The sequence below is a fragment of the Trichosurus vulpecula genome, chromosome 3 (genome assembly GCF_011100635.1).
Source record: "Trichosurus vulpecula isolate mTriVul1 chromosome 3, mTriVul1.pri, whole genome shotgun sequence".
NCBI classification, from domain to species: domain Eukaryota; kingdom Metazoa; phylum Chordata; class Mammalia; order Diprotodontia; family Phalangeridae; genus Trichosurus; species Trichosurus vulpecula.
The window spans coordinates 188,799,704-188,871,208 of record NC_050575.1 but is presented as its reverse complement, the minus strand read 5'-3'; the positions used below and the strand labels follow the sequence as shown (position 1 = coordinate 188,871,208).

The following is a 71,505-nucleotide window of genomic DNA, read 5'->3' as shown; positions in this document are numbered from 1 at the left end:
TCAAGGACCATTTTGACTCCTATTTTTTTTTCACAGTTCACCACTGGGTATATGTTACAGCCTGTTTACATCCATCGTACAAGTCATCATTGCCCTCTGTGCTATACTCTCATTTTTCAGCAAAGACCATGGTGTTCCCATGTTTCTCTGCCACATGGCAACACTGGCAACATCTTGCAGCATGATAAAATCTCAGGGCAAAGTTAATCATTAACTATAGTTAATGTAAATCCATATTTTAAATTACTTGTTAATTTGATTTCTTTGGGCTAACTTCTCATCAGATCATAATGGTTTTTACACATGATATGGGTGACAAAGAACTCATAGTAGGATTAAGCACCAGTTCTGAATCTTCTTTTTGTCCTCTTTTATTTGGATTCTTAGCATTATTTTGTTTTAAAAGTAATTTCATTGCTATATTTTGTTTTTACATTTTCCACTCTATCCCCCTCTTCCCTCCCAGAGAGCAACTCCATATAACAAAGAATATTTTTAAATAAAAGAAAAAGTATTATTTCAAACCATGGTTTCTTTGCAGGAATGTTTTTAAGTCACAAGCCCATTTTGCAAGGATTAGTATAGTTAAAACTAGATAATATAATACATAAATCTACTTAATCAGAAACATGTAAACTGAAATATATTGCAACACGCTTTAAGCAAATAAATGAGGGCAATATGATCATCCTCTCCTCCCACCCTCTTAGTGGAGGACATCACCTCATATTTTTCTGAGAAAGTAAGTCTGTTCAATAAGGACTCCTTCTTCCCCCTTCCTCCTTAGATATCATCCTCCACTATTGACTCCTTTTTGCCAGACTGATAAAGAAATGGCCCTTCTCACAAAGGCCCTCCATGCACACCCCTGATCCCATTCCCTCCTGTCATCTTGTGTTGCTAAACAAAATGGGCTCTTAGCACTCAGTTCAACCAAGTGCCCTTGAAGAGTTTGGCCTTTGTTTCCTTGATTAGATTTGGGAGTCCTTGGTGACCTCCTTGCCTCAGGGGAGGGCCTAGTTTACACATGAGTTTGAGTGACATGTTCAGGACATCAGAGGCTTTTAGAACACGTGGGTTTAAGTCGCCTCTTTGTGACGATTCTAGGTCACGTGGGTGAGTCGCATGTGTGACTCACCCTTGACCCTGAAAAAGATATAAAACCAGGGGTTGGCTTTCTCTTTTTCCTGAGCTCTTGCCCACAGCTGTGGTGGCTCGTGTGACTCTGGGCCAGCCCTTGTTATGAGCTGCCAGGCTGAACCTAGATGTTGGTAACTATGAATTGTATTTGGTCTGTCTGTCGATATTTGTAATTTGTTTGTATTTGTTCTGAAGTTCAGGGTGCTGCTTTTTCCCCAGAACTAAGTGAATGGTATTTGTATGCTGAATTAAAGTAAGCTTGTCAACCCCTTAACATTGCTTTCCTTAGCAAAACAGATCAAAAGAACCTGGGCTTTGGCAGCATTCTTGCTGTTGGGCTTGTGTTGGTCTTTCACCCCCACAACAGCTGCTAGCCAGATTGTTGCAACACATCTCCAGCAAAGTGCCCCCATTATCATCCCCTCTCTCTCGCTATGAACTTCAATCCCAACCCCAATGTACTGGTTCCTTCCTTGCTGCCTACAAACACATCCAAGTCTCTTCCATCCTACAAGCCCTCACTCCTATTCCCCAAACTACTGCCCTTAACCCTCCTTTCTTTCTCATTCAAATTCTTTGAATAAGCTAGCTACATGAACATCTCACAGCATATACCACAATAAACTGCAAATATAAATATAAAAATATATCATAAAGAGGTCTGAGGAAAAGATAAAACAAATAGGAAGAAGAGGATTTATCAAACAAGGTATAAAGAGAAGAGATAAAATGGACAATATTGATTTATGAAATTGGAAAGGTTTTACATAAACAAAATCAATGCATTTAGAATTAGAAGGGAAACAGTTCATGTGCAAAAAAAAATGCAGCAAATTTCTTTCTTTTTTTTTTTTGGAGGGGGCAAGGCAGGGCAGTTGGGGTTAAGTGACTTGCCCAAGGTCACACAGCTAGAAAGTGTGTCAAGTGTCTGAGGTCGAATTTAAATTCATGTCCTCCTGAATCCAGGGCCAGTGTGCTACCCAATGAGCCACCTAGCTTTCCCCAGCAAATTTCTATAATAAAGGTCTGATTATCCAACATATGATATATATACATATATATATATATGTATATGTATATGTGTATATATATATGTATATATATATATATATATATAGAGAGAGAGAGAGAGAGAGAGAGAGAGAGAGAGAGAGAGACAGAAGAAACATTCCTTCCCAAATGGTCAAATATGAAAAGGCAGTTTTCAAAAGCAATTCAAGCTACGAACTATATAAAAACAATGCTTCAAATCACTAAATAGTAGAAATGCAAATAAAAACAACTCTTGAGCTATCATAGCCATCTGATTAGCCATAATCAACAGAGCATTAGTGTTACCAGGAATTGGGAAAAGCTTCCTGCAGAAGGGGACACTAGCTGAGATTCAAAGAAACCAGAGAAGCCTGGCAGAGGATGAGAGGTAAAGGCAGAGATGAGGCAGTAAGGAATTCCAGTTATGAGGTGGGGCAGTGAGTAGAGCACCAGCCCTGGAGTCAGGAGGACCTGAGTTCAAATCCAGCCTCAGATACTTGACACATGTACTAGCTATGTGACCTTAGGCAAGTCACTTAACCCCAATTGCCCTACCAAAAAAACAAAAACAAACAAACAAAAAAAGAATTCTAGTTATGGAAAAGCCAGTGAAAATAGAGTCAGAGGGTCTTTGGACAGAATCACCTCTGCGGACCCTGTGACCTCTAAGATTTTTTTTTTTGTAGGGTCGGGTTAGGAAAAGTTATATCCTTTCTGATTAGTACAAGAAAACATCATAGAGGAGCCAGAATTCCAAGAGCTACTTAAACAATAGTCTAGCTAGAAATAGCTTGTCAGGCTGGGCATGAAGCATTCAGCTATACAGTAGGGCTTATGGAAAAAAGTAGGGAAAGAAAAGGAAAGAGGGTGAAGGTGGTTTCAAATAAATAAATAAATACCTATTCTCTGTTGGTGTTGCCTGGGGGCACTCAGGCAAAAATCATTGATATGGTTTCAGAAACAAACATGTTAGCAGCTAATTTTTCCTTTTTTCTGCCTAGCTGCCTGCATTTGGACAGTTAATGATCTGAAATACTTTTGATGGATTCATCTATGGATTTATCTGTGTGGGTTTCATTTCCAAACTCATTCTATGGATTTGATTTCCAAATTCTGGTTTTCTCAGATAGCACTATCCTAACCTATTAGAAAGGGAGGGCTCTAGGAAGAACCCCCACAAACCAGTTCATCCATCCTCTACCTGCTCCCCCCAACCCCAAATTAAAAGAGTACACAGCCTATAGCTTGTCACTATTATATCCAGCTCCCTCAGGTGGAAGCTTTATTTGAGGTTAATAAAGACTAGAGCTGGTGGCAAGGAGTTTTATGCTTCTAGTTTGTGTGTGAAAACTGGAGTCCCTAAATTTGGGTGGAGACAAAAAGAGCTTCATACTAGATAAAAGAGGGAAAAAGTTTTAGTGAAGTCTCTCATTGCATAACCCTGCAGTGCCACCTACAGTTAGTGTGTGACACAGAGAGGTGGGACTAAGGAGAAGGAGGAGGAGGATTCCAATGTTGAGTCAGCACCTTAGGGGGTGGAAGGAAAAGTATGCTAGGGAGATAGAGTGGGAGGAAAGCAGAGGTGTGAAAACTTGGAGAATACTAATCTGCCAGTGCTTTACTGGGTTTGGGGCAGAGGAATTTCTATAAGTTGTTTAATCAAAACTAAGAGCAGGACTGGTTCACACTGCTCAACTGATATCAGTCCTTCCAAAGAACCATCTTTAAAGGGAAGGAGAAAGGACAAGAAGTAGAGAAAGAAGAAGAGGAGGAAGGAGGCGAGGAAGAAGAAGGGGGAGGGGAAGAGGAGGGCAGGGGAGGGAGAGGAGGAAAAAAAGAACATCATTATGTAACCACAAGAAATTGACATTCTCTCTGCTACCCCTTACTGCCCCCCTTTCCCTCCAACTACATGATACTTTAGGCTACTATGACTCTTGCTTCCACCCTTAAAGAAACTATTCTGAACCCAGTGCTAGTCTGGGCTAATACCACAGACATAATGCAGCTACATGTTATTTCTACACAAGGTAATGTGGTAGGCAAGTTATCTCACCTCTATGAAACTTAGATTCTTTATCTGTAAAATCAGGTAGTTAGAATAGGTGATCTCTAAGATTCCTGTCAGTTCTAAAAGTCCTTGAGGGCAGGGGCACTATCTCTTATTTGTTTCCCCTACAGTAGAGATCCTTAACTGGGAGTCCATTAATTTAAAAGATAGATAGATAGATAGATAGATAGATAGATAGATAGATAGATAGATGGATAGATAGATACCGTATTTCAATATAATTGGCTTCCTTTGTGATTCTACGTATTTTATTGATGTATTTAACAACATTATTTTGAGGAGTCCATAAGGTTCACCAGACTGCCAAATGGGTTCATGATACAGAAAGGCTAAGAACTATATTTATTGTCCTGGAAGATAGGGAAATGGCGGTGTGTGTGTCCCTGTCCACACCCAGAAGTGGCAAGTCTGGATTTGCAGGACTGGATGATATCTTGGACCCACCCAGGATTCCCATTTCTCATGGCTCCCTTAATGCTGCGTATGTTTGGACTGACACCAAAAACACAACCCAAGACAGCTCTCTAAATTATCACATATCAAATGTTTCACAGAATTTTAAAGCTGGAAGGAACCTTAGAAACCACCTAGTCCAATCCCGTGGAATAAAGACCCTCTTCATAATTCCTGACAAATGCTCATGCGACCATTGTTTGAACCCCTCTATTTAGTTCTGGGAAGGTTTATACTTTCAGAAGCAGCCAGTTTCACTGTCGGTTGGCTTTAGCAATAGAAAAGACCCGGTTTGGGTTCAGTTGGACTAGGTGACCTCTAAGGTACTTTCCAACTCTGGTATTTTGTGACTGGAAAATTCGACTATTCTGTGATCCAGTAAGCTTGCCAGGCAGTGGAAAAGGGAACTGCCCAGGAAGACCTAGGTTCAAATTCCACCTCCAAAATAGACTGTGTGACCCTGGGAAAGTCACTTAACCACTCAGTGATCAACTATAAGTCGTCAAGAAGGGACCAATTTGTATAGGTATAAGTTTTCTTAACCTGTGTATTTCCCATACCAATGAAATTACAGGTCCAGCATGTGTCCTTTAGGGCAAGGACTAGTGTTCGTTATTAGTTTTGCATCCCCAGTGCTTACAACAGTTTCTTACTTAGCAGGCTCTTAATACACGCTTGTAGTCAGTCAACTTAGTAAGTTGTCTTACGTTAAAGAGAAATCTGCCTACCTGATCTTTCCACTCATTGGTTGTCGATAACACCAAAATCTGAGGTTAATAAAGTGATGGAAAGGGCATTGGGCCGTGTGTGGTAGAAATAGTGCTGAATATGGAGTCACCAGTCTCTGCCATTTCGGAAACTTCTGAGATTTGGGAAATTTCTTAACCTGTACAGGTTTAATTTCCTCATTCATAAAATGTAGGGGCTGGTTTCTAAGGAAGAGTCCAGCTCTAAATCCTATTCTCCTTTCAAGAGGAGAAAGGTCCCCCGGAGGAGGACCGTGGGACAAAGCGGAATAAGAGCAGCATTGGACGGTACGACCTCAGCGAGTAAGCTCCGAGAAAGGGGGAGTGGGGGGAAGGGAGGAGAGAGGACAGGAGTGAAGAACGCCCGGAACGTTATGAGCCCGGGCCGCATCGGGGGAGGGGGCACTTAAGAAGGACGGACCGGAAGCGGGGAGGGGGAAGCTTGAGCTGATGGAACGCCAACGCGGAAGTGGCCGGGCTGCTGCAGTCAGATCCGGGGATGGATGGAGCTGGAGGCGGCGGCGGCAGCAGCAGCGGAGTAGAGGGATGATGAGGCTGAGGATTGCGCCGCTACCCCCCCGGGAAGCCCTGTAGCCTGAAAGCGGACGGGGCGCCGGGCGTGAGGCTCTCCTGCTTCGAACCCCTGGAGGGAGGAGGACGAAGACCCAGGACGTCGGGGCCGGGAGCCCGGCTGGGCTCTGACAGGCCCGTGCACGGGCTCCGAACGATCTGGAGGGGCCAGGCCCGGCCGGGGATCCCTGAGGGGGACCCGGGACAGCCCCGAGAGGGGTGGGGGCTCGGCCAGAGACCCAGGGTTGGGTGGCAATTAGACCGTTAGAATCCAAGCTAGGATTTGGGGAAGGAGGGGGCGGGGGACCTCCCCTACACCCCCCTGCCCACTCTGCCTCTGCCCCTTGAGAGGAAGGTGAGGAAGCTTGAGGGGAGGCGGCCTCCACAGGGTCCGAGGAGGCCCCAGTTCTGAGGTTCAGGCCGAGGCTCTGAGTGGGGGTCCCCGACAGGGAGGCGTGCAGGGTTAAGCATGGCCACCCGGCGTTTAACCGACGCTTTCTTGTTGTTGCGGAACAATTCCATCCAAAACCGGCAGCTGTTAGCCGAGCAAGTGAGTAGTTACACCTCCTCCACCTCCAGCCCTCTGCATTCACGTAGCGTTGCTGCGGTGAGTCTCCTGCCGGCCTCCTCCACCTGCTCTTCGCGGTGCCCCGTGCCCCGCGGCGTGCGCGCTCTGACACTCACTCTCTGTCTCTCTCTCTCTCTCTGTCTCTCTCTCTCTCTCTCTCTCTCTCTCTCTCTCTCTCTCTCTCTCTCTCTGAGTCTTTCTCAGTCTGTCCCTCTGTCTGTCTTTGTGTGTCTTTCTCTCTGTTTCTCTCTCGAAATGTTGTTGTCTTGTTGTTAGGAGGCATCAGACTGTAGTGCTGGGTTTTGTTTTGAAACCTCTCCCCTTGTCATCTGCACCCCCCCCCCCCCACTTTTCCTTCCAACTTTTCACAGGGCCACCCTCGCTCTGGTCTCGGACAACTTCCCCCTCCTGGGTCCTGTTCAGTTTTGAAGCACCGTGTTTGATGCTTCATGAAGCACTATGTTTAACGCTTTCGTTGCTTCATGTTTCTGCTTGTTATCTCCACCCTCACCCCCTCCTCCCCAGTTACCTGTCTTTTCATTCTGATGCCTCCCCATTTGTCCAACAAATTTTCTCTTTAAAATGACTCTGTGGAATGGAGTCGTTTTAGCCTCATTTTTTCCCATGTGGATTTTCCTTTCCTGTGTGGCAGTCGAGTCTCTTCTTGCTTTATGCTTTTAATAATTTGTTTCCCCGTTTCCTGAAGGAGACAGTTTTGTGAAACTTTGCGGTGGGGGGTGGACTTCCTTGTTTTCATTTTCCATTCAGGAAATGAGTCTTTCCTTTCATTATGACTGCCTTTCACATGGTGTCTATGTGGGAATTAATCTAATACTGGCACTTTTTTTTAGGCCTGGACTATTAGCCCAGCAGTCCAAAAAATTGCCATGGCTCCACAGTTTTCAAAAAAATGAATCCTAGCTTATGAGTTTAAATTTATCGGTAGAAACAGTGTTTAAATTAAAATCTAGTAGTAGTATTGGTGGTTATGTTATCAGAAGGCATGTCTCAACTCTTACAAAGATAAATACTTAGGAACTATAGTTTATATAACTTACAAGCTCGGAAATGCCACTTTAGAGACTATTACTGGAAACCTGTTCTCCTTCAGAAACCCCTTGAATTTTACTATGATTACTACCAGTTTCTTCTGAAAATTTATTTACTGTAGAGGTTATTTACAAAGTGACTCCCTAAGGATATGCCCAACCCCTTATTGATTCGTAGGCATAGAAAAAGAGACCTGTGTTTTTGAGCTGAAAAAGTATTGGTTTGTTTTATGAGGTGTTAGATTTGAGATGAAACAGGCCCAAGTACCAAAACATGCAAGACCTGTTGTATTTGCATATACACATTTTGTTAGGAATCTAAAAAGCTATGATCCTTAGAGGTGTTGTTTTTGAGTTGTTGGATCTGACTTGTAGTGACCCCATTTAGGGTTTTCTTGTCAAAATTACTGGAGTGGTTTGCCATTTCCTTCTCCAGTTCATTTTACAGACGAACAAACCAAGGCAAACAGGGTTAAGTGACTTGACCAGGTCACACAACTAGTGTCTGTGGCTGGATTTGAACTCCTGAGGATGAGACTTCCTGATTCCAAACCCAGATCTTAGAGGCATACTATGCTAAATATTGTATTACGCTTAGTCTTCCAGGGTCTGGCATTTATTAACTTTATGACCCTAGACAAGTTACTTAACTTAAGTCACTTCAGAATTAATAGATAAATCATAAATTTATTTGCAATCTTCATTGGTGGAGGGATCTTCCACATAATGGATTATGTATGTTGAAGAAATCACATATCCTTCACCTATAAACCATTGGAGGGTCTCAGAAAACAAATCTCATAAATTATTTTAAAAATACAATCTTGAAAAAGGCTAAAGATGTTTGATAGTAGAGACATGGAATTATTCAAGCCCTAAATAGAGAAAGTTAGACTGGAATAACTCAGGAAACTGAGAAACAATATATCAGTTACCAATTTCTGTTTATACCTTATTAACAGAACAAATTGTTTAAAAGTTATTGTGCCTTCATAATGGACTAGTAATAAAATAAGGCTGTTTATACTTTGCAAGTACAGCCATTTCCCATCAGGAAGCCAGACTTTTCAAAAAGTATGTGGTAGTAGTACTGCTGATCAAGGCATAAAGCCCTGATAGATAAAATAGCTTTGAGAATAGTAGTATATACAATATTCTCAATTTTATCTAAATTTTTTTCTAAAGTTGGAAGTCAAACTAGAGAGGAAGCATGGTAGGAGATATAAACACAATTGTTAAGGAGTCAGGAAGCCTAAGCCCTAGACTTTACTCTGCCACTAACTTAACAGTGTGATCTTGGGCAAGTCATCTCTGTGAGCTTCACTTTCCTTAGCTGTGAAGTAAGGGATTAGGTTAAATTATTTCTGAGGTCTTTAAAAGTCTAAAGTTCTTTAATACTAACACCTCTTCAACTCAGGATTTATGATAATCAAAAACATTACTGTCTGTTGGGTTTATAGTCCTACTCTGAAGTGCCACGTGTGATGTGCACCTTGGTTTGTTACATTCCTTGGTTTGAAAATCAAACACAGTAAGTGGCCACTCCAGAACAAAAAGATGTGTTGATTGAAATATGAAGTTTTGATTATTGGCTTGGTCATGTATAGAAAGGAGGCTTTTCTTGACCAGCAGAAAGTAATTTGATCTGATTATAGTGTGCTACTATATGCTCCAATATTGTAGAATTAATAATGTGGTTAGAATATATATTAACTCTTGTTGATAGTCCCTCCAGCAACACAGATACAAGTATCACCTTCCTTCTATCCTTCCTCTCCCCCTGCCATCCCCCCATCCCCAACCCCCATACACTTCCTGAGTTCCTTGGGTGAAAACTTTACATGAAAGCCACCATTTTAGTAGTGAGGCTCTCTAGCTAGGCTGGTCCTCAAAAGGAAAGCAGATACATAGTACATCACCAAACTTCTCGATTTTTTTTTCCAATTTGCTAAGAGTTTCCAGAGCTTGCCCTCCAAAATCTCGGATTAACCTTCTTACGGGAATGAAACATTGAAGTAGGACTTTAGGGGAGAAGAATGTACATTAAATTTTATCTTAATTGAATTTCTTTTGTTTCTTAGAGTTAAGTTGAAGATGAAAAGGAGAAGTTTAGTTTTCTATAATTTCATCATACTTAGTTTTTTTTTTTATAGAAATATTTAGCTTTCTTCAGAGTTCAATTGAAAGCCTTAATGATTTCTCCTGGCTGCTTCACTAATAGAATAGTTTCTGAAAAACAGTGAATTACAGAATGGTAAAGACTCCTTTCCCAAAAAGTTTCTGTGAACAGTACTGAAAAAGCTCTTCAAATTTGCTGAGATGCTTATCAGTGCAAGAGACAGCTCTCTATGGTCATCTTTAAAAAAGAGATGAGCAGTTCTAGATTAATATTCTATTAGGTTTGGGGTTTTTTTTCCCTTTGCTTCTAAATATGTGCTTAGTGGCCAAGGGCTCCCAGCCCTACTAGAATTGGTTTTCACTGTTTTTACCATCCTATTTATGTCTTGAGAAAGGGTTGAGTCTTAGTATCCTCATTCCATAGACTATATCATTTGATTTGTGTAGTGTCTTGCATATATAGACAATAAGTATTTGTTTTCTAGATTCTAGAACATTTTTATGAGCTCTTACCTTTAAAAAATAAATATTTACAGGGATTATTTCCATGTTAAAATGTTAAATTGTTCTATTTCTGATGGGATCACATTTTGTCATTACTTCATTATAGGGAATTTTACAATGTAACCTTATCTGATAGCTGATATTTGAATATCAGTATGACAAATAAATTTTTATAAAATAAGTTTGTGGGGTTTTTTTTGCCTTTTTTAAATATTTCATCTTTAGAACTGTTTGTTGCTGTTGCTATTTTTCCAATGACCAAAACAGCCACCATAATCTATGTAAATGAAAATGTAGTTGTATATAGCTTGACTGTAGGTCAGTAATGTAGGGTTTTTCTTTTTGCTTATTTTTTTTAAACAAAAATGCCTTAGTTTGTGGAACTCTGTTTTTGGTGAAATGAGTTACTTAAATCTAAAGAGTTTTTTTTTAAACTGACCATACTCTATCTGTCTGTCTCCATCCTTCTCTTTCTCCTGCTTTTTGCTTTCTCTAACTGGATGGAACTGATGGGAACAACAAATCACTTCAGGAGCTGGATGAGGTATTGTGTTTTGAATGTTTTTGAAAGGTGATTAATTTCAGTTTGTAAAAGATGTCCCTATTGCTCTATGTGCAGTGCCAGTAGAGCTGACATTTATCTTTAGTCATACTATCATTATTTTAAAAATATGCTGTCTTTTTGTTGTATTCCATACCATAGCACCCATGGTAGATTCCCCCTTAACAGTCAAAACAAATGGTATACTTGATTTCATTTGGGGAGCATTTCTTTGTTATAATCAAATTGTATTACTCAGTCAATCAACAAGCATTTATTAAGTGCCACAGGGCCAACGCTGGGGATATAAAGACAGACGTGAAATAGTTGTTGGCCCCAAGAAGCTTATGTTCTACTCTATTATAAATGGGGCTAATCATTGTACTTCAAATTTGATAATTTGGAAAGATCTACAAGTATACCTCAATTTAAGAAATCTTGATTCAGTAAGGTAGAAAATTTGGATTTTCAAGACATACATTAAGAAGTATTTATGAAGCTGATAGGATTTGCCATTAATTACTAAGTTTTCCCAATGGATTCAAAATAGACATTTTACACAGATCTGGTGTAAACAATTTTTCAGAGGTTACTATATAAATCAAGTTACATTTGTAGCTTTGGTAAACCAAATTTAAAGGCTTTTAAAAAAAAACAAGAACTATTCACCTCATTTGCTGTTTAATTGTTAGAGTAATAATAGCTTATATTTATATAACACATTTAAGATTTATACTTCTTCATGACAATACTATAAAGTAGTCGACATTATCTCTTTTTTCACAAGAGGAATCTAACGCTCAGAGAAGTAAGTAACCCGCTCATGGTTGCACAAGTAATTTTCACAGTAGAGACTTGAAATCACATCTGATGATTCTTAAATCAGAAATTCTTAATGCTTCACCATAAATAGAATCTATCCTGTTTGGCTTGACTACAGTCCAGTGGTTCTAGCCATTTTGCTTTTCCTCACATATAATACTCTATTTCTAGACTCCTTGCCTTTTCACTAGCTGTCCCTCCTTGCCTAGAATGCTCTCTCCCCTCACCTCTACTTCCTGGCTTCCCAGGCTTCTTTCAAGAATCACCTCAAATCTCCCCTTCTATTAAAGGTCTTTTCTGGCCCCCTCCCTATTGCTAGTATCTTCCGTCTGAGATTATTTCCCATGGACATTATCTTGTAGGTAAGTAGCTTTTTATATGCTATCTCCCCCATTAGAATGTGAGTTTATTGATGGTATGGGTTTTGCCCATTTTTTTGTATCCCTAACACAGCGCCTGGCACATAGTAAGCAATTCAATAAATACTTGTTGACTGAGACAATATGAAAACATGGATTGCCCAGAAAGACTTTTCAGTTCTCTCTCCTATGTATTTACTGTCAGTGTGACAATAAAATTTAATGGAAATTTTTAAATGAATACAATGGCAACTAAAAGATGCCAGAAGGCAAATATGTACAAAGGTATAAAGCTCTAGAAAATTTTTTAATAAAAAATTTTGTAAATTCTTTGAGACTTGGGAATTTTTATTAAAAGATTATTAATTATTATAGCACACATAAAGGGATTTTGTGTCATTTGTTTTCCTTTTACTCCTTTTCTTGATTGCCAGAAAAGCAGTCCACATGCATATTTGATCAGTTTTCCATTGTAACTTAAAAAATTTACAGACTGCTGTCTATAAGGGATATTGTTTTCCTCCTTTTGACTATCATTCAGGCTTTTAGAGTTTTACTTGTATGGTAGAATCATAGATCAACAAACATTCAATACAAGTCCTCATTTAAACAGAAGAGATGGTTGTCTGTGATTAAAGTTTTCTAACAAGCATCTTTTTTTGGTTAATGCCAATAAGAACTATTGATAGCATTTCTAAAGTACTTAAAAATCAAATCAAAGGTGAAAATATTACATCTGGACATAAGCTAGAGGGGGGAAATTACTTAAAATATAGCAAAGATAATACTTAAAATCTCTATAAAGGCCCACAGTGTCAAATGTTGATAAGCTATAACCATATGGTTTATGACTGAGATAATTAGCCCCATTTAAAAAAAATTCCCCCTTTTTTCTCTATCAAAGTCTTTTTTTTTAATTGGCTTTTGTACCTATCATATAAATTATTAGAACCCATGGCACAATGGAAAGACTTTCTGCTATGAAATAATTCTAGTAGCTTGTTCTTTTGAAAAACTCTTTATCAATTTTTTTGTCATGTTTCCATAAGGAAATTAGAGTCCTTTCTTTTTGTGTTTTTTTTTTTGAGGGGGGAAGGCAGGGCTATTGGGGTTAAGTGACTTGCCCAAGGTCACACAGCTAGTAAGTGTATCAAGTGTCTGAGGCTGTATTTGAACTCAGGTCCTCCTGACTCCAGGGCCGGTGCTTTATTCACTGCACCACCTAGCTCCCCCCAGAGTCCTTTCTTATCCAGATGAAGTAAAATTCACATTCACCCATGTGTCTAAGGAGACCTACAACATGTGTAACTGTAACAGAGGGAGAGAAATCATTCCAAATTGTAGCAATGTTCATTCAAGTACACATTTCTTTGAGTGGTATGTTCATTTTCTCCTAACCTCCTGTGACTTTTTAGGGGCAATATTTTAAAAAGAATAAGTGTGTACTTAGAGACATATTTTCATATGAGTTTTGTTTTAAAACATTCCTTTTCCCTCCTTAGCTTGCTGATGATCGTATGGCACTGGTGTCAGGCATCAGCCTAGATCCAGAAGCAGCAATTGGTGTAACAAAACGGTTGCCTCCCAAATGGGTTGATGGAGTAGATGAAGTAAGTTGAATTTTTTTAAGTATTTATTCAGCATATTTAAAACTAATGTCGAATTACATTTCTAGATTTCAGCTGCAAAAATATATTTGGATAAACTTGAATATGCTTCTTGTATAACAATGTTTAAAGCTGCTCCCAGGCTTCAAGAATAATATTTCTTTGGACTTTATTTGTAAAACTAATGGTAAATTCCTGAATCATGATGAAGAAAGCTTTGAATATAATGTGAAGAAAGTAGTATTCAGTGTAACTTATCCCTAGAAATTGTTAGTGTGACCTACAACTTCAGTTACCTAAGCTGACATTCCCTCCTTTTAGTGATGGTGTATAAAACCAGCCCACAGTCCATTCACAGTGTATTTACCATGGAAAGAAACATTGTTTTTCCAAAGAGTTACCTTTGGATTGTCCATTTACTTCCTAAAACATTGTTTTTTGTACCTGTTTATCAATCAATAAGCATTTATTAAGTCCCTTCTATAGTTCAGACACTGTGCTAGGTGCTATAGATACCAGGAATGAAGCAGTCTCTATAAGGATCCAATATTCTAACTGGGAAACAAGTAAATATGTATAAATATACACAGAATAAATACAGTTTGATTAGATACAAGGTTGTTAGGAAGGGCAGGCATTAGCAGTCGGAATCAGGGAAGGCTTCATGGAGAAGGTAATATGTTTAAGCCATGTCTTAAAGGATTTGAGGGAGGCTGTGAAGTAGATGTAAGGAGAGGATATATTCCAGGTACAAGGAACAGTCGGGACAAAGCCATGGAAAGGAGATGGAAGGTTGTCATATGTGAAGAGCAGAAAGGATTCTCTGAGTATAGGAGGGGGGTAATATACAATAAGATTGGAAAGCTAGGTTGGGGACAAGTTGAGAAGGACTTTGAAAGCTAAGCACAGCTGTTCACATTTGTTTCTAGAGACATTAGGGAGCCTCTGAAGTTGATTGACTAGGCCAAATCTACACTTAAGGAAAACCACTCTGGCATTGTATGGAGGATGGACTGAAATAGAAAAAAACTTGAAACAGGGAGACCAGTTAGGTCTAAATGAAATGTGATGAGGACCTGAACTAAGGTGTGTTTGTATGAGTGGAAACAAAAGGTCAGAATTCACAAGCATGGAGGTAAAAATGAAAAGCTGCAGCAACACATTGGATATGGGGGTCTGGGGAGAGTAAGGAGTACAGGATGAGGCCAAGATTACGAACCTTGAGAGACTGTAAAAATGTACCTTTTGAGAGAAGTAAGCTATTTTGGAAGAGTGATAGGTTTGGGGTGAACAACTGATTAGACATGTTGAGTTTAAGATAACTCTGAGATGTCCAGTTGGTCATGTCCAGCAGTTGCACTAGCGACCCTGAAAGCCTAGAGTGCATACACACCCTCCTTACCTCTGTATCAGAGAGTCCCTCTTGCCATATCATATCTTCTATATGAAGCCTTTCCTCACTTCCTCGACTACTAGTGCCTTCTCTCTCAAACCACCTTGTTTTTGATTTTTATATTTGTTGTCTCCTTCACTAGTATACAAGCTCCTTGTGAGAAAGGATCATCATTTTTTGTACTTGAATCTCCAGCACCTCTCTTGTAATTAGAAAAACTGGGATTGGATATATAAATCTGTGAGTTATCTGCATAGAGGTGATAATTAAGTCCATAGCAGTTGATGAGGTCACTGAGAGAGAAGGTATAGAGAAGATTAGACGAGGACCCAGGAGAGAGCCTAGGGAAATACCTAAGATTGGGAGGCTTGATATAGATGATCTTTCTATATCATGCATAGCCTCTGCTTCCAGGTGATTTAGGCAAGAATACCTGAACTTTTTTTTTTTTCATTTTTTATGTGATTAATATTCTAAAGATTGTTGTATATAGTTGTCTGAGGAACTTTCTAATTTGTTTCAATGGTGTTAATTGACTCATGTCATTTAGATACAATACGATGTTGGCAGAATTAAACAGAAGATGAAAGAATTAGCTAGTCTTCATGACAAGCATTTAAACAGACCTACATTGGATGATAGCAGTGAAGAAGAACATGCCATTGAAATAACCACACAAGAAATCACACAGGTGAGGGTTCAAAAGATTATAGAAGAAATGTTTGTTTTTTTAAAACTAAAGGTACACTTTGGAGTGACCTAGAGTTGGACATTCTTCCTAAGAATGAACCTCAAAATATCTCCTAGATTTGTCAAAAGGATGCTTTTAAATTTCATATGTAATGTACTAAGCAAAATTGACTTCAATTAACTTCCATTTTAAAAAATTACATATAGCACATGAAACATGTTTGGAAAATCACACTGTGACAGAGTATCACAGATCTAAAAGGATTGGGGCTCACTCTCCAGGAATCTCTAACGTCCTAGCATGATTTCTTAATGAAATTTCAGCTGGCTACCATTTGAACACTCAGTATTTGAGATGATTGTTTTTCATTTATTAAAGCAAACTTGATTCATTTCATTGGTAATTTAGTCTCTATATTAAAGCTTAGATTCTTTTTCTCGAATTCACTGTTTAATACCAAACAGTATAAATAAAACATAATTTTTCAAGTATGAAATTTCATATCATATCAGTATTTCCCACTAGTAATTGCCATTTGGAATTGTGAGTTTTTGAACACCCTATTTAAATTGTCCCACTTGATCAATGAAGATTCTGCTTCCCAGCTCTTTCATAGATGTCAGAGAGCAGTGCAGGCCTTGCAAAGCAGAGCACGAAACTGTACTGAACAGGAAGAACGGGTCCTCCGAAATGTAGTATCCTCTTTAGCTCAGTCTCTTCAGGAATTATCCACTAATTTTAGACATGCACAGTCTGGCTATCTCAAACGTAAGTATCATTTCAGATACAAAGACTTGATCTCTGCATGTTTTTCAGCAGTAAAGTAATCTTGAATAAAAAACTACAAGAAGATGTGTTTATTGGTTTTGTGGTTGTTATTTCTCTGTTTTCCCCTGTTTATATTTATTGGTTTTGAGCACATATGAAAGCTATATCAAAGAAGTGTTGACCATTCTTTACCTGGAAGGAATTAAACAAAATGGCATTACTTATGACAGCAAGAAAGATTACATAGCTATATTGGCATTGTGATGGTAAAATCTCATTAATGTAATTTAAGTTAAATAAAAAATGGAGTTGAGGAAAGGGCTGGAAATAGAGTGGAGAAAAGCTAGGAAGAATTATCTGAGGTTGTTAGCCCATTTCTCAGTTGCTGTACTGAAAAGTAATGATGTATTTCTTTTTAAAATCCAAGTTTTACATAACAATTCAGTAACAGACGTTTATTGAGCACTTACCTCATTCGTACACAGATTCTAAAAGACATTAGGACCTTGCTTTCATGCAGCTTATAATCAAGAATGGATAAATAAAACATAATGAATAAATTATAATAAAAAATAATAATTGAATAAAATATAATAAATCATAAAGAAAGCTAGAATGCAATAACTGCAAAGTTAAATGAGCATGAGAGTCATAGCGAAGGAGCACTTTTAGTTAAAGGAGATGAGTGAAAGAGAGCTGGTATAGACTTTAAAGGACAATAGTCACTTGTGGGGACAGTCTGTTCATGAATAAATAAGATTAATGTATGTTTCAGTAGTTCAAATACCTCCATTATGATCTTGCTTACTCTTCCCATTTGCCTGGCAAAAAGTAAACCTCAGCTCAACTTAGTAGAGTACTAATTAATATGGTTATTGATCTCACTGTTAGAAACTTAAACTGAACAGTGCTATTTAACTTTTGGAGTCTATTTTTATAATCTAAAAATTAGTAAATATTTCTGCTTGTCTCTTAGTTTCTTGCTTGGAGATAATTTTTAAAACTGCCCCCCAAAAGTTCATATTGACATTATAGATTTATTCTATTTCTTAATTGTAGAATAATATTTTCAAAATGATGTTAAATATTATAGTAAGGTAGCTTCATATCTCCAATAGGCATGAAGAATCGAGAGGAAAGATCCCAGCATTTTTTTGACACATCAGTACCACTCATGGATGATGGAGAGGATAACACTCTTTATGATCGAGTATGTTAAGGCCCACAAAGTTAATAGCAATTCACTAGCACTTTTTCCTTTCATTCTCTTTTTTAAATAACTGATTTCTAATATGTTTAACATGATTGTACATGTATAACCTATATCAAATTGCTGTCTTGGAGAGGGGGGAGGGAAGGGAGGGAGAAAATTTTGGAACTCAAAATCTTACAAAAATGAATGTTGAAAACTATCTTTACATGCAATTGGGGGAAAAATACTATTAAAAAAAAGAAGCTTGAGGTCTATAAACAGAAGCTAGATAGCTATTTGTTGGTGATAATAATAAAAAATATTACACCACAAAAAGTTTTAAAATATCTGATTTCTATACAGTAAAACACATCACTAATGTTACTGTGTACTCATCAGGTGGTTTTTACAATTTGCTGTAAAGTAAATGGGAGGGATGGGGGAGTCAGATAAAAGCTAGGTCTCTATTTTTAAAGGCTGTTGTGATATTGTACTTTAGCTTTCCTGAAAGCATTCTGGAAAATAGTCTACACTAATTTCTTCCTTGTGAATAAAAGCAAAGAACCACAAGGTCACTCTTAGTGGGTTTTTTTCTAAGTTGACTTTGCATATGAGTAATGCAAACATGTAGGTGACTTGGATTTACTCTGATAATCCAGGTTACAATTCAGTACCCATTTGGAGCCCATATACTTTGTGAATTTGGATCTTTTCCTAGTAAAGGAGTATTAAAGATTTGTACAATGAAATCCATGTACCTACCTCAAAAGAATGTTTGAAGCATGTACACGACTTGCATAATGTAGTATCTTTCCTTTGTTAAAGAGAAAATCCTAACTTAGAAGTCACTGCCTTTATTTTTCTTTCAACAGGGTTTTACAGATGACCAGTTAGTGTTGGTAGAACAAAATACATTAATGGTTGAAGAGCGGGAGCGAGAAATTCGCCAGATTGTACAGTCTATTTCTGACCTAAATGAAATATTTCGGGACTTAGGAGCAATGATTGTAGAACAAGTATGTGAGTTTATCTTCTCATTGTCTTATTTTCCTTCTGTAATACCTAATCCTCTCTAGAGAACTGGCTGGTTCTGACTTCTTTCAGCTATTATTTTTGTCACTGTATGAGCTTTCTAGTTTTGGCAGGTTGTTGCATAATGGCTGCTGGAGCCACTACCATTCAAATATAATTAAAGTGGTGATTCATCATTGATAAAATTCCTTAGGAAATGGTATTTAGGCCCTGATTCAATGCGAAGCCAACTGCTCAAAATAGAGATTTAGAGCTATAGAAGATCCAGGTACAATCGTTATTTTAACAATTTCAAATTAACTGATTTAATATGTTTTAGTTAAGGGCCCTGTCCTCATAGTACATCAGTTCCTTTTCCCCACTTCATCCAACAATTGAGGCAATTTGGTTGTGGCTTGAAATCTTTAGTTCTTATATATGGAGACATATACAATATACATTTACAATAAATGTACATTTATTGAAATGATAAAAATTTGTTGGCATTGTAACAACCATGTCTAGTTTTGCTGATATTATCTATTTAAGAACTTGTGAGCACTAATGCTGTCTTCTGAGCCAATTCCTACTCAACTATATATTTGACAAAGCTTCAGTAAGTCTATGACTCCACTATCATTTAGGGTTTAAATTTCTAAAAATCTGTCATTCTTTATGAGCTATATGATTTTATTGTACCTAACAGGGTAAGCATGATTCTTGATGCTGATTGATAATGGTAATTTATCCATATTTCCTCCAAATCATCCTGAAAGTTTCAGTAATATTTTTTAAACATAAGGAATTGGTACAGCTAACCTTGTTAGTAATACATGTTTTAAAATTTTTATTTTGAAGTTCAGTTTTTAATAATTAACTGTTATTTTATTATTCAGGGGACAGTCCTTGACAGAATTGACTATAATGTTGAACAGTCCTGTATCAAAACTGAAGATGGTTTGAAACAGCTTCAAAAGGTAAAGGGAGAGACTTGTAAAATAATGTTATTTTAGTGGTTGACACAGTTTTAAGAACTGTCACCAAATGGAGAATTATGACAGTGGCTTTTTCAGCACTCACATTCTTGAAATGTTTGGTGCCAGTATCTGTTATAGAAGCAGCACAAAGTAAGTCTAGAGAATTCTGACAAGTCTATAATACAGGAAGTACTTTATCCAAAGTCACCCCAGGTCACTGTATTTTTTCTGCCCTTAATGATCTCTGGTGAACCTCATGCTTAGATCTGAAATTACTTTGCACTTGGGAGCATGACTATGAAACCCCAAAAGGGTTATAATTTTTCCCCCTTAAAAATGTAAATTTTTTAAGCAAGTTATTTCAACATTTGTTGAAGTGTCTTGAAAATAGATCTTCATTATTGCTGACTTAGACTTTTATTGTCATGGAACATTTCTGATGAATTGCTGGCAGAGAAACACTTCTGCAAAAGATCAGAATCTAGTTTTTCCCTTTTATTGCCACAGCAGATCTCTGTATTAGGCTGAGAAAAGTAGGTTAAAGTGGAGTACTGTTTGATTTCTAATTTTTTTCACATAAGAGAGCAGTATAGTAGACTCTTGTGTATTTGTTTATTTTTCTTATGGATGAGGCAAGTCTACTGCTCTGCTTCTAAATCTAATCAGTTATAGAAAACAGATGTGCATAAACTGCCAAGTAAATTTCATGTTTAGTTGTGTGTATTTTAAAAATAAAGTGTGTGACTTCACAAGTAAAATTTATTCCTTCCATTTCCTTATGCATTATCTAATAATATTTCCAGCCATAAAGTAAACATTTTTTGATTTTCAGTACCACTTTGTTGTGTTTCTGAAGCCAATCACTTTTTAGAACAGGAAGGAGTCTTACTCATAATAGTCTGAGTTTGTTCTGTTTGTTAAAAGTTTGCAACCCACTCAGAGCTCTTGTTACCATATGCTTGGTGAGAATGGAGCTGATACAAATATTCCTTTGTTGCTTATCTAGAAGGTAACATCTTCCTTGGTATAATGCAAAGATCTATTGAACATTTAGGTAAATTTGGCCATCAGCCATTATATAATGAGACAGTAAAAACTGGCTTTGGTTCCTCATTAAGTAATATTTAAATTTAGAGATTCTTCTGAATTTTGCAAGGCTTTAGAGACACCTTGAATGAGACTAGCAAAATAGATTGTATAATACAACTAGAATTAAACACTACGGCTTCTAATTTGGACTGGTTTGGAATCCATTTAATGTTGACTCTCTAGCATTGCATTTTTTTCCTTTTATAGAAACTATGCATTTGATAATATTACTGTTGTATATATGAGTGATTGAATCCTAACTAAGCTCACAGGAAACTGATTTGTAAGGAATCACAGGACTGATTTATAAGTCAGAATGCCACTTAGATTATAATGTCTAACCAGTTCTGCTCTGGATGGTACCCGCTTCTGTTTGGTACATCTCTCAGGAGGCCAAGTAACAGTTCTGATGATTTCTCAGTAGACATATAATTTAAAAAGAGGCAGTTAGATGTTCAAAGATGTTTCCATCAAGCTTTTGAGCTTTGTGAATCCTTCTTTTCTAAGGTAAACCAGGAACAAACTCCTAGACTTGGGGCATTCTAGTTCTTAGTGTCAGAGTGCATTGTTCTCCATTTTTCTCTTTTTTTCCCCCACAGTGTTCCTTATCAAGTCTCACTGTAGTATCAACCCCTGAAACAGTTTATAGTTAATTAGATAATAGTTTATCTTACATCTGTCACATTTTAGATTGTATTCTCCTTCTCAGATTTAGGAAATCTCTTTGTTGAGCTTTAAGAGAGGCCCTAGTCTCATCAGCAAGATAGTTCAGAAAGCATTTCTCAGGATGGCTTATTTCTCCAGGTGGCTAATCTCAATTTAATTTTTTTTAGCTTTAGCTCCCATGTCAGAGAAAAACATTTTCCTACCTCTCCTGTATGTAGGATAGGAGAGAATTTCATGTTTTTGTAAAGTAGATGAAACCTTTAATATTCAGACATTAATCCAAAGAAATACACAGTTTACATATTATGAAAAAGGCAAAAGATTTTGATAAAGTAGTGAATTGATAAGTACAATGAAAACAGAAACCAAGGACATCAGCATGACTTTGAATTTAGACTCTGAACTTTAGGAAATTTAGGTTAACTAAAGTGGATTGTAGAATTAGGAAAGTGTTCTTTTTTATAATATTACTTGGGTTAATTTCTGGAGTATAACCTTGTAGCCTGAAATCAAGATTTTTCTATTAAAAATAACTGGAATTTAAGAACATAAGAGTATATAGTTAAGTCAGTTTTTATTTTAGCTCTTTTGAAAAGTCACTTACTGGATGTTTTTTTTCTTATTCTGTAGGCAGAGCAGTATCAAAAGAAGAATCGGAAGATGCTTGTTATTTTAATTTTATTTGTAATAGTTATTGTCCTTATTGTTGTACTAGTTGGTGTAAAGTCACACTAGGTAACTCTTTGTGTGTGAGTGTATGTGTATGTGTGTATGAATTTTCCTGGTGTGAATGAGTGGACATGTATTTCTGAAAGTTGCCTTTGAATGTATAACCCTCAGTGGTACAAGTCTGTGCAATGTTTCCGTAGATTTTTTTTCATAAATCATGTTTCAGTGATAGGAATGGTGTAGGTTTTTCCAACAGAGAGTTTTAAGTCAAATGATGATGCTACCAAATAGAAATTAAGTTCTGTATCCAGACATTTGCAGTATTTTTTTTAAATAGAAAATATGAGGGATTAAAAGTTTACAAGCACATGCAAAAGCTGTTAAAATATGTGTATATGCTATTTTTAGCAGTCCTCTGTCAGAGTTGCATGTTGAAAATACATTTTGCAATTGAGGTTGCGGGGAGGTGATTTTTTTTTTAAACCATGTGTTTTTAAAAAGTAATTTGGAACCAAAAAATATGGTTGGAGGTCAAATGCCTTAAACAGTGGATTCTAAGTATTCAACATCTTCATTTTCCTCCACAGATTTTCCATATTAAATAAATTAAGAAGGCCTTTAAAAATTTAGAACTCATTCCCCTTTAATGTAGTTTTCCATCATTGCTAATGATCAGATTTATCAAGTTTGGATACTAAGAAACAATCATGTATACAAATACATTTTGTTGCTAGTTAAAACAGCTTCATGTATTTAAATGAATTAGTCTATGTGTGTCCTCCATTTTAGAATTTCTGCACTATATTTTTTACTGTAAACCACATGGTGTTACTATTTATAGCTACCCAAGTTGAAAATTTGATGCTATGAATTAAAATCACAGTTAAAAGGAAGCTCCTCAGTTACTCTTATTCATTCCATTATTTTTATACCAGCTATAGGGTGACTTTCAAATCAGGATCTCTTTCATCAATTAGCAGTTTAGCCCTGTTGAGTTACCAAAGTACAGTTCAACCACAGGTCACTAACAGAATCTATGATATCAGTGGTTAGATTTACTACCTGAGATCTAGGTCCATTTTAAAGTACTATAAAAGTCTCGACTAAGACACTTTCTTCTCTACGTGGGGCAGATTTCTAAAACAGGACTTCATAGTTGTACTTACTTTTGTTGATATGGTGCTGTCAAATACTACTGGAATCATAGAACAATACGATGAGTGATGACTTTGGAGAATGAAATTCTTCATGTTCTAATTGGTCCTGAAATGACTGTACAATTTTAAAGGTTTTCACCTAATGTAATATTTATATGACCCTTATTTATTCTGTACTCATTTTCTTGAAGGTTTAAAAACAGTCTAATTCCAATAGAGGTGTTTTTTTTTTAAATTTTGAGTAGTAACATGAAATGTTCTCCATAGAATCGACTTTGAAGTTGTTCCCAGAAATTTAAACTCAGGTTCAGAGTGTGGTAATATTATATGTGTGACTAAATCATAAAATCAGGTCTTATATTTAACATTATAAACCTTTGCCCCATCCACTTCTATTTCACTCCTGAATTGTTTATGGCTTATAGGCAACCACTCACTAGATTCCCTTTTGACTGAGGTGACAATAGAACACATGTTGTACCTGACATCCCAGGAAATAGCATCTTTTGAAATGTGGCCATGATTCTTTCATAATTCTTCCTTGATAGTTCCTTTGTTATGGAAGAACTTTAGGGAAGATGGGTCCCATTACCCCAAAACTTGGGGTTTCTTTCATTTTCTAAAATAACTATTCATTCTTTATACCAGAGTATTAGACATGGTGTTTAAGGTGACCCTAGTTGGAAATTCTGCTTTTGGACATGAAACCAGTTTGATGGAAAGTTCTCCTAAAAGATATAGACCATGAGAATGGTTCTGGGAATACTTGTAGAACTTGTTTCTGTGTATTCATCTGTTTCTATAAAGTCAAATCACATTAATCTTTAAAGAAAATAGCTCATATAAGAAATAAAAAACCATTTATTTTCAGAGAGTAGGATTTTCCCCCCAATGTGGATTCACTAAGAAATCAGGATTTCCTTTTTTTAAAATATACCTGATGTGAGAGGGAGGGAAAGCCATTTCCTTTAGACTTTATAAAAACTAAAGTGTCAACTGCATTGACTGTGTCAGACTTCAGAAAGAGGTAAAATAGTAACATAGCAGGGAATAAATTAGAATTTGGCCCCAAGAGCTACTGGGTTTCATTGTAGGCAAATGAAAAAAAATTTTTTCCAGTATACCCTGGACATCAGAATACTTTATATATTACTAAGCCTGTACTTGAGGAAAAATTAATTAGAATTTGGGCAGTAAAATAAAACTATCTTGTACTAGTGAACCAAGATTTTTTTTTTTTCCTGTGAAATGAGATGGCATTAGTCATCTTCATTACCTCTTGACAACCATTTTCTGTATTAAAATTAGCCTATCTAGTTTCTAGCTTCCCTATTGAAGTTGGGCACAATTGACTGCCACAAAGAATAAGACATTTCTTTTGCCTAGAATTGATTTCTTTTGGTTGGGATTGATGACATATAGGTTATGCTTATTCTGTCCTGTACCCAGCCTCAGGGTGAAAGCCTAATTCATTGCTTAGGGCAATTTGTCAGGTTCACTGACTGGCACTTTGAAAGTTAAAGAAAAATTGGGGAGGGGGGACCCAGATGATGTTTTGTTTGACCCTTATCCAGTGTTGATACTGATGCTTTCCATGACTGTAAATGAAACTACTGTCTCCTTTTTGTGGTGTTACTGGTTACGCCATGCAGTGTAAAGCAGTATGTTGCTCTGATTTAACATATTTACATCTTCTCTACTAATTGAGAGTCTTTATTTATTTGTCTTGACACAAGTGCTTTTGATGTTTTTATCCTAGCTAATGATTTCTTAAAGGTAATAAAACCCTTACAACTTGATTGGTCAGAGATGACTTTTTTTCCTTTGTGCTAAATAAAATAATTAATGAAGCACTTGCTACTTCCAAGATTAAATTTTTGTCTATTTTTATGAATTTACCATTCCTGAGAGAGATTTTGTACAATAAAGTAATCATAGAGATTATGGACCGTTGTTTTGAAATCCTAGTATTAATTTTAATGGGGGTGGGAGGGGAAGGTCTATGTGGATTTTGTAATCCTCAAGAATACCCAAGCTGTGTTGTGACTAATCCTACTTGTGATCAAGTATTCTACAAAGGATCTGACTCCTGATGCATTAGAATAAACATTACAAAGTAAATTCATTTAACTAAAGACAACACTCAAATATAATTCTCCATTTGATAGGCAATACAAAACAGAGGAAATTACTTTTATATCAGAAAGTTGTTTTATGTAAAAGAATTTTATCAGGCTAAGAAATCATTGTAAAGCTTGATATAAAATTCTGCCATTGAAAGCAGTATTCAAAAGGGTTGAAAACAATTGTAGAGTTCATGAAATGTTTTGAGCAATGACAGTATTGTTGGAATAAATATTTAGTCTTCCCAGGAAACAACTTTAAAAGAAACTCTTCTTTATTTAATATGTAGGCACCAAATAGATATTTATAAATAACTGATCATATACTTTGTCCCCCAGATATGACAGTAAACTTAGTTTGCTCAGTGGTATATACAAGAAAATTTTTCAGAAGCTTTAATTAGTTCAGCATAAAATATAGGCTTTCCAATTTTATATTCACTTGTTAAAATTCCCCTTGATTAATAGAATTTTAAAAGTTGGAAGAAACCTAAGAGGTCATCTAGTACAACCTTCTTGCTCTTTGCAGAAATCTATTATTTCATATACTACTATGAAGTATTTTTTTTTTTTACTACTAGTCTGTGTAATTAAAAAAAATCTACTTGGTCAGTATAAACCACTATTGCATTAATTATTGGAGGCCAAAAACAAAAGGTGATGTCATGGTCTTGACTGTGGATGGAACAACTGGTTACATACAAGCTTCAAGTGATATGCATTTCCCTATTCAAACTGTTGTATGCCCAGGCTAAGGGTCTAGTTGTCCACATCACTGAACTAGAAAGCAACAGAATTTAAGTTACAAATATAGAATGTTAGAGGTGAATGGGACATTAAAGATAATCTGATCCATGCCTCTCTTTCGTAAATGAGGAAACTGAGGCCCAGGAAGGTCAGATGATTTGTCCAAGGTCATATAGCTAGCTGGCTTAGCTAATAGATCAGCATTAGAATCTAAATTGAACCTAACTTGCCTGACTTTCAATATACTAATCTTTCTTCTCCATACTATTTGTAGCTGCAAGTAGATAACTTTTTATCTTTTTCATCTTTTTCTCAGATCTCCATGAAATTGTTAGAGGAAGTAGCCCATTTCACTGACTAGTCAAATGAGGTTCAGTGAAACCATTAGTGACACATAGTGAACCACTAGCAGAAACAGGATTAGGATAGGAGACTGACCAAGTGTCTTACTTCTCATCTCTAGGCTTCATGGACAGGTTTGCAAAACTTTCTGATTCTAGACTAATTCTAAATACAATGTATGTTGCATGCCGAAAATATTAACTGTGTGAGACCATACTCTATGTTTGACATGTTCCTTTTACTAATTCTATCACATTTGAATTGTATATTTGGTCAATTGGAAGGTATTTCGGTCTGTCAATAGTAAAAGCTTTGAAGTGACCAATATGGGAACTTGTTTCAGAGTAGCATTGAATGCTAAGACTTTTATTTTCAGTTCTATTAATAACAAAGTAAAATGCTTTTCCTAGCTTAGTATTAATTTAGTGTAAATTTTTACCAACATTTAGTATAGTTGTGTCTTTCCACATCAAAATTGTTTTGATTTTTGATCATCATTGCCCTTTCTGCCAAGTAGCCCATGTAGAAGCCACATGGAGAAAGGCCTGCCTAATGTGAAATTTGAGAGGATTTACTTATTAAACCTGTCTAAACAGGTCACCCATATACTTAACCTGTTCATAATTCCTGATTGTTATTGCTAATTTCATCATTGCAAGTATTACAGATTTCTATATGGCATTTTAAGATTTTAATATTGTCCAGATTTTTGCTTAATGCCTACATTGGTGGCTAGTTTGCATTTTTATCTGACATCAATGTGTTCCAGTTTATTCAATTCCATATATAATAATCTACATTATATCCATGTGTATTGTATCTTTTATATTTGTCATATGTGGGAAATAACATTTTAAATAACTGTCCTACTGGAGTCTCCCATGGTGGTTTTCCACTCATGTTTTTAAAAACCAAAAACTTATCACCTAAGAACACTCTCGTCCTTATCAAAATTGAGAATCTGATTTGAAAGCAATTAATGTTACCCTTTTTGGAATTAGGAAAAACAAAACACCCTTTGCAGGCTTTCTTGAAATAATAAAAGCTTTGAAGTGACCAATATTGGGACTTGTTTCAGAGTAGCATTGAATGCTAAGACTTTTTTTTCAGTTCTATTAATAATAAAGTTATTTGAGGCCCAGGAAAAACTGGAATGTAGGAATCACAAGTAGGCTGAATCTCCTAACTCAACTTGAAAATTCGGGGAAGTCATTCAACTGGTGTTTGACTAGACTTCCTTAGAATATAAAAGGAAATTCTAAAGGGTCAGATAACTGGAGGTAGTGTAATTATCTGGATAATGTAAGCCAAAGAAAATAGTTTGGCCGGTTCACCAAATTGGCTTTCTAAGCTGCCCTGAGCTCCTTGGATGATGTAGCGGGATAGTGTAACCCACTTCAGCTACATAATTGGGCCAAAGTGAACGATTTCAATAAAGCCTTGTTTAAAGCAGTGTGGGTTTGAATTGGGCTAATTTAAAATGTCATTCCATATAGCACTTTTTCACTGGGTATTTCACATTTGGTTTTTAGCCATTTGTCTGAATACTACTGCAAGTTAATAACTGTTCATTTATCTGCCATCCTTTGTCTCAAGATGCAAAGTTTAAGAAATAAAGGCTTTCTTTTAACTGTATGCCCTCTGCTCCCAAAATAGGTTACCTCAGAATAAACCTCAATTGTTTCTGGCATACCATTTTAATTGTTGAAATTCACTAAAAATTAAATCCCTCTTCTTCCCTTCCATGTGGGCCAGCTCCCAAAACAAAGATTATCGCCCAATGTATAACTTGGGAAAAACCTTCAAGACATTTTTCTTACTGCAAGTGAGTCTATAAAGCCATCATTAAGACCTGCTACTCCTTACGTTTTTTTTTTAAGATGGGATTAATCAATGAAACTGATAGAGCAAAAGTGACAAAGTGACTATTATTCCCACTTACATTTTTTATATAATTATGGTGAATTACTGCTGCTGTCTTTGCAGACGTCAAAAAATGGTCTTCTTGCAATGTCAATGTGTATATGTGTTCATGTGTCTTAAGATGCTTATATGTATGTATATACATAAAATCTTAACTAAATTCATGTTATAGATTTAAGACTGAGTAATAAAAACTTGTTCCATGTAACCAGTTTTACTTTTGTCTAATATAGCATTCAATTCATCACTTTGAGATCTGTAAATTATGATATGTTTTGTTTTTACCCTTCTATTTTTTCCCAGTACTTAGTGTAGCACTTTATACTTGGTGCTTAACAAACATTTTCTTTAATACTGAGGCCTAAATCAGTGGAAAATAAAGATTAAAATCATGGTTTTATGAAGCTATGTACAGTGGAAGTTTCTAACCAGTCACTGAGAACCTTGAAGCCATTCCTGATCAGTCTCAAACTCACCACCATCCTACTTTGCCTCTCCACTACTACTCCCCAGAATTTTGTCTGGATTCTCATTGGAGTAGGGGGGCTATATCTGCATCTTACCACTACCCTCCTCCACAGATTTTTACAGGTCAAGGCCTTTAATGATATGCATGCCCTTAGGGTAGCAGGGAGAGATGTATAGGCTTAGGCCTTTGGGAAAAGGGAGATAACTATGCCTCATTTTTTTTCAAATTGGAGATCCCTGGTGTACAATTTGTCTTTACCTGCATATTGTCTTATAACAAGATGTTCATATGTGTGTGTGTGTGTGTGTGTGTGTGTGTGTGTACACACACACAAAACAAAAACAAAATATAGATTAAGTTATAATTTATTCTGTGGATTAAGTTATGTGTTTATAACTTGTAAAAAGAGATGCTCTAGAATGTCGTTGCTTATGGTTCTTTGCAAGTATTAGTGTGTTCCTAAAAGTATGCAGGTATTAAGTAAAACTGGCACAGTATTGTTAAAAACTTTAAATTTTCCAAGATGGCGGCTGGAAAGCAGGGACTAGGGTGAGCTCCCTGCCGAGTCCCTCCAAAAACCTATAAAAAATGGCTCTGAACCAATTCTAGAACTGTAGAACCCACAAAATAGCAGAGGGAAGCAAGGCTCCAGCCCAGGACAGCATTGATGGTCTCTGGGTGAGGTCTATCCTGCACGGAGCTGGGAGCGGAGCGGAGCCCAGCGTGGGCGGCGTGGACCAACCAGACCAGGAGCCAGGCAGAGCATGCCCTAGTGCCCTGAATCAGTGAGCTGCAGCAGTTACCAGACTTCTCAACCCACAAACACCAAAGACAACAGAGAAGGTTAGTGGGAAAAGCTGCGGGAGTAGAAGGAGTTTGCGGTTCAGCCACCACCCCAAGGGCAACGGAGGTGGGGCAGCTACAGAACTAGAGCTGCAGTTGCTTCCAGCCCCAGGCCCACCTGGTGGGAGGAATTAAGTGGCAGATCAGAGCAGGAGTGAAGAGCCTGCTGAAGATCTAAGTCCAGTCCAGGTTGGGGGTTCTTGGGGAAGGAGGAGTGCTGGTGTGGCAGAGCTGGCGCATCCCCCCAAGCTTGGAACATAGTTCTTTTAACTCTACAAGCAGTCATACCCTGCTGAAAAACTCAAGGGTCAAGTTAGTTGGCTGGGAATATGGCCAGGCAGCAAAAACGCACCCAGATTCAGTCTCAGACTTTGGAATCTTTCTTTGGTGACAAAGAAGATCAAAACATACAGACAGAAGAAGTCAACAAAGTCAAAGAGCCTACAACAAAAGCCTCCAAGAAAAACATGAACTGGTCTCAGGCCATGGAAGAGCTCAGAAAGGATTTCGAAAAGCAAGTTAGAGAAGTAGAGGAAAAATTGGGAAAAGAAATGAGAAGGATGCGAGAAAACCATGAAAAACAAGTCAATGACTTGCTAAAGGAGACCCCAAAAATACTGAAAAATATACTGAGGAAAACAACACCTTAAAAAATAGACTAACTCAGAAGGCAAAAGAGCTCCAAAAAGCCAGTGAGGAGAAGAATGCCTTGAAAGGCAGAATTACCCAAATGGAAAAGGAGGTCCAAAAGACCACTGAAGAAAATACTACTTTAAAAATTAGATTGGAGCAAGTGGAAGCTAGTGACTTGATGAGAAATCAAGATATTATAAAACAGAACCAAAGGAATAAATAAATGGAAGACAATGTGAAATATCTCATTGGAAAAACCACTGACCTGGAAAATAGATCCAGGAGAGATAATTTTAAAATTATTGGACTACCTGAAAGCCATGATCAAAAAAAGAGCCCAGATATCATCTTTCAAGAAATTATCAAGGAAAATTGCCCTGATATTCTAGAGCCAGAGGGTAAAATAGAAATTGAAAGAATCCACCAATCGCCTCCTCAAATAGATCCCAAAAAGAAATCTCCTAGGAATATTGTTGCCAAATTCCAGAGCTCCCAGATCAAGGAGAAAATACTGCAAGCAGCCAGAAAGAAACAATTTGAGTATTGTGGAAACCCAATCAGAATAACCCAAGATCTAGCAGCTTCTACATTAAGAGATCGAAGGGCTTGGAATACAATATTCCGGAGGTCAATGGAGCTAGGATTAAAACCAAGAATCACCTACCCAGCAAAACTGAGTATCATGCTCCAAGGCCAAATATGGACTTTCAATAAAATAGAGGACTTTCAAGCTTTCTCAGTGAAAAGACCAGAGCTGAATAGAAAATTTGAATTTCAAACACAAGAATCAAGAGAAGCATGAAAAGGTAATCAAGAAAAAGAAATTGCAAGGGACTTACTAAAGTTGAACTGTTTTGTTTACATTCCTACGTGGAAAGATGATGTGTATGATTCATGAGACCTCAGTATTAGGGTAGCTGAAGGGAATATGCACGTGTGTGTGTGTTTATGTATATATATGTATATGTGAGTGTGTATGTATTTCTATATATAGAGAGAGAGAGCGGGCACAGGGTGAGTTGAAGATGAAGGGAAGATATCTAAAAGAAATAAAATAAAATTAAGAGATGAGAGAGGAATATATTGAGAGAGGGAGATAGGGAGAGATAGAATGGGGTAAATTATCTCACATAAAAGTGGCAAGAAAAAGCAGTTCTGTAGGAAGAGAAGAGAAGGCAGGTGAGGGGGAATGAGTGAATCTTGCTCTCATCAGATTTGACCTGAGGAGGGAATACCATACATACTCAATTGAGTAACTTACCCCACAGGAAAAAAGGAGGAAGAAGAAGATAAAAAAGTGGGGGGGATGATAGAAGGAAGGGCAGATGGGGGTGGAGGTAATCAAAAACAAATACTTTCGAAAGGGGACAGGGTTAAGGGAGAAAATTCAATAAAGGGAGATAGTTTAGGAAGGAGCAAAATATACTTAGTCTTTCACAACATGAGTATTGTGGAAGGGTTATACGTAATGATACGAATGTGGCCTATGTTGAATTGCTTGACTTCTTAGGGAGGGTGGGTGGGAAGGGAAGAGGGGAGAGAATTTGGAACTCAAAATTTTAAAAACAGATGTTCTAAAACAAACACACAAAAAAAACAACTTTAAATTTTCCATTATACTATCACACTAAAGTTAGTTCAAGTGGTTTTTATAAATCATTTAATAGAGACATAATGGTTGACAATTGCATAGCATTTTACAGGCACACCCTTCGTGGGATTAGCCATGTTTATGTTTCAGTACTTCGGGCATCCTTGACTTCATTGAGCCAGTCACTCCATCCACCAGGACAGCTGACAGTTTCTCCACACCTTAGTTTTGAGAGTAGCTCTCTAAGTTAACAAAAATGGTCCATTGTCTACTAGTCCCATACAAGTTAAGAAGCCCTTCTAGTTTGGTAGTCCCTGCACTGACATAGCTTTCAGAATTCTATATCACTGCCACACCAAAAGGAGGCAACAGAGAAGAACAATCAATAAATTATAACTAAATATTGCCATTTACGACATTAAGTTGCAAAGTTTACAATAATATCATCTGACCTATCTTCCATTTATACATTGTTATGGAATTGTCCCCTGTATTGTTATTTTGCCTAATGTATTTTCTGGTGTTTTTTTAAAATTAACTTTGTGTTTAATTAATAGCATTAAGCAGAGCACATTTAATAACATTTATAATCCTCACAACCATCCTATAAGGTAAGTAAAACAAGTAATGTTATCGCAAAGCAGTTGTGGCATGGTAGATTAAGTTCTGGACTTGGAGTTGTGAAGACCTGGGTTCTATTTGTTCTTCAGACACTTAATAGTTATGTAACCTGGTCAAATACATTTCTGGGCCTTAGTTTCTTCATCTGTAAAGTGACAGAATTGAACTCAATGACTTTTAAGGGTCCTTCCATCTCTGAATCTATGATCCTATGATTCTCATTTTGCCCAAGGTAAGTGACTTACCCAAGGCACTACAACTAGTAAGCTGCCAATCTGAGATGTGAACACAGGTCTTCCAGTATGGTACCTACTAAACCACCTTCTTTCCAAGGCCAAATGAAGTCCAGTATTGGACTTGGGTGAGAACCTTATATTTTCACTAGTATTATTGTATGTATGGCTTTGGAATATAGATGTTGAATTTGACCTACAGTCTTATACAGCTCAAAGATACTGCTTCCCAGATTTCTTGATCACAAAGTAGGGAAGTATTTTCTCATTCTGCTGAAATTGGGTAGGTGTGGGCAGAGGGTCGTTGTAAAGGACAGATTTAGAGTCAGATGACCTGGTTTTGAATCTTAGCACTAACTGCTGTGTGGCCTTGGGCAAAACTCTTCTCTGGGCCTCAATTTCTCATCTGTAAAATGAAAGAGGTGTAAGACCTCATGAAAGGTCCTTTCTGGCTCTAAATCTTATGACTGTATGCTAAAACATCCCCAAATTACACATACCCTTTTGTCTCAGCAGTACTACAATGAGACCTCTATGCCAGGATGGTCGAAAATGGAGAAAGGCCCCATATGTTATACACACATATTTCATACACATGTAGCAGCACTTTTTGTAGTCAACAAAGGCCTAGAAGGAAAGAGTGCACAATATGTGGGGAATGGCTAAGCATATAGTGGTTTGTGAAAGCAATGGAATATTGCACCACAAGAAAATTTTTTTTTAAATGGAAGCATTTTAAGAACCGTGAGAAAACCTATGTGAACTTCTGTAGAGAGAAATAAGCAGACACAAGAGAACAATTTAAATGACAATGGTAATGTAAAAAAATAACACTGAATGGCTCAAGAATTCTGATCAGTCTGGTGACTGGTCATGACCTAAGAGAACTTGATAGTGAAGTCTTGGCACCTCAGCAGAGGGGTAGGAATCAGATCTAGACTAGGAAAGGACTTCATAGGTTAACTAGTCCAAACCCATCTTAGAAATGAGAAGGCTGCAACCAATGAAAGCTAAATAATTTAGCCAAAATCACATAGCTTGTGTCAGAGGGAGGAGTTGAACTCAGGTTCCATGACTTGCATCAGCGTTTTTTTCTACTGACAGTGAGCTATAGGTACATAGATTTTTTCAGACATAGCCAGTATTGATTTGTTTTGCCTAACTGTACTGATTTGTTACAAAAGAGGATTCTGTGAGGATAGAGGGAATCATTAGCAAGTGATAGTAAAACATTAAAAAGAAATCCTAATATGGTTATGTTTATTGTGTGCAACTAGTCATCTGAGACAAGTTGTTTTGCATGTGGGCAGGGATAATGCAGAAAATTTCCACAACAAGAATTGCCCACATTGATGAAATGAGAGGAGTCTCCTCTCCCTTTAAGGTTAGATAACAGTGTGTTAGCTATTGGGCATTCAAAGACATTAAGGAAAACTGTCCCTGGCCCCAGGGAGCATCCATTCTCCTGAAGGATGTGTTCACAGGTAAGTAAATTCAAGGTAATTTCAGGACAAAAGAACATAGATCAGAACACTATCACTGCTTCCCATAGGAAGAGGCCCCCAAGCTGAGCATTCTGTGGGGCTGAGATAGGGAGGAAGGGAGTACATTCCAGGCGAGGTGAACACATGGCCTGTGTGAAAACACAGAGATGGAGGGATGGGATGCTGAGGTCTGGGAACAGTTAGCCACTTTTGCTTGAGCATGAGTCCACCAAGGAAAGTAATGTGAATTAAGTCTGGAAAGGGAGGTTGAAGCCAGATTGTGGTGGGCATTTTGGGAGCGTTTTGATTAGAAAGTCAAATTTTCTATTCAGCTCTGGTCTTTTCATTGAGAATGCTTGAAAGTCCTCTTCTTTTTCCATATTTTGTCCTGGAGTATTATACTCAGTTTTGCTGGGTAGGTGTTTCTTGGTTTTAATCCTAGCTCCTTTGACCTCCAGAATATCATATACCAAGCCCTTTGATCCCTTAATATAGAAGCTGCTAGATCTTGTATTATCTTGATTGTGTTTCCACGATACTCAAATTGTTTCTTTCTGGCTGCTTGCAATATTTTCTCCTTGACCTGGGAACTCTGAAATTTGGTGACAATATTCCTAGGAGTTTTCAGGATCTTTTTCAAGAGGCAATTGGTGGATTCTTTCAATTTCTATTTTACCCTCTGGTACTAGAATATCAGGGCAGTTTTCCTTGATAATTTCTTGAAAGATAATACCTAGGCTCTTCTTTTGATCATGGGTTTCAGGTAGTCCAGTCATTTTTAAATTATCTCTCTTGGATCTATTCTCCAGGTCAGTGGTTTTTCCAATGAGATATTTCACATTATCCTCCATTTTTTCATTCTTTTGGTTCTGTTTTATAATTTCTTGATTTCTCATGAAGTCACTAGCTTCCACTTGCTCCATTCTAATTTTTAAGGCAGTATTTTCTTCAGTGGTCTTTTGGATCTCATTTTCCATTTGGGTAATTCTGCCCTTCAAGGCATTCTTCTCCTCATTGGCTTTTTGGGATAGTCAAATGGCCATTTGGGTTAGTCCATTTTTTTAAGGTGTTATTTTCTTCAATGTTTTTGGAGGGGTCTCCTTTAGCAAGTCATTGACTTGTTTTTCATGGTTTTCTCACATCACTCTCATTTCTCTTCCCAATTTTTCATCTACTTCTCTTACTTGCTTTTCCAAATCCTTTTTGACCTCTTCCATGGCCTGAAACTAATCCATATTTTTTCTTCGAGGCCTTTGATGTAGGCTTTTTGACTTTGTTGACTTCTTCTGTCTGTATGTTTTGATCTTCTTTGTCACCAAAGAAAGATTCTATAGTCTGAGTCCTTTTATGCTGCTTGCTCATTTTCCCAGCCAATTACTTGACTTTTGAGCTTTCTGTCAGGGTATGACTGCTTTCAAAGTGTAGAGTGCTTTGTCCCAAGCTTCAGGGGTTTTGTGCTGCTATTTTCAGAGTTACTTCTATTCAGAGATGGTATGATGCTCCTCTCTTGGCCTATGCTCTGGTCTGTGAGTATAGGCACTCCTTTCTGCCATGTAACCACCAGGAGGACTCCCTCTCTACAGTTACCACAAAGCTCTGCCTCGCCAGTGCTCCTCCTCCCCCAAGAACCACCAACCAGGACCACAACCCAGATCCAAGCAGAGCAAAACAAGGGAACCTTGCTTCAGTGCCAGCATAGTGATCTCTGCACTCCCACTCCAATCAGCCACTTGATTCCCCCCACCCTGTGGGCCAGGGGCTCCAGAAGCAGCTGCTGCTACTGCTGCTGTTGCTGCTGCTGCTGCTGCTGCCGCTGCCACCGCCACCACCACCCCTGCTGCTCCACTGCCCCAGGCTGTGACTGGACCTCACACTTCCCTCACTCAGATCCAGCAGTTTTCCCACTGACCTGTTCAGTTGTCTTCCAGGTTTGTGGGTTGAGAAGAATGGTAACTGCCACAGCTCAGTGATTCAGGATCCTGAGGCCTGTTCCTCCTGGTCTACTCCAACATGGTCTGTCCTGGTGCGGCCCACTTTGGGCTCTGTGCTCCACTCCCAGCATGGTGCGATAGACCCTTACCAGTGACCATCCAAGCTGTCTTAGGCTGGAGACTTGTTTCCCTTTGTTATATTGTGGGTTCTGTAGCTCTAGTATTTGTTAAGAGTCATTTTTTACAGGTGTTGGGAGGGATTTGGGGGACAGCTTAAGTGAGTCCGTTTTCAAGCTGCCATCTTGGCTCCACCCCCCAAGCACTTTGATTAGATAGTGGTAGATAAATAAACCTGTGCTCTCTCTTGATATATCTTTTATGTGGTTCCAAATTTTCAAATACATGGTTTTCTTAAAATGAATGACTATTGTGTGTGTGTGTGTGTGTGCTGCCATGTGCATGCATATATGACATGTTTGAGGTCCTGTCCCCTTAGTCACTGGGTTAATAGTGGACATGAATACTTTTGAGAATACCAAGGTCCATTTCCCAATTGATACATGTTCAAAGGCTATGAACAGGTAGTTTCCTGCTAACAAATTTTTTAAAAAAATTCTCCAAAACACTAATTAGAAAAATGCAATTTAAAGTAACTCTGAGGTTCCATATCTTACCCATCAAATCAGTAAATATGATAAACAAGGAAAATGACAAATGTTGAAGAGGCTGCAGGATTCTAGGCTGGCCTGGAGTCAGAAAGACGTGAGTTAGAATCCAGCCTCAGACACTTACTTTCTGTGTAACCCTGGACAAGTAACAACCCCTATCTGCCTCAGTTTCCTCAAATGTAAAATGGGTATAAAAGCACCTACATTTCAGGGGCATTGTAAGGAGAAATGATTTTATTTGTAAAGTGCTTTGCAAACATTAAGGTGCTATATAAATGATGATGATGATGATGATTATAGCTGTAAATTGGTACAGCCATGCTGGAAGATAATTTGGAATTATGTCCCCAAAGTCACTGTATACATGCCCTTTGACCCATTAATGTCACTACTAGGCCTATACTTAAGGAGACCAAAGAAAGAGGAAAATAACCTAAATGTACAAATGTATGTATAGCAAATCTCTTTGCAATGGCCCAGAACTGAAAATTAAGGGGTTGTCCATTAATTAGGGAATGACTGGACAAATTGTGGTGTATGTATTTAATAGAACACTAGTGCTAGAAGATGACAAAAGGAATGATTTCAAAGAAACCTAGGAATATTCATATGAACTGACAGACTGAAATGAGCAGCACAATTTATGCAGTAACAACATTATAAGAGTATATAACTTCGAAGGACTTAAGAATGCTCATCAATGCAATGTCTGTCTACACTTCCAGAGAACCAGTAATGGAGTATGCTATCCCACCTGACACAGAGGGGATGAACCAAGATGCATGATGAAACATACATTTTTGGCCATGGCCAATGTGATTACATATATTCTTATTGTAATTGTTTTTGTTTTTTAAGTGGGGGGAAGATGAGAGTGAGAAACAATAAATGCTTGTTAATTTTAAAAAATACCAAAATAATCTTGCTAGTATGCAAACTTAAATAGGAACATCAGTTCTTTAGATAAAATAATTCACATTTTTATAGTGTTTTTTGTTTTAAAAAGCTCTTTACAACAATCCTCTGAGCTAGCACTGGCTTACAGATTAATAAATTGAGGCTCTAAAAGATTAAATGATTTACCCAAGGTCATACGGCTAGTAAATGGTTGAGTCACGAGTGAAACTCAAGTCATCTGACTCCATGGTAGGTACTCTTTTTTACCTATAAACTTGGGATCTAAAGCACAGATAGGGCCATGTCACTCCCCCCACTAAATTAACTCCAAGGGTTCCCTATTGGGTTTAGGATCAGATATAAATTGTTTTGCTTTTAGAGCCCTTAATAATCTGACTTCAATCTACTTTTCCCACCTTGTTGTTCCTTGTTCTCCCCTTACCTACTAGGGGTGGGGAACCCACAGCCTTGAGGCCACTTGTGGACTTCTAGGTCCTTGGGTGCAGCCTTTTAATTGAGTCCAAGTTTTACAGAACAAATCCTTTTATTAAGGATATTTGTTCTGTGAAGTTTGGATTCAGTCAAAGGGCCGCACTTGAGGACCTAGAGGGCCACATGAGGTCTTCAGGCAGCAGGTTCCCCACCCCTGAAGCCAAACTAGTCTTTTTATTCCTCACACATGGTACTTGATATTCCACCTACATGATTTTGTGCCACCTCGGCCCCATGCCCTCCTCATCGTTGATTTGTATAATCTTTCCTTCCTTCAAGTCTCAGCTCAAGCCCTGCCTTCTTCATGAAGCCTTTCATGATTCCCCACAACTGCTAGTATATACCAAATGTTGTCTTCCCTGATAGGAGGTAAATTTCTTGAGGACAACAAAGATCGTTTTATTTTTGTCATTGTCTCCCCAAGCCCTCACTCAGTAGAAGCTGAACAAATGCTTTTTTGATTGATTGATTATTGGACATTAGAAAGTAAAAGTGATGTAATTTAGACTACCTCTACCAGATGAGAACACCTCTCTTCAGTCTCCCAAGGGTATTAAGAGCATTCAAGAATCCTCAAAGGCCATTGGATCAAATGGAATACTTGAAGCATGTTGGTTTTGGTTGAGGCCATGCCCTGAGGGTCTACTATAGTAGGCCAGGTTGGGACCCCAGGATTCAAACCCCTGACTGCACAGAGGAGAGAGCAATACAACTAGAACATAGAAAATATTTGAGAGTCAAAAAAACTTCCTTGTCATCTTTTCTCTCTCCTTTCTTCCCCCCAGCCAGAGGAGGACCTTGTGAACTTCAGAAGATCAGAGGATTTGGACTTCCCATGGTGTTCTAGCAACATTCTCCAGAACAGCAATGAACAGTGGTAGTATTTCTATTTCCACTAGGAGCTGAGGACAAACTAAACCTAGGGGAAAGGTAGTTTCAACAAAGAGGAAAGGAAACCACTTATTTTTTAAGTGCTTACTATGTATCAGGCACTGTGCTAATGACTTTACAAATATCTCATTTGATCCTCACAACAACGGTAGAAGGTAGTTGTTATTATCTCTTTTTACAGTGGAGAAAACTAAGGCATACAATTGCCCAGGTTTGCACAGTTAGTATCTGGGGCTTGATTTGAATGCGGATCTTCCTGACTCCAAGTCGAGCACTCTATTCCGTGTGCAACCTGGCTGATTGAGTCCACAAGGAGTCAAGGAGAAAGTTGCCCCATATCTGAAGGGAATATCTTGAGGACTCCAGCAAAAGGACTTCCAGGAGCTGGGAATTATCTCTTGCTCACATCTTCTGGACTCTATTTACTTGTGGGAGAATGTGCCTTTGGTCTGGGGGAGGGGGGATTTTTTTTTTTAATTTAAATTTATTTATTTAACATATTTGGTTTTCAGCATTGATTTTCACAACAGTTTGAATTACAAATTTTCTCCCCATTTCTACCCTCCCCCCCACTCCAAGATGGCTTATATTCTGGTTGCCCTGTTCCCCAGTCAACCCTCCCCTCTATCACCCCTCTCCCCTCTCATCCCCTTTTCCCTTCCTTTCTTATAGGGCAAGATAAATTTCTACACCCCATTGCCTGTGTATCTTATTTTTTAGTTGCATGCAATAACTTTTTTTTTTGGAACATCTGATTTTAAAACTTTGAGTTCCAAATTCTCTCCCCTCTTCCCTTCCCACCCACCCTCCCTAAGAAGTCAAGCAATTCAACATAGGCCACATGTGTATCATTATGTATAACCCTTCCACAATACTCATGTTGTGAAAGGCTAACTACATTTTGCTCCTTTTCAACCCATCCCGCTTTATTGAATTTTCTCCCTGGACCCTGTCCCCTTTCCAAAGTGTTTGTTTTGATTACCTCCACCCCCATCTGCCCTCCCCTCCATCTCCCCCCCACTTTTTATTTTATTTTTTTTTTATCTTCCTCCCTCTTCTTTCCTGTGGGGTAAGATACCCAACTGAGTATGTATGGTATTCCCCCTCAGGCCAAATCTGATGAGAGCAAGGTTCACTCATTCCCCCCTCATCTGCCCTCTCCCCTCCTCCCACAGAACTGCTTCCTCTTGCCACCTTTATGCGAGATAATCCACCCCATTCTATCTCTCCCTATCTCCCTCTCTCAGTATGTTGCTCTCTCATCCCTTAATTTCATTTTATTTCTTTTAGATATCTTCCCTTCATCTTCAACTCACCCTGTGTCTGCACTCTCTCTTTTACATATATATATATATATATATATATATATATATATGTATATATATACACACATATATATATACACATACATACACATACATATACACATAGATATATACATACATACACATTCACTTATATATATATATATATACACATAAACATATACATATATATATGCATATTCCCTTCAACTACCCTAATACTGAGGTCTCATGAATCACACACATCATCTTTCCATGTAGGAATGTAAACAAAACAGTTCAACTTTAGTAAGTCCCTTGCAATTTCCGTTTCTTGATTACCTTTTCATGCTTCTCTTGATTCTTGTGTTTGAAAGTCAAATTTTCTATTCAGCTCTGGTCTTTTCACTGAGAAAGCTTGAAAGTCCTCTATTTTATTGAAAATCCATATTTTGCCTTGGAGCATGATACTCGGTTTTGCTGGGTAGGTGATTCTTGGTTTTAATCCTAGCTCCATTGACCTCCGGAATATCGCATTCCAAGCCCTTCGATGTCTTAATGTAGAAGCTGCCAGATCTTGGGTTATTCTGATTGTGTTTCCACAATACTCAAATTGTTTCTTTCTGCCTGCTTGCAGTATTTTCTCCTTGATCTGGGAGCTCTGGAATTTGGCAGCAATATTCCTGGGAGATTTCTTTTGGGGATCTATTTGAGGAGGCAATCGGTGGATTCTTTTAATTTCTATTTTACCCTCTGGCTCTAGAATATCAGGGCAGTTCTCCTTGATAATTTCTTGAAAGATGGTATCTAGGCTTTTTTTTTGATCATGGCTTTCAGGTAATCCAATAATTTTTAAATTATTTCTCCTGGATCTATTTTCCAGGTCAGTGGTTTTTCCAAGGAGATATTTCACATTGTCTTCCATTTTTTCATTCCTTTGGTTCTGTTTTATAATATCCTGATTTCTCATAAAGTCACTAGCTTCCACTTGCTCCAATCTAATTTTTAAAGTAGTATTTTCTTCAGTGGTCTTTTGGACCTCCTTTTCCATTTGGGTAATTCTGCCTTTCAAGGCATTCTTCTCCTCATTGGCTTTTTGGAGCTCTTTTGCCATTTGAGTTAGTCTGTTTTTTAAGGTGTCGTTTTCTTCAGTATATTTTTCAGTATTTTTTTGGGTCTCCTTTAGCAAGTCATTGACTTGTTTTTCATGGTTTTCTCGCATCCTTCTCATTTCTCTTCCCAATTTTTCCTCTACTTCTCTAACTTGCTTTTCCAAATCCTTTTTTGAGTTCTTCTATGGCCTGGGGCCAGTTCATGTTTTTCTTGGAGGCTTTTGTTGTAGGCTCTATGACTTTGTTGTCTTCTTTAGGCTGTATGTTTTGGTCTTCTTTGTCACCAAAGAATGAATCCAAAGTCTGAGACTGAATCTGGGCACGTTTTCGCTGCCTGGCCATATTCCCAACCAACTTGACCCTTGAGTTTTTCAGTGGGGTATGACTGCTTGTAGACTAACGAGTTCTATGTTCCACGTTTGGGGGGGAGGTGCCAGCTCTGTCAGACCCGCACTGCTCCTTCCCCAAGAACCCCCAACCCGAACTGCGCTTAGATCTTCGGCAGGCTGTGCACCCCTGCTCTGATCCGCCACTTAATTCCTCCCACCAGGTGGGCCTGGAGCAGGAAGTAACAACAGCTGTAGCTGCCTCACCTCCACTGACCCCGGGGCTGGAAGCTGAACCGCGAACTCCTTCCACTCCCGCAGCTTTTCCCACTAACCTTCTCCGCAGTCTTTGGTGTTTGTGGGTCGAGGGGTCTGGTAACTGCCGCAGCTCATATATTCAGGGCGCTAGGGCCCCCTCCGCCCGGCTTCTGGTCTGGATGGTCCATGCTGCTCAGGCTGGGCTCTGCTCCACTCCGTTCCCAGCTCCCAGCTCCGTGTGGAATAGACCTCACCCAGAGACCATCCAGGCTGTCCTGGGCTGGAGCCCTGCTTCCCTCTGGTGTTCTGTGGGTTCTGCCGTTCTAGAATTGGTTCAGAGCCATTTTTTATAGGTTCTTGGAGGGACTCGGTAACGGAGCTCACTCTAGTCCCTGATTACCAGCCGCCATCTTGCAGGGGGGATGTTTTATACCAACTGTTCTTAATATATGGCTCTTACAAATACCAATTTTCTAAAAGCTAATTAAGTCTGGCTGACTGAAATCAAGTAATAATTACTAGGGATAGCATCCCTGTGAGTGCTTGTGAGCCACAGCATTAGACAGGCTCCAGGCCCTAGAACTCTGTGGGAAGACGCCGCAGTCATCCTCTAAGTACCCAGCTTACTAATCTAGGTGTGAGTTAGGAGAGTGAATTCCAGAGCTTGGGCTACCCATGACAGAAATATGTATTATAAGAAGAGTAGATGGAGCGTTAATCCTCTGGAGCTATCTGGGAAACAACCTTAAGGCAGTGTTTTTCCTTGCTGCTGATACTGAGAGAGCAGTCACCCACCTATGCCAATGTATTTTTCTGGTGATTACTCTTACCTACACACAATTAGTTGGCAGTTAGTTTGGAAAATATTTGGAAGAAATCGTGCTCACTGTGACAAAGACAGAGTGATGAAACTAAGAAATGTGGCAAAGGCAGATGAATGGTACTCCATTTTAGAAGAGAATATTTGAGTGTTTAATGTCATCCAAAGAAGTTATTATTCCTTTTATATTTTGAGTACTTTCAGGGGTGGGGAAGCTGTGGCCTCGAGGCCACATGTGGCCTTCAAGGTCTTTGGGTGTGGCCTTTTGACTGAGTCCAAGTTTTACAGAACAAATCCTTTTATCAAGGGGATTTGTTCTGTGAAGTCAAAGGACCACACTTGAGGACCTAGAGGGCCACATGTGGTCTGGAGGCTGGAGGTTCCCCACCTTTGATTTATTTTTTGGGTACATCTGAAGTGAATGTGCAGAAGTCAGTCATGGACTATAAAGTTCTACAACACCCACTGCCATTAAGTTATTATATAGGTCATACAAATTCAGGTAATGGCCTGGTGACAAGTTTCATAAACATGTCAAATGGCTATCTGATTGAGTAAAAGAAATGTGTCCCAAGTTTCACTGGACAATAAGGAGCAAAGGCTTTGGTTGCCATTTATCTCAGCAGTCTTAGTGCTTGGGGTCAAGCTGGGCAAGCTCTACCTGGTCCTGAGTGTGGTGGCCAAGACTCAGCCTCTAGGCCTCAAGGGATTCTGGAGTACCCCAGGTATGAGACTCAGCTCTCTCTTGCCTTAGGGCTCCTGGGTTTATCCCCTCCCCTTCCCCAATCCAACCTCACACCTTAGGGTTTCTCTGAGACCTTTCTTCCCTGCGGTGGAGCTCAAGGACCATTCTGGGGGTTGCCTTGGGATAGTCTTTACCTAAGTCCTTTCCCCTTCCACTGGGCTTAGGCTGCTTGGCTTGGGGCCAGGTTGGACTGGAAAGAACTTCTTGCCTTGGGTTGTATTGGACCTTCTTTCCCTCTACTCCTGCTTCTGTACTTTACAATTTCTGCACAATTCTACCAATCCTATGCATTCAAGGGCTGGTAGAAGAACTCACAGATGATTCTCCTTATTTCTTTTTAACTGGTGCATTTTTAAGCTTTTTAAGAATCCTTTCAAGAATAGTTCCTAGCACTCCACCATATTCTCAGAGTTCACTTCAGTTCTTGTCCACTTTGTATAAAAAGTACCACCACTGAAGTTATATTTATAAACTCCTTGAGGTCATATGATCAATAGACTCGGAGCTGAAAGGGACCTTAGAGGCCATCTAGTCCAATGCCCTCAAAACTGAGGCCCAACAACCTAGGATCATATTTGGAGAATTCTTTTCTCCTGTACCCAACTGCCTTAAGGACCACAGAATTTAGAGCTGGAAGGGACCTTAGAGAATATCTAACTTAACGCCCTTCATTTTATGGACCAAAGAGGTTAAATAACTAACTTGCAGGAAAATTAAACAGGTACCAAATAGCAGAGCCAGATACCCCAATAACCAGGGCAATGCCTTTTACTTCATAAATTTTCACTAAATACTGATTCAAAAGTACATTGAAACAGTTTGTAATTTTAATTTTGTAATGTTTATCCAATGCCACAGTCGGAATGGTTTTAAGGGCATAGAAACGAAACTTTAATCCTTCCTGCAAAGTAGTTAATTAACAAACTAAACAGGGAAGAACAAATTGCGAAAAAGATTGTGTATAGATAGGTTTTTCCCCCAGACCTATAATGTGAAACCTATATACATAATCGGAAGCACCGTGGGGTAATCATTAAACTCCCACTACATGCCGAGCTCTAGGGATATAAAGTTAAGGGGGAGGAAACAACATGCCCACATAAGTGTGTACTCACAGTGTGCTTTAGAGGCAGCTGTCTGGTTCTGCCTCCAAGGTCCGGACCCCTATCCACTCCACCAGATTGCCTTTTTCGAGCACCATCACTCGATAGCTTTTACTCGCTTGTAAAAACATCCAGCTTCCATAGAACCATGCTTATGATAATGCAGTTTACTTTTATCTGGGGAAAACCAGGTGCTTTGAAGATTTGAAAAGTGAGGCTATAGAACGTGATAGGTGTTAGGGACTGGAGGCCAAGAAAATAAAGGGTAGCGGCTAGAGATGTGGGGCAAGGTAGTGTGCAAGGAAGGTAAAGGGGAAGAAGGGGGATCTTTTTAGTCACCTCTTCATTCACTCTAGATCAGGATCTGTTTCAATCTGTTCACCCCCTCACCTCAAAAACTGAACTATGGGAGACCGTAAACTTGGGAGGTCAGGAAGCGGGGCTTCCCTTGGAAAAACCATGAGGCTACAGTTTCCCCGAATATTCCGAGGGGGGAGGGTTTGGGTGAGGGGGAGTCCACATTTGGATCTGAAGCCTAAAGTGGGGGGCTTATTCCTACCAGTCTCTGTCCTTTCCTGACTCCCCGAGTTGGTTCCTTGGGGGTGCCGGGAAGTGGGTACTGAGAGCCCAACCGCAGACACCCCTAGACACGCGGCTACATCTCAGACACCTCCTTCCCCTCGGCTCAAACTAAAACTACTCAATAGAACAAGTCAGCCCTGTGCATTTGGCATCCTCCCTCCCCCGACAGCCCAATCCCGCAAGTCCTGGTATCTCTCCCCGCCCCTCTTGCAAATTACAGCCCTGGATGTAGTTGCAAGAGCCACCCGAACGCCTAGCAAAGGTAAGTCCCAGCCGTGCCTCATCCCCACCCCCTCCCCGCGGACTCCTCCTCAGGTCCCACCTCCCAAGACAGTTCTCCCCGGTCGCTTTACACCCTGCCCTCCTGGGTCCCTTCTCTGCCCTCCAGAGGGGGCGCTTCCCCGTTCTCCTCGGAAGACGACTCTAGCCCTCTTCCTTCGCCCCGCCCCGCCTCACCTCCCAGAAGCCCTCCCAGTTCCTTCGCCACGCCCCCTCCCCAGGAGGAGCCCGCCCCGTTCCTTCGCCCCGCCCCCCAGGCAGAGCCCACCCCACCCGGTTCCCTTCCTCACCGGCCGGGGCCCGAGTTCTCGCGAGCGTGAGAACCCCGGCCGGTGGGGGAGCCAGGGGGAGGCGGAGCACGGCCGGCGGGCACCTAGGGACGGGGCGGCGCTGGAGCCGCGGCGGGGCCCGGGCGGGCCGGGGCTCTGAAGATGGCGAACGTGGGGCTGCAGTTCGTGGCGAGTGCCGGGGACGGCGACCCGCAGAGCCGGCCGGTCCTGCTGCTGGGCCAGCTGCAGAACCTACACCGCGTGCCCTGGAGTCACCTCCGCGGGAAGCTGCAGCCCCGGGTCACCGAGGAGGTGAGCTGGGGCCCGGGCCCGGGCCGGGCGGGGCTGCGTGCCGCCTCCCTCGGACCGTGCACGAAGTTCCTCCTCCCACCACCGCCTCCTACCGCGTCTCATACCCTGGGCCCAGGGACTCCCGGCTCTCCAACTGGAGCCCCCGGGGGGAGGCTGTCACCCTGCACCCCCTCCCCAAGTCTTACTGACCCACCGACCCTGGGGCCAGAGCGACCCCCTCTGACACCCACACTTCCCTCCTTCCCCGCCCAGGATAGGGGTCTGGACTGCCGGGGGCCGGGGGTGCAAGAGAAGGCCCAGGCCCGATGAGGAAGAAGGAGGGCTGTGATGTGGCCGGTGGAAGTGGCCCCTCCTAACCCCGGCCCTCTCCGACCATTAGGATTTCTCTGCAGCCTTCATTCCAGGCCTGGGGTCTAGCCAGGCAGTGCCCTCTGCTCTGGCTCCACATGAGCAAGGGGGGTGGGGGTGGGGATGAAGGGGTTTGAAGAAATGTTCAGTCGCGTAAACGCCGGAGCCTCTTATCTTTGTATACGGCTTTGGAGTCCTCCTTTCGAGACACATCAGATAGGCAGGCCACTAAGTCTCATCTTCCTTTTACAGATGAAGAAACTGAGGCCAGAGAGATCTGGGCCCATAACCCATATTTTCTGTTTCTTTGCTCTGTGTTCTTTCCACTCACCACCCTGACCTTTTACATAAGCGGCTATTTCCCTTTCCTTTTTTTTTTTTTTTAAAGTTCAGCCCCCACCCGCTGTTAAGTCTGGGTGGAATGCTGAGTTGGGTGCTCAGAACAGGATAACATTGAACTCAAAACATGGCTTCCCCTCCCCCTTCCTTTTCTGGTTTTGCCTTCTGCCTGGAAAAGCTGCTCTCCAGGGTATCTGGAGTCCAGAGGTTCTTTGAGGATGTGAGTGATGTCACCCAGACCCGACTCCTCCTCTCCTTCCTCTTTTAAGGCCACTTGGAAAAAAGGAGGGAGAAAAAAAGCCAGAGATTTGAGCCTCTCTAGGAAACTAATTTCTAAGGGCTTTGGATTTTCCTATTCCTGTTACCAGAGGCCCAGCTTTGAAGTTTTCTGCTATCTGATTTTGCATTTTGGAATCCTTAGGGTCTGGCTTTCTACTTGTAGTTTTGGAATAGAGCCATTGACTCCTTCCTTCCAAGGACATCAGTTAATGTGACTCAAACCGTTTGTAATTTAGAAAAATTTAGAAACCAGACCCTGGCTTGGCCTTTTAATTTTGACCAAAGGCATCTGCTTAAATCCTGTAATAGGGAAGAAGTTAGGAGGAAAGAAACTTAACTCCAGCAAGATGTGACACATTTCTCTAATTGCCAAATATTGGCTGCCACGGGGAAACTGAAAATGCATGGCCTTTTAGAAGAGCACAAGCTCACATACAGGAATGTCTCTTAGTGCTGGCATTCTGATTTTTCATGTCTGTGCGCTCTCTCTCTCTCTCTCTCTCTCTCTCTCTCTCTCTCTCTCTCTCTCTCTCTCTCTCTCTCTCTCTCTCTCTCTCTGTGTCTCACCCTCCTATCAGATTTGGCAGACTGCTTTAGGCACACTCAATCCCAACCCTACAGACAGCTGTCCTCTCTACTTGAACTATGCCACAGTGGCGGCACTTCCTTCTCGAGTGAGTCGGCACAATAGTCCCTCAGCAGCCCAATTCATCACCCGCCTTGTAAGAAATTGCCTTCCAGGGGGAACCAACAGATGCATTTTGGTAAGTGGGTCCTGGGAAATTGTCTGGAATAAGTAGGTGGGGGATTTTTTTCCCTTGAGAAGTTTTACGTGTTTTTTTGCTTTTTATTATTAATATGTTCAATCAGTATCAAACACAAACATTTCCAATGTGCAAAGAACAAAAAAGGAATTATATATGAAACTGAACTTATGTTACATCGTTTGTTTTTTTTTTTACAGTATGTATTAAATTTGACAAAAGAGTAACAAAATTGCCCTGTTTGTCACCTTCTGGACTTCAAAAAAAATTTTCCTTGGTATCTTTTTAATGTTTTATTGATGTTCTTTATATTTTTATGACACTTCTAATTAATCCCCTTCCCCTGCCACTCCCCTCAGCCCTCCCTTGTAACAGAGTAGTCAAGCAAAATAAATCAGCAGATTGGCTGTGTTTGAAAATGTATTTCTCATTCTGCATTTTGTCCTTCAACTCTCAGCCAAGACAGAAGAGCCACACTTCATTATCAGTCCTCTGAAATCAATTGGTCAAAGCATTGATCAGAGTTCTCTAGTCTTTCAAAGTTGTTTTCCCTTACATTATCATGGTCATCCTGTAAATTGTATTAGATTATACTTAATGTTTATTAGGTAGTGCTTGATGTTTATGTGCCCGGTACCCTGCCTGGTTCTGCTCATTTCTTGTTACTAGTCAGTCAGTTGAACTAGATGTCTACCAGGGTCCAAAAATGTGTAATTCTGTGATTTATTCTTCATGTCACTTTTTTCAGGGAGAAAAAAAAATGAAACTTCCATTCATTCTCCAACAAGGAAGTACTGGCAAGAGGGTTCACTTTTAGTAGGGAATGTTGTATTTTCTTGTGTTCTCGATTTTCTTTTTTCATCTGGTTCAGGACCCCAGGCATGGATTGGAGTAGCTGGCTTTGGTTTTCTTCCCCACAGTTACCAAAGTTCACCTATACTCCTGTATTAGAAATTCTTTTGAGGCTATACTCTCACACTTTAAATGAAGATTTCCACCTTTTAATTCAGGAAACATCTATTAAATCCCTGCTTTCTTCCAATTTATTGTTCTAAGCACTGAGCAAAATAAAAGGTAAAGAAGACACAGTCCACCTTGCTTTGCTGTTTGTATCACTAGCATTTCGTATAGTGCTATGCACATAGTATGTGCTTAATAAATCCTTTATTCGCTTTAAAAAAATCATGGTCCTTGGGCTCAAGGAGTTTTAGCTGGTAGGGTGGGAATATGACAAATATATAAAAACCATAATCGAAAAACAATCTTAGATTCATCAACCCCGGAACTGGTCAACCACTTTCTGGCTTCTTCTCCGTTCTCTCACTTCTACACTTTTGTGTTGCAGATGGTCTGTGAACGATCAGAAGTATTTGCTTCTGCTTGTGCCCTGGCCCGAGCTTTCCCCCTTTTCACACACCGATCTAGTGCCTCAAGACGCACAGAGAAGACTGTCACTGTGGAGTTCTTCCTGGTCGGACAGAACAATGGACCTGTGGAAGTGACTACTCTAAAAGTGGGTGTTGGATTCAAACTATTTCACTCTAATCTCAGTCCAGGCACAGACAATCTTGGGCTCTTGTTAGGATTTTTCATGGCTTGAAAGTGATTCTTTCCTCGTTTTCTCTAGGTAAAGCTGCGAAAAAGTCAAAAAGGTCTTTTCAGAACCCAGCTTCCTGGACTGTCTCTGGCCCTTGGTTTTCTAATACAAAAAGAATCCTCACATCTGCTCTTTGCTAGGTGGGATGTTATAACCAGTGGCCTTTGGAGAGAAAATTCTCTTGTTATCTTTAAGATCATTTCTGTGGTGTTAGTGCAATGTGGGCTTGATACAGCAGGGTCAGATGAGTAATGAGCCAGGATAGTTCTGATAATAACATCTATAATTTCAGCATGTAGGTAGCTTCCAGTATCTACTATATAGTAAAGGAACTCAATCATTTTGCCTGACAAGTGTTTGAATTGAAAGATAGTGGGGTATTTTGGCAGGGCTGAAAAGGTTACATAGACATATATCATATCTAAGTTGTCAAATGCAAGTAAGCCTCTTTTTGAAAAAAAAAATTTACTCAATATAGCCTGAGACTATCTCATCAAATTTGATAGTAAATTGGAGAACAAGCATAAGGTTGGGCCTTCAATCCATGGTCTGCCATGCTTGCCATGACGAAGCCAGAGAATATGATAGGAGACTCGCCAATTTCCACATTTTCCTCCTATCTTTCACCAGGAGTCACACATAGTCATTCTACTTTTGTTTTTTTCTTTTAACACTGATTTCTTCCAAATCAGATTCTTTCCCCTTTTTTTGCATCTAGGCTTTTAAAGATAGGAAATTAAGCTAAACCAACAGGTTAGCTTTTCAGTACTTTAGACTATGAAAGTGGTAATGGAGTGAGGCATAGAGAAAGCTGTGTAAATCAGCTCCTGGCAAGGCACTAAGTAAACCTAGGGTGGTGAGATAAGGTTGGGCAGAAATCAGCATTAAGATTTACTGTTTTTGATGAGGCGAGTTTAATCTGTAGAGTTCTCTCTAGGGAAGTTGTGGAGTTCAGAAGCTAGCTAAAGCAGCCAGTTAGTTACAAGTTTCAGAGAGAGAGAAAATGAGAATGAAAATGAATGTGTGTGTGTGTGTGTGTGTGTGTGTGTGTGTATTTACTTCTTGCCATGGGTTTCCTGATTCTTAAATCCCACATTAGTCTCCCTCTTTGCCTAAAATTCAACTATCCAGTTAAATTGCCATCAGTAATGGAAAAATTAAGGTATAAATGGGGGGAGAGATAGTTTGTTTCCTTTGCCTCTTTCTTTAAGAAAAGGTGATTGTTCCTCTTTGCCATACCTAATATACTATTCCACTGAATTCCATCTTCTGCAGAACACATATCTTTGCTTCGTTGTTTAAGTTGTGTTAACAACTCAGTATACTATAGCCAGTTTAATATCAGGGTTCATAAGGAAATGGGAATCTCTTGTGGGTGGGGAGGACTTAGAGTGTCTGTCTCCATCCTCAAGGAGTCTGCATGGTCAGTAAACTCACAGCCTGTAGTGTGACATGTTTGCTCTGTTGGAGGTTTGCTCCTCATCTGTTGTGTTTAGTTAATAGGTACTTGATTCACATCTTCAGCACCTCTATCGCCTTGTTGACTCTTCCTTTGGCTCTTCTGTGTTTCCAGTGTTTGACCAGTGCAACTGAAGGTGTGAGGCTGGCTGCCCGAATTGTTGACACGCCCTGTAATGAGATGAACACAGATAACTTTCTTGAGGTTTGTGATGCCCTCCTGGCATACTGGGCTGCAGGGAGGAGAAAAAAGGCATTTTGATGGAGTCAGAGTAACAAAATGTCTTTCTCTGCTAGAAGTTTCCTGGCTGTTTTTTCGTCCTCAAAGTAATCATCGTAACCATCAGCAAATGGTTATTAAGCAACTCCTGTGCACAAGGAGTTGTTTTTAGTTACTGGGAAGACACAGGATGTCCAAGTGTGGGTGCTTGGGGAGCATTGTGCTGGTCCTGGCCCAGCTGACATGGTACAGTGGGAAGAGAGCTAGACTGGAAGTCAGGGAACCTCTGAGCCTTAGTTTCCTCATCTATAAAGTGAAGGGGTTCAGATGAAATAACCTTTAAGGTCTCTGCCAGCACTTAAGTCCATGAGCCTATGAAGACAATTTTCTGTGTCTGTGGACTTTCCATCCCTGGGCCTTGATTTCCTCATCTGTAAAAGGAAGAGGTGACTTCTAAGGTCCCTTCCACCTCTAACATCCATATGTATAGAAGACACCATCCCTGCTCTTGAAAGATTTACTGTCTGGTTGGCAAGCTGGAATATATAACACATAGGAACATAACTGAATTCAAGGTGGCACAGGTGAGACTCTTCAGGGGTGTGTGTGCAAAAAGTAGGATTAGGAAGGCAGAGAGAATCAGCATTCTCATCTAGGTGAACCTGCAGAGGAAATGGTTTATTTCAAAGCTTTTACTCCAAGTCTGTGGGTGCCATGGGGCATATAGAGGTGGTAGTTATAAGCCCTCATGATCCCATGATTAGAAGCCATCAAGCTCTTTCTTTGATGTTTAATCCTGGCCCAACCCAAAGAAATGAGGACCCTCATTTTTAAGGTCACTTACTCCCTGCACATGGATTCAGTGTGACTATTAGTGGCTGTTGGCTAGGCAGAGAGGAGCAGGCACTCTTCAACTGTCCAAAAAGCACCTAAGGGTTCATTATGACTCTTCAGAGAAGTAGTTTCAATCCATCTTCAGCTTATTTTTGTTTTCATTTTTTTTTTCTCACAAACCTTCTAGGAAATTAAAAAAGTTGGAAAAGACCTGGGGATAGTTCCAACCATCATCCGGGATGAGGAACTGAAGCAGAGAGGATTTGGAGGTAGGTCCCATGATGAATTTTTGCCAAGGACTGGCCTCCACACATCTTAGCTGCAGCTCCCTGCTTAGTTGGGCATGTTGACCACACAGTCAGGTGGTCACAAAGGCAATGTCATTCAACCCTTTGCATCAGATCAGAAGGAAATATATATACCTATCTCTGGTATCTGAGCCTGTGAGCCAGAGCAGATCCTGTAAAAGAAGAGAGGCAGTCACTCACTTTTTGAAGGTTTGTTTGTTCCATTAAGCATTAAAATCCTGTTCAGATTTCAACTTTCCATGTCATTTTGGGAGCAAAGGTGGAAAGAATTTATTCACCCCAGCTATTTTTTGTTGAGTTTCTACAGGGCTCTCACTGTAGCATGGGAGAAATTTTTTAAAAATGTACCATATAGTTTATTCTCTCAAGAAGTCTGTCTCTTTAGGGGACATGGCAGAGTATAACTCAGTGCTATTGACTAGGAAAGCTAGGATAGATCTGTGTAGAGGGCAGTAGTCAGGGATTGACTTTCTGATGGGAGCAACATTTGGGCATTACACTGAAGTCATTTCACTTTGGAAGAGAATATGATTGCCTTTTGTCTGCTACAGATTTGGCCCCAGGAAGTAATTTGCTTAGGATGACATTAGAATCAGACGTGGATTAAGTGACATTCAATATTAGAGCTATCTAAAAGGCGTATTCCCACAAGGTAGTAGGTTCTACCTCACTTGAGGTCTTTAAATAGAATCCAGCCCAGTGATGTCAAACTCAAATAGAAATGGATCCTTTCGGGCACCTGTTGACTTAGAACATCTCAAATGAACATTATTTATGTTGTATTTTTATTTATTTTGTTAAATATTTCCCAATTATATTTTACCTTGGTTCTGAGCAGGTTGGGCGTTTGACACCTTTGGTGTAGAATGGTATTTTGGGGTATGTTGTACAGCTTCTAGGATGCACCAGGTAGAGGTGGCCTCAGTTTCCCTCTGTGATTCTGTGGATTAGTTTGCATCCCTTGTCCCACAATTAGTGTGTTGAACAGTGGAGTCCAAGGGTCCTGAGAGGTGGCTCCTCACCCCAGATGGCCTGAGAAAATTATTTTTAGGCCCTCTTTGGATCACTCAGCAAGCATTTATTACACACTGATCATTTGACAGCCAGGCACTGTGCTAGGTACTGGGGTTACAAAGCTAGCCTCAAGGAGCTTGCAGTCTATTGGGGGAAGCAGCATGTATACACCTAAGCATATACAGATATGAGCCAGTGACCACGGTCAGGTCTGTGTTGAGATTGGTAGTAGCCTCACAAATGGATCTCTTTTCTACCCAATAGGTATTTACGGAGTTGGCAAAGCGGCTGCGCACCCCCCTGCACTGGCAGTTCTCAGTCATATGCCTGAGGGTGCCACCCAGACCATCGCGTGGGTTGGTAAAGGCATTGTCTATGACACCGGGGGGCTCAGCATTAAAGGGAAGGTGAGATCCCATGGCTGACCTTGAGGGCTATACTGAGGGTGACTGGGTCTAGAGTTTATAGGCCAGGTTTTGCTGAAGTGCCCCTGCTTCTAGAGACTGAGGAATCTGAGACATGCTTCTGAGAAGCTGGATTGGGAAGAGAACAGAAGGTGCATCAGCAGTTGAGTCAGTGCCCTTGCTGAGGAATGATGGTTTTAGTAGTGTTTTCTGTCTCTGGCACAGCAGTCTCATAGCTTAGGGGGAGGGTCTTCTTTGAGTCTAGGCCCCCACCCACTGAAACCTCTTCACAGCCCAGGACTCTGAGAATGCCAAATGCCTCATAGCACAAGCAGAAGTGTGACTAGTGATGAGCTCAACATAACAAAGCAGCTATTTTAGAATAATGTTCCTCCCTTTCCTTTTACCAGTTCTGTTCAGGATCTCAGGTTACTGCTGCCATCCATACCTTGAGTTCTTATTAGAGGAGAGGGTGGTTTTGGGATCACAGAATATTCCATGGAGGTGGAGTGAAGTAGGAAGGACCCTATGAGGATAGGACCCCACTTGGGACTATGTGTTTGAGGTTCTAGGTGGGCTATAGGACTGTGTCTGACTTTTCACCTACTCTCCTTGCCTCTGTGCTGACAGACCACCATGCCTGGCATGAAGCGGGACTGTGGGGGAGCAGCTGCTGTCCTGGGAGCCTTCAGAGCTGCCGTCAGACAAGTAAGTAAGGTCCAGACATCTTCATCCTGTAGCAAGGAAGTTTCATAGGCATCTTTGCTGACGCCTATCCAGGTGTCTAAGCCCTAATGCTTGGTGACAATGATAGGAAGTGGTGACAAAGCCCCAGATTTGGGCCTTTAAAGGTGGAAGAGACTTTGGAAAGGCATCTTATTCAGTCCTCTTATCTAACAGATGAGGGAAGTGAGGCCAGGCAGGTGTGACAATCCCCCACAACATTCAGCTGGCCACCGTGGTGTTGGTCCCAAGGGACCATCAGTGTCCTTGCAGTTACACCCCGAGCTGCTGCTCATCATGTTTTTATTCCATTTTTTGTTTTTATTTAACCAAATTACAGTCCCTCAGTTTGGAAAGAAGCAGTCCTGGGTTCAGATCCCCAGATCCATGATTTATATTGGGCAAGTTACTTCCCTTTTCCGGAGTGCAGTCCTCTTTGGCCTCAGAATGAAGCATTTGGACCAGATGATTTCCAATTTTCATTTATCTCTTAAGTCTAGAAACTATCTCTGTTCCAGACACCTGTATGTCACTTCCTCCTTTTCTTGGCTTTATCAGAATTGAACTAAACTCTTCAGTGGTTGTAAAGTGCTTACCTTTTAATAAACACTATGAGGGACATAGTGTGAGGATTAATTCAGTTTTATAGAAGTGAAATGATTTGACCATCCATGGTCACATAACTGTCAGAACTGGGATGTTTGTAGCTCCTAGCCTGAGTAGTAGACCTTAGTTTCAATCAAGGTGGTGAACAGCAATAATAACTTATATTTTATGTCTGCATCAGTAGTAGGAGATTAGGTTGTGGATCCCATGATAGGTGAGTATTTGCTCAATAGAAAGTTTACCCCTGCAGATGGGGAGAATTGCAAGCCTGAGGAGGCTATTCTGGTTAAAATTCTAATACTGAAAGCCCAGGGATCATTTGAACTTGACAATAGATTCAGAAAAGAGCAAACCTGTGAATGTAAACCAAGCACAAGCCAGCTCATTAACAGTTGTAGTGCCTGGGTTTGAGGGCTAATTAATAATGGAGAATTTTTGTCTAACATCACTTACTAAATTCTTCAGCTGTCACCATAGCTTTCCACTCTCCTCTTGTGATGTCAACCACCAGCCCTTCTCATCAGTCACAATGCTTTATTAAAGCACAGCATGGAAAGGGCTTAGACACTGCCTTGTTGAGAAGCCAGCACTGCCTAGCCTCATTTCCTGAGGCTGCAGTAGGCATGTGTGCAGGAACCTTGGGAGCCTATAGTGTTTGTCATCGGTCTTTACAGTGGTTTTCTCCCAGGGTCAAAAGGACATCAGGATACTTGATTCCAAGTTAACCGGGTGGAGAAAAGTTACTTAAAACTTCATTCTTCAGAATGATCCTTCTGTTGTCTGGAAGATTTTAGGTTGAATCCTGTCCTTCTTTTGGAATGGACTGCTGCCTTCAATCCTGGCATTTATTTAATTCTTCTCCAAAATTAATAGCCATATGTAGACTACTGGATTCAAATGGGAGGGGGGCTTTTAGAAGTAGATAATGGTCTTGTCTGAGAAATTGCATTGGCCTACAGGCTAGGAACTTCTATACCAACACTTCATGGTTCAGCGGTGGGTTGACTATCAGTTTCTTCCCCTGGCCAGATGGAAGGAGATCAGCATAAAGCTTGTGCTAGAAATAGCAATTGTGACCCACTCTGAAGAAAAACATTCAAATTCAGCCAAAGGGGCCCTTATCTCCCTTATGAATCAGAGATAACTTAGACTTACTGAGCAGTGATTTTCCTCCAAGAAGTATTGGAGACTCAAAAGAACCTTCATCCTTCTGGATTAATGTGGAAGATCTGCACAGGATGTGGCCAGATTCCAAATTCCAGTTCCTCAACCCTGAATTATGCTTTTCACTTTGTATTGAAGCCATAGCAGACCCATTTGAAGTTAGAGAAATGTAAACCTTGTGGATTAATCACTAGAGACCTACAATTGAAACCAGATTGAAGAGGACTGGAGAGCATCTTAGTTCAGTTGCTAGTGTGATAGAATTTCCCATCTCCAGTGGCTATAAATCACATGTAGAGTTCCAAGCACCGAGAGGCTGCTGCATTTTAAATGAACGTGAACATGAATAGTTGTGCTTCCCCTGACGTCTTCGTGGGCTTGAAAGTGTCCTTTCCTAGGGAAACTTATGAAAACATTTTTTAAAACGCCAGAAAAATTCTGTTAACTAGGCCAACCAAGTAATTGGAGAAGAGTGAATTCCCAGCCAGGGGTCAGAGAAGAGGGTTGATGTGATGGGAAGCAAAATGATGAAGTGGAAAGGATGCTGGAGTCAAAGGACCTGCCTTTGAGTCCTGGCTCTGCTATTTATTGCCACTGTGAATCAGAGCAAGTCACTTAACCTCTCTTGGCCTCAGTGTCCACATCTGTAAAATGAAGGGATTAGATTAGTCAGCCTCTAAATCTATAATCTGATGATCTCCAGTTCTAATGTTGAGTAAGAGTCAGAAAGTTTGAGTCGTAGAGGCTACTGCAGAGTGGGAGGTCATCAGTGAGGGGGGTGATGATCTCATTAAGTCTCTGGTTAGGAGTTTAGAGTTTATGATAATTTAGAAAAGGGGCCTGATGTATGTAGCAATTTTGGACAAGTGACTTTCCCTCTTTGGAATTCAGTTTTTCCATCCATTAAATCAGAGGTTGGACCGGCTGGCCTCAAAGGTCTCATCTAGTTAATGCATCCTTCTGCCTTTCTGCCACCTGAAAAATGAATCTCCTAAACAAATGGGTAATAGAAATAAAATTGTGAAAAGGGTGGTGCTGCATCTGTCTGAGAGAAAGCCATTTCAGGCATGGAGGCACCTGAGACAAACCTGTAGAGGAAGGGGCCCTCCTTCTTCCCTTGTCTCAGATGTAACCCCTCTGGGAGGACACCACGACCAGGAGCCACTTAGCTTGGATTTTTTTTTCTTATAGAAATCAGGACTCTCAGAATTTAGCATCAGTAAAATGTGCAAGTCTAGAAACGTTCTCTCCTGCTGGTTCCTAAAAAGCCATTCTTAGTGATTCATTCCTTTGGTCTTGTAAGAAACAGCTGTCTTACCTAGAGCCCCGGGCAGCCTCCGGTGAGACAAACCCACAGCATTTTATGCCCTGTTCCCGATTTGTATTTCCCTCCGGTTTCCCCATTGGCTGGTGACCCAGGGTTTACAGCCTATCCGGACCACCTAAACTCCCCATGTGATTCCCTGCCCTCGTTTACATCTCCCATTACCCTGCCCCCCTCCCCATTTTCTTTATACTTTCCAGCTGCCTCTTAAGCACCTGCATCTTGTTTAGCAACTTGGCTTTTGTGCTGAAGCAACAACCTCCTTTTTCCCACAGTCTGAACCCTTGCTATCCATCAACAAGCATCTGTTAAGAGCCTCCTACTATGCTAAGCCCTGGAGATAAAGACAAAAAGTTCCTGCTCTCAAAGAGCTTACATTCTATCCCTCTGGCCTCTTTTACATATATAGTAATTGAGGGGCAGAATCAGGATGAGAACCAAGTGTATGAGTGTCAGGGCCTTTTTTAATTTCCCTCTGCCTCACTTCTCATATCCAATCAGTTTCCAAATCCTATTGCTTCTGCAGTATCTCACACACACATCCCCTCCTCTATATTTTTATTGCTACCACCCTCTCTGGACTCTTGAAATAACTTCTTCATAGGCCTCCTCTATTCTCTTCCCCTTTTCAATACATTCTCTTTACCAAAATAAGATAATTTTCCTTATGTATAGATCTGGTCATGTCACTCCTCCAGTGGAAAAAGTGGCATTCTTATTACCTACCAAGGAAAATTCAAATTACTCTTCATTCAAAGCCCTACAATCTTTGGTCAGCCTGCCTTTTTTTCAACTTTATCTCACTTGTCTTTCTCACCAGGATTTCTGTACTTTAGCTAAGGTGGATTGCTCTGTGCCCCTGAACATCCCTACTCTTTCGTATGTTTTCCCTTTGCTCGAAATACTCCATTTGCTTGAACTCTGGAATATCTTCTCTCCCACTACCCCAACTTTTAATTTCTCCCAGTCTATTGGCTCCTTCCCTGCTGACACCTACAAACATGCCAGGGCCAATTCCATCCTCAAAAAAAAAACTTGACCCTATATCAATTCAAGCTATCTGTCTTCTCTCCTCCCTTTTAAAGGGGAAAAAAACAAAACAGAACTCTACACTGATCACTTTTATTTGCTTTCCTCTCACACCTTAATCCCCTTCACATCTGACATCTGACTGCTCTCTCCAAAGTTACCAAAAATCATGTGGCCTTTTCTAAGCCCTCATCCTCCTTGACCTCTCTGTAGTATTTGATGCTGTTGACAACTCCCTCCCTTAGGTCTTCCTCCCTAGTTTTTCAGGAAACTGCTTTCTCCTGCCTGACTAATCCTCAGTGTCCTTTGCTGAATCATCATTCTTATCCTGCCCCCTAACTTGAAGTGTCCTCTCAAGTCTCTGCCCTGGGCCATCTTCTCCTTGCTCAGTGATCTCATCAATATTCATAAGTTTAGTTGTCATCCTTATGCAGATGACTCTCAGTTCACCTCTCTTAAGTTAACTATAAAATAAAACCAAATTAAATGGTTAATTCAAAGTTTAAAGATTTTGAAAGTAACTCATTATATTCCCCAAAAGTTATTTTATAGAAATAAATATCTAAAAAGCTTAGGAATCATAAACAGGATTATGAAATGAATGATAATGTTACCACCACCCTTTTAGTAACTAGTTAACACTGTTACAGTCATCTTTGACTCTTCCCTTTCCCTACCCACTCTGGCCAATTAGTTAGTTCCCAAGATTTGTTTATTGTGTCTCCACCACATCTCTAGGTCTTCCCATGTTTTTCTGAAAACAGCCCCCTTGTCACAATTATATGCCACCACTTATTCAAATATTCCCCAATGATGAGCATCCCCTTGATTTCCAATTCTTTGCCACCACAAAAAGAGTTGCTACAAATATTTTTGGACATATAAGTCCTTTTCCTTTTTCTTTGATCTCCTTGGAGTTCAGACCTAGTAGTGGTGTTGTTGAGTATGTGTAGTTTTATAGCCCTTTGGATATAGTTCCAAATTGTTCTCCAGAATGGTTGGACCTATTCACTGCTCCACCAGCAGCTCATTAATGTACCTATTGTCCCTTGTCTCCTCCAGAGTTTGTTTCTGATAGATGTGAGGTGGTATGTCAAAGTTGTTTCGGTTTGCCTTTCTCTAATCAGTAGTGATGTAGAGCATTTTTTATACGGCGATGTATAGATTTGAATTCTTCGGAAAACTGCCTGTGTCCTTTTGGCTCTTATTTTTATATATTCTATATTCACTATATATTTGACTCAGTTCTATATTCAGTATATATTTGAGAAAGAAGGCCTTTATCAGAGAAACTTGCTATAAAAATTTAGATATTACTTCATTGTCTATGGTACCTTTTTAGCAAGATGTAGTTTCTCTGATTATCTCTTTTAATTAGATCTGTTTTTGCTTTTGCTTTGTCTGAGATCATGATTGCTACCCCTGCCTTCTTTTACTTCAGCTGAAGCATATTAGATTTTGCCCCTGCCCTTTATTGTAACTCTTGCGTACCTTTCTTTTTCAACTGTGTCTCTTGTAAACAATATATTATGGGATTCTGGTTTCTAATCCATTCTGCTATCAGATTTTATTTTATGGGTGAGCTCATCCATTCATATTCAGTTATAAATAACTGCCTGTTTCCCTCCATCCCATTTTCTCCTGTTTCTTCCTTTTTCTCTCCTTTTATCCTATCCATCCTCAAAAGTCAGTTTTGCTTTGGACCACTGTTTGCCTTAATCCCTCTTCCCTTTTTCATCCTTCCCCCCTTTTCCTTATCCCCTTCCCCTCCTATTTCCCTATTGGGTAAGTAACATTTCTGTGTATAACTGTGGCGGTGGTGGGGGGGTTGTGTATTCTTCCCTTTTTTAACCAATTCCAATGAGAGTGAAGTTCAAGCATTGCCTACTCCACCTCCCATTTTCCCCTCCATTGTAAAAGCTGTTCCTTGTGCACCTCTTTTGTATGAGAAAAAAATTCCCACTCTACCACTTTTCCTCCTCCTCCCAGTGCATCATTCTTTCTCACCCCTTCATTTTTTGTGGAGATCATTCCAACGTAATCAACTCACACCTGTGCCCTCTATGTAGACTCCTTTTAACTGCCCTAATAATGATAAAGTTCTTGGGAGTTACATGTGTTGTCTTCCCATATAGAAATGTAAATAGTCTAACTCTGTTGAGTCCCTTATGATTATTCTTTCATGTTTGCCTTTTTATGCTTCCCTTGAGTCTTCTGTTTCAATGTCAGATTTTCTATTCAGCTTTGGTCTTTTCATCAGGAATGTTTGAAAGTCCTCTATTTCATTAAATATATATATAATTTTTCCCCTGAAAGATTACACTCAATTTTGCTGGGTAGGTTATTTTTGGTTGTAATTCTAGCCACTTTGCCCCAATTTCATATGATCCTGATTGTAGCTCACAATATTTAAACTGTTTCTTTTTGGCTTCTAGAAGTATTTTCTCTTTGACCTGGAGCTCCAGAATTTTACTGGGAGTTTTCATTTTGGGAACTCTTTCAGGAGGTGACAGGTATATTCTTTCAATTTCTGTTATACCTTCTGGTTCTAGAGTATCAAAGCAGTTTTCTTTGATAATTTCTTGAAATATTATGTCTAGGCCCTTTCTTTGATCATGAGTTTCAGGTAGTTCAGTAATTCTTAAGTTATCTCTCCTTGATCTATTTTCCAGGGTAGTTGTTTTTCCAATAAGATATCTCACATTTTCTTCTGTTTTTTTTTCATTCTTTTGACTTTATTTCATTGTTTCTTGATGTCTCATGAAGTTAGTGGCTTCCATTTGCCCAATTGTAATTTTTAAGGAATATTTTTCTTCAGCGAGATTTTATATCACTTTTTCCACTTGGCCAATTCTTGTTTTTTAAGGAGTTCTTTTCTTCAGTGAATTCTTGTGCCTTCTTTTCTATTTGGTCAGTTCTGCTTTTAAGGAGTTCTCTTCTATGCATTTTTGTGCTTCTTTTACCATTTGGCTAGTTCTGTTTTTTGAGGTGTTATTTTATTCAGTATTTTTTTATGCCTTTTTTTTTAACCAAGCTGTTAATTCTCTTTTCTCAATTTTCTTGCATCACTCTCATTTCTTTTCCCTATTTTTCCTCTACCACATTTATCTCTTTCTTTAACTCTTCCAGGAATTCTTTTTGGGTTTGAGTTCAATTAGCATTTTTCTTTGAAGCTTTGCTTGTAGCTGTTTTCACATTGTTGTCTTCTGAGATTATATCTTGGTCTTCCCTACCACCATAGTAAAGTTTTTTAATGGTCAAATGCTTTTTTATTGTCATTTATTCATTTTTCCATCCTATTTCTTGACTTAGTACTTCATGTTCAGGTTGGGCTGTCCTCAGCTGGGCTGGGGAAGCACTGTCTCAAGCTTCAGGCTTTTTTGTGCTGCTGTTTTCAGAGTTAATTCTGGGGTCTGCAAGTTTTTGGTGCTTCCAAGGTGGTATGTTCCTGAGAGAAGTGTGGTCACTACTTTCCTGGTCTATGTTCTGGTCTTTACTCAGGAAGATACCCTGGTCTCCTGTAGTCGCAAGCACTAGCACTCCTCTTTGCTTTGGAACTCTGACCAGCGCCTCCTCTACCCCAGTGCTCTCCTCCACCCTGGAACTGCCATCCAGAACTGTGTATGGGCAATAGAGTTGCCAGTCAGTGCCAGCTGTACCCGTTGCCAGTCCCCTGTGGTCTCTTTCTGACCAGCTGTCTGACCCCCTTACCATTTCTGGGATGAGAGTTCCCAAAACTGCTGCTACCATTGCCCCTGCTGTTGCTGCCATCGTGTGTGTGGGCTCCAGAAACGCCTCCAACCTGGTGCCATAGACTTCTACCAACCTCTTAAGTTTTCTTAGTCTGGAAAAATGTCTGACTGGACCTTTTGTGGGCTCTGCCACTCAAAAAGTTGATTTGAGATGTCTTAAAGTTGTTTGGAGAGGAATGTTGGGAGAGATCAGCTAGGTGTCTGCCCTTAATCCACCATCTTGGTGACTTTAGTCTACATTCCAAGGATTCCAACCCAATCTGGCCATATTTTATATTCTAGCCAAATTAGCCTCCTTGCTTTGCCCAGAACTCTGCATTCCATTCCCTACTTCTGCCTCAACTGTACTCCTTCCTAACCTTTCTCTCTTAAAATACTTGGTTTCCTTCAAGACCCAATTCCTGTGGTACTTCCTCTGCAAAGCCTTTTCCTATTCCCTTAGTTGTTAGGACCCTCTACTTCTTCCTGACAGTCTCATGTATTTGCTTTTCTGTTTACTTCGAATCCTTAGGATCAGAGATTGTTTTTGGTTTTACCTTTTTGCCAGTGCCACATAGGAGGCACTTAATAAGTACCTTTTGGATTGAATTTGCGTATTGAAGTACTATTCATCCTTTAAAACCCAACTCAGAAACCACCTGCTTCAAGAGGCACATCAGCACTTGGTGTCTTTCATTGATTATCTTTCCTGGCGTATTTTACACACACTTCATTTTGGACCTCTTTAATTTACTTATGTTATACTGTGTTTTATCTTAGCATTCCCTCCCTCTATTCCAACACACACATGCACATACACACATACCTGTACAATTCATAAGGGCAGAGATGATGTCTTATGTAAGCTTTATTTCTGTGCCTAGCAGAATGTTCTGCATACAGTTGAGGCTCAATCAGTGTTTATTAAATTTGTCTGTTGAAAGCCTCGAACTAAGCTTCTCTGTAATGAATAACGAAGATGCCTTTATGATATTAGGCAGGCCTGGGCATGGAGCAAAAATTTCCATTGTGGCATTTATTGTATCTTTAAAAGGAAATTATTTTTGCCCAATGCAGCGGTGCTTATCAGCATATAGTGGGATAGCTGTATATCCCAGAACAGTGTACAGCCCCTTCCTGCCTCCTTCTAAAGGGAAGGGAGACATCTAGGTCTTCTTACAGGATATGTTGGAGTCAGTTTTAATTTTATTTTAGACTTTTATGGGTGTCTTTTTTTGATATTGTTTTTCATTTCCCACTGTATTGCTCCCAACTCTCCCACCTAGAGAGGTATCCCTGGAAACAAAGTGGGGGAAAGCTATGCAAGGAAACTAATCAACATGTCAGTCAGATCTGACAGTATATGCTGTGTCCCACCCCTGTAGTTCTCCACCACTGCAAAGAAGGGAGAAAGGTACATTTTTACCTCTCTTCTTCAGGAACCAAGCTTAGTCATTATAATTTTTCAACATTCAGGTTTTTTTGTTGTTGCTGTTTCCATTTACATTGTGTGTATTGTTTTCCTGATTCTTCTATCTTCACTTTGTATCAGTTCATAATTTTTCCCATATAATCTTCATACTCATTCCTTACAGTACGATAATATTCCATCATCTTAGTGTAACCTAATTTGTTTAGCAACTTTCCAATCAATAGATACCCAATTTTTTTTCTTCAGTCCTTTGGTACTATAAAAAGTACTGCTGTAAGTATTTGGGGGCATATGGAACTTTTCTTTGTGTCTCTGACCTATCCTTGGGCTATGTGCCCCTAACAGTGGGATCAAAAGGTATAAATATCTTAGTCATTTTTTCCAAATTGCTTTCCAGAATGACTATGCCAATTTGCAGTTCCACCAGCACTGATTTGTACACCTTTCTTTCCACAACTAAAAGACTATTCTCATCTCTTGTCATCTTTGCTAATTTGCAGTTGTTGGGTATAAGGTGAAATCTCAGTTGTTTAGATTTGCATCTCTTATAAGTGATTTAGAGCAATTTTTATATGGTTTGTAATAGTTTGTATTTTTTTTTTGAGAACTATTTGTTCATATTCTTTGATCACTTATCCATTGGGGTCTGGAGCATATTTTAAAAAGCATTTTGCCTTTGCTGGTTCCATGGGCTACATTCCCAGAGCCCTGGACTTCAGTGTAGAAAACTTCAATATTAGTTTCAGCTGTGCAGTTTGGCATTATTAGGCCAGTTACTTTAACCTCTGAGCCTCAATTTCCCCATCTATAAAATGGATATGTTCTGCCTGCATCTCACAGTGGTCTGGGGCGGCAGAAGATTCATGTGAGATCAGCAGCTACATTTCACACCTGCAATTGAGCAGTCAGTCATCCCAGGAGGAATTTTTGATCTGATACTAGCATCTGTCATAGGGCCTTTTGAAGGTGGCGGAAGAAGGAATTTTGGTTAGGGAGAGGGGTCCTGGAGTTTGGGAAGGGCATGGAGGATGGATCAGTATGAGGGAGGGAAATGAAGAGTGGTTGGGTGGGCCTTTTCCAGAGTGTACCAGCGCAGATTTTTTTTTTAAGTATTTTATCTGTCAGGGCCATGGGCCAAATTTCCAAGTCCAGGGAGGTGAGAAATGGTTCCTTCAAGACAGTGTCTTAAGAGAACACTCTTAGTAAGATTGTAGAGCAATCTAGCTCTTGCTTCCTCTGCTCTTAGTCTAATTTCCTTGCCTTGCTAATGAGGAGAGCAAAGTCTAGTGAGGGAAAGTGACATGCCCAGGGTGACACAGGGAGTGAGAGGCAAAGCCAAGCTAAAAGTCCAGGTCTCTTCACTCCCAGCCCTCGTTTCAGCTTCAGAAAACTCTTTGGCTTTAGATGATTCATCTTCCATGTAGTCAGCTTTCTTTGGAAGTTCTCTCTCCAAACATGGATGTTTGGACTTTAAAAATCCCATTTTATTTTCATGCCCACCACTTTGCTGTTTACAAAGTCCCCTAGAAGACTGAGGAGGCCAGCAGGAAAATAGGGCATGAGTATGATGTGGGGCTGTTCTAATCACATCTTGGCAGGATGTAACCGATCCCACTCTGGTTACTCCCAGCCATCATCGCATTTATCTTCTTTCAGGGCTTCAAAGATAATCTCCATGCTGTGTTTTGCTTGGCGGAGAACTCTGTGGGGCCGAATGCAACGAGACCGGATGACATTCACCTGCTGTACTCAGGAAAGTAAGGTTGTCTCCATACTTTCCTTGAATGCACTTTTCCCATGCAGCTTTGTATTCATCATTCAACCTTTTTTCCCTCCCCATTTCATCCAGTGCATATTTTCATCACCAGTTTCTGTCAGGGGCACCATGAGCATTGTAATCCTCTGTATTTCCATAGCACACTGTCTGCAACCTTATTTGGCAGTGGGATACTTTTGGATCATGTCTATTGACTGAATCCATGGGTGCTGTTAGGATCATAGGGCTGGTAGAGACCTTAGAGGTCCTGAAGGCCCAACCCTGTCATTTTGCAGAAGAGGAAATTGAAGCATAGAGAGTTTCAGTAGCTGTCCAATGGTCACAAAGCTGGGGTTTTGGAATGTTCTGGTAATAAAGTATGGTAAAAGAAATTATGAAATGATATAGTGAAAATTAAGCCTGCCTATGGAAACATTGAAACACATAATAAGCATTTTTTTTATTGATTAATAATTAGACAGCTAATAATTTAGAAGGAAATAACCATTAGGGTTGACATTTTCCTGGCAGTACCCCTAGTCGCATCACACAGGAAATGCTGATCTGGCATTTTCATTGTCAAAGTGTTTCTTTGTCAGTTTACTTTTACCCTAGAATGTAGGTAAGGACATGTGGTATATTCTCACTCTAGTGGGAAACAGGCAGCTAATGTGGCTAAGCAGCTTGCCCCAGGGTCCCAGAACAAGTTACTGGCAGAGCCAAGCCTAGAAACCAGGTGTTCAGATTCAGGAGCCTTTCTAGATCATACTGCTACTGGGTCTCCGTTCATGGGCTTACTATCAAACAGAACTTTGGCTGTAAGCAGCTCTGACAAACTTGTCCTGGGGCAGGTAGCACTGAGGCTGGCTGAGAACATCTTGGCTTGGTATCTTTTTGGGGCAGGAGGATCCTTCTCAGGTAGTACTTTGAATCCTCTGTTAAGCTAAATAGAGAAGTGTGGTACTGTGGATGTGGCACTGGGCTAGGATTCAGAAGACGCTGGCTCTAGCCTCAGCTTTACCTTTTGGTCATCTTGGACAGGCCCCCTAACTTTTCAAAGACTTAGTTTCCCCATTTGTAAAATGGGCATCACAGTATCTACTCACTAGGATGGTTGTGTAGGTCATGTAAGATCCTGTTATTAAGATCTACTGTAAAGTTCCATGCAACTAGAGGGAATTATAACCGGGTACCCCCACTCTCAGGGAACCTGCAGATGACGTGAATCCTATTACAGAATTAGAATGAGCTCTGTCTCCCCAGGACTGTGGAAATCAACAATACAGATGCTGAAGGCAGACTGGTGCTTGCCGATGGAGTGTCCTATGCCTGCAAGGACCTAGGAGCTGACATCATTCTAGATATGGCTACACTTACTGGAGCTCAGGTACGGGAGACACGGCAGGTTACTCCAGAGGGCCCTGGCCCCATGTTCCTGATCCTTGGATTGCTCATCCTATGACTCACTTTTTCCCCATGTCCCAAAAGGCATCCCTTTTGTTTGACAGTAGAATTTCTTGAGGTCTGGTGGGAGGGAAGCTGCTGTCTCTTCTGTATCTCACATCTTACCAGCCTGAGGCTGAGGTGGGCAAGAAGTGTGTTGTTTGATACACAGGCAGGTGAGGCTGTCTTCTCTCTTTCTATCCCTCTCTGTGTCCCTCTTTGCATTTCTTTGTTTTTTGTCCCTGCCTTTTTCTTGCTATCTTCCTATCGTCTCCCTCCCTATTCTAGGGAATTGCCACAGGGAAGTACCACGCTGCTGTCCTCACCAATAGTGAAGAGTGGGAAGCAGCATGTGTGAAAGCCGGAAGGAACTGTGGGGACTTGGTGCACCCCCTGGTCTATTGCCCAGAACTTCACTTCAGTGAATTTACCTCGGCTGTTGCAGATATGAAGAACTCAGTGGCGGTAGGTTCATTTCCAAAATCTTAATCAGTTTAGCAGCATTGACTGAGACTTATTCGAGGCTACCACAGTGTCTGGGCTAAGTAAGGTAAGGGGATAGAGGCACAGAAAAGGGAGGACGCTGCCTCCACTCTTGAGGAGTGTAAGTACACAAACATACTTACCTGCATGCCTGAAAAAGACACGAGAACACTTAGAAGACATAGAAAGCAACAGGGTCGATTGAGTGTGTCAAGGATGGTACACTGAGGAGGAACGGCTCTATGTGTGAATAAATGAAAGAACAAACACTTTTAAGTGCTTCATATGTGCTAAGCATCACACAAAGTGCTGTAGATACAAATACAAAAGTAAAAACAGCCCCTGCTCTCAAAGAGTTAATATTCTAATGGGGCAGCCACCCCAAGAAGGAGAGTAGTCGTTGGGGGAGACACCCCGGCCAGGAAAGTTACAGGAATGGGAATTGGGGCTGTAGGGAAGTAGATTGACCCACCCTATCTGGAATCAGCAGAGGTGATTTGATCATGGTTCCAAGAACTGGTAGGAGAACAGGAGTTGGGGAGGGAGGGTGGGATGGTGTTGCTTGGCAGTAGGGATGGCCAGAGAGTGGGCAGGAAGCAGAGTAACTGGAGTTAAGGTTCCTTGTTCTAAAGGTAAACTTGGGTGCTGGGGGGGAATTCCAAATCCAGGGGAGGGGCAGGAGCAAAGAGAGAGAGGAGTGTGGGAAATAGGGATTCTGATGTGACCTAGGTAAACAGCAAAGCTGGAATTGTCACACACTGCCATGTGGTTTATCTTGGATTGAAGACTTGTATGTCTTTGCACATGTGTCTTATCTCTCCAGCTAGACTATGTACTTAAGGGTAGGGACTTTGTGTTAAGATTGTCTGTACTCTCACCTCTCCCCATTCCCCCACCTGTTCCTCCACACATAGTAAGTGATCAATAAAACTGTCTTTAATGTTTTGTGTTCCTAGAGACCCGGCCCTGGTTACTATGGCATGAATTTACTAAGACAGTAGTACCTCATGCCCCCAGGAAGTGAGCAAGACAGCTTTAAGCTCTGGAGCTTTAGGTCAGCACCAGAAAACTGTCACTCTCACTTGCTGCAGCTGATCAGGTTTAAGAATAATGAGGCCTTTTATAAATTCTCACCTCCCTTCTGCAGACCAGTAAGACCTCTCTGCAAAGTGTAACGTCTTAAACTCTTCCCAGGACCGGGACAACAGCCCCAGCTCCTGTGCCGGCCTCTTCATTGCCTCCCACATTGGCTTTGACTGGCCTGGTGTATGGGTCCACCTGGATATTGCTTCCCCAGTGCATGCAGTGAGTATCTAGAATTTCTCTCCCTATCCTGTTCTCCCAGAGTCCAGGGGTGGGGAATCTGCGGCCTCAGGGCCACAATCCAAACTTCACAGAACAAATCACCTTAATAAAAGGATTTGTTCTGTGAAGTTTAAATTCAGTCAAAGGGCTGCACTTGACCTAGAGGGCCACATGTGACCCTGAGGCCACAGGTTCCCCACCTCTGTCCTAGACTCCTTCTAAATTACACCTCATTGTTTTATGTTTATTTGGCATTGCATTCTCTTCCTGCCTCTTGATTGATTTTTAAAGATGTTTCTTCAACTATCCTACATTTACATTTCATGCAAAACTCCTATTCCTTTCAGCCAAGGCTTTTTTCTTCCATACTCTTGGGATGTTTTTTTGGCTCTTTGGCTGTGGTTCAGGTTAACCAGAAGCATGTTGTGTCCTTAGACTCACTCAGAGTGGCTCAAACTATCACTGTGGGTAGTTTGCACTGGAATTGAGTCTCCCTAGAACAGAACAATTGGCATATGATCTGTGTCCCTAGGACTCCAATATGTTAGGGGGCCCCCAACATTCTTCTCCCCGCCCCACCCCCCCCATACACACTCCCCCAATATTCCCAGCCCAGCAGAAAGTTAGGGATGGGAAGTGATATGGCCACAGATGAGTTCAGTTTTCTTTGCTCAATAGAAGATGGTAATGCTTGAAGAAAACCTTTTGCTATAAACCTCTTACAGTCAACTTTGGATTTTCATGCCCAAAGTAAAATAGTTGTGGATGATCCAAAGAAAACTTAAATTGGTTTATGCCTGTGCTGTGACTTGATTCTCAAAAGCAGCAGCAGAATCACTGTCTTCCTCATGATGCTCATAGAAAGATGCACCTTTGTGTTCTACTCAGTCCTGTTTGTCACTGGTTTGCTTCTAGGGGGAGCGAGCTACAGGCTATGGTGTGGCCCTCTTGCTGTCTCTCTTTGGTGGAGCCTCTGAAGATCCACTCCTGAACATGGTGTCTCCTTTGGGTGAAGATGCAGACCCCCAGGGAGACATGGAAAGAGACTGCAAAAGGCGGCGCCTAGTGTGATCCTCTTCTACCTTAGCCCAGCCCCAGGGCCCAGACACCTGTAGGGTCTCTTACCTCACTTTGCACTGATTAATTTCAAGCAACTGCAAGATTCCGCATTAGAGATTGGGATTTTTTACTGTCATGATGATGATGAAATTGCTCCTTCCTACTTTTTAAGAGGTTTGGGGGTTAGGAGGGAGGGAAGGGAGGGTCAGGGGTTGTTTGGGCTTGTTTTTGTGTGAGATACTGGTTCGCACAGTTACCTAACAATTCGGCCCCCTTGGCTTTTGCAAACTTCACTAACTCCCAAGAGCAGAAGGAGAGCATGACCTTCACTGTGACCTCACAGTGTCACTTGAGCCTATCTGTGCTCTGAGTCTGTGGTCCTGCAAAGCAGCTGCCAAGCAAAGGATTATTCACTGTGCTGCCATGAGGTCATCTGACTCAGGTTCTTGAGGAAGCTTCTGCTTCTCAAAACGCAGGCAGGAGGAAGGAGCTACCCTGGTTGCATCTCCCTAGCATCGGCAGTCCCCATGCCCAGCACATCATAGCCTCCACTGCTGGCTGCAGGTCTCACCTTCTGTGAAGTGCTCCCTACCTGTCCTTTCATCCTGCTGCCCAGAGAAAAGGTGCACAGAGCCTAGGCCAGGCCACATCTTCAACTAGTGCTTCCCTTTGGAAGGACAGAAAATATTAACTATGATGGATCCAGACTTGAGAATCAATTTCATCAACAGAGTGAAAGGATTCTTTTGCTCTGGCTACTTATAATTTACTTAAGATTTTATTAAATCCAAATGCATCATCTCTCTTTGATTCTTGGACTTTTTTCTTTTTGTCTTTTTATCATATTGGTGTAGGGGTGACCCTGGGCTCTCCAAGACTATATATCATCAGAGAACAAACTCTGGCAGGTCCTACCAAAATGGAAAAACTTAGTATATGGGCATGTGAATGGAGCATCTGCAGTCCAAAGACCAGTCTTACTAAGGGTCCCCAACAGGGACATACTTTTTGTCCAAAGTAACTCTATTAGCCAAACCATTTACTAAATATGGATGGGTTATAACTTCTGCATGAATGGAAAACTCACATGGATGAAGTTATTTATGAGGGAAGTGTTAAGAATCCTAGAAGAATTAGGTCCTCTTAGAAAATGAGACTGAAAATACCGTTGACTACAGAGTAGGTGCTGAGAACTGATTTGTGTCTTCTGCCAGCCCCCTCTTTCCTTTCTGAGAATAATGGAATGTCAGCCTTTCACCTGCATTTTACAGCCGAGGACACAGGCTTGGGGCTGGCAATGAGGTGCACAGAGGAGGGGCCTACAACATTCTGTGACCTCGTGGCAAAGCCAGAACTGAAACCAGTCTCGGTTCCCGGGACAGTGCTTACTTTGATTTTTCCTGATCGGAGTGTGAAAAAGACAAACATGAAAGTTCAGGGCTAGTCTGTTTAGCTTCACCCTCAACATGGACTCCAGTTACAGGTTCAGAGAGAATCCGTGGAGCAGATCACGAGGTGTATGTTCATAGTAAAGTGTTGAGTTCTTACAGCTTTCCTCCTTTGGGGACTAGGTAGTGATGATTACAGGTATAAAAGGAAACCCGTGGGCCCAAAAGGCCCAGCTAAGTTAACACTTTCAGAGTTCACATCTGCCATGTGAGTCTTCTTACTGTGCCCCAAATCTGCTTAATCTTTGAGGGGCAGCATGGCATAAG

The 71,505-nt window shown here is 40.4% G+C and overlaps 2 protein-coding genes across 4 annotated transcripts; both read left to right on the top strand.

Annotated features, from left to right (window-relative positions):
• The first annotated feature begins 5,923 nt into the window (after nucleotides 1–5,923).
• STX16 (syntaxin 16) lies at nucleotides 5,924–25,137 on the top strand. Of its 3 annotated transcripts, none has more exons than XM_036750205.1 (9): nucleotides 5,924–6,619; nucleotides 10,784–10,795; nucleotides 13,476–13,583; nucleotides 15,524–15,664; nucleotides 16,270–16,432; nucleotides 17,551–17,642; nucleotides 18,497–18,640; nucleotides 19,532–19,612; nucleotides 21,998–25,137. In XM_036750205.1, exons 1-9 carry the CDS (start codon nucleotides 6,482–6,484, stop codon nucleotides 22,100–22,102), a joined length of 984 nt encoding a protein of 327 aa, XP_036606100.1. In that variant the 5' UTR covers nucleotides 5,924–6,481; the 3' UTR covers nucleotides 22,103–25,137. The 3 variants fall into 3 exon arrangements, with proteins under 3 accessions (XP_036606100.1, XP_036606101.1, XP_036606102.1); XM_036750206.1 differs by having other exon boundaries at nucleotides 5,936–6,562; XM_036750207.1 differs by lacking the exon at nucleotides 10,784–10,795 and having other exon boundaries at nucleotides 5,936–6,562.
• Nucleotides 25,138–45,932: 20,795 nt separating this feature from the next.
• On the top strand, nucleotides 45,933–70,593 carry NPEPL1 (aminopeptidase like 1). Its single transcript, XM_036752976.1, has 12 exons — nucleotides 45,933–46,170; nucleotides 47,715–47,900; nucleotides 49,246–49,413; nucleotides 51,071–51,160; nucleotides 52,197–52,278; nucleotides 53,596–53,738; nucleotides 54,366–54,443; nucleotides 65,401–65,501; nucleotides 66,764–66,887; nucleotides 67,232–67,408; nucleotides 68,621–68,731; nucleotides 69,647–70,593. The coding sequence occupies exons 1-12, from the start codon at nucleotides 46,021–46,023 to the stop codon at nucleotides 69,800–69,802; spliced, it is 1,566 nt and encodes a 521-aa protein (XP_036608871.1). The 5' UTR covers nucleotides 45,933–46,020; the 3' UTR covers nucleotides 69,803–70,593.
• Nucleotides 70,594–71,505: the final 912 nt, after the last annotated feature.

Excerpts from the sequence above, each read along its gene's own strand:
- NPEPL1 (XM_036752976.1), top strand. The coding sequence starts at position 46,021 with ATGGCGAACGTGGGGCTGCAGTTCGTGGCGAGTGCCGGGGACGGCGAC. Across the intron at positions 47,901-49,245 it reads GAACCAACAGATGCATTTTG|ATGGTCTGTGAACGATCAGA; the intron begins GTAAGTGGGTCC and ends TTTGTGTTGCAG. Across the intron at positions 67,409-68,620 it reads ATATGAAGAACTCAGTGGCG|GACCGGGACAACAGCCCCAG; the intron begins GTAGGTTCATTT and ends AACTCTTCCCAG.
- STX16 (XM_036750205.1), top strand. The coding sequence starts at position 6,482 with ATGGCCACCCGGCGTTTAACCGACGCTTTCTTGTTGTTGCGGAACAAT. Across the intron at positions 13,584-15,523 it reads GGGTTGATGGAGTAGATGAA|ATACAATACGATGTTGGCAG; the intron begins GTAAGTTGAATT and ends CATGTCATTTAG. Across the intron at positions 19,613-21,997 it reads GTTTGAAACAGCTTCAAAAG|GCAGAGCAGTATCAAAAGAA; the intron begins GTAAAGGGAGAG and ends CTTATTCTGTAG.